This window comes from Balearica regulorum, chromosome 1, assembly GCF_011004875.1.
Source record: "Balearica regulorum gibbericeps isolate bBalReg1 chromosome 1, bBalReg1.pri, whole genome shotgun sequence".
NCBI classification, from domain to species: domain Eukaryota; kingdom Metazoa; phylum Chordata; class Aves; order Gruiformes; family Gruidae; genus Balearica; species Balearica regulorum.
In genome coordinates, this window is record NC_046184.1 from 136,250,779 (window position 1) to 136,322,867 (window position 72,089).

Genomic DNA, 72,089 nt, shown 5'->3' on the forward strand with positions numbered 1-72,089 from the left:
ATTCCTCTGTTATTTACTGGTAACTGGATTTTTCTTTTCACACAGGATGCACTGAAGTTTTCATTGTTATACCTACATACCTAATGCAGACATGTCACTAAAATCCTGCTGCGTTCTGCAAGACCATTCAATGCAGTTCTGGTAGGAGGAAAACCTTCATTGCAAAAACCCTACACTAGCCATTCCACTCTGAATATTTCACAGATTGTATGTCACCAGAAGAGAAAGTTAACTTCCACACATTTATAGTTATTCAACTTATTATAAAGCAAATGTGCTTAATTAGTTGTAAAATAGTACCTAAGAGAATGACTTGGCACAAGTTGAATTGTGAAAGTTGATTTCTTCAAGCACCTACCCACGTCCATGGTATCTGACACTGGAACATCGCTTAAACATGAGATGCTTAATGCCCATTCACTTTGGTTGTAAGTAGGTTTTCTAAAGCACAGTGTCGAGTCACTCAACCCCGTAATTTTTGACTGGTGCTCAGTGTCTTTGAAGATCTTTCTTGCAGTCTGTACCTGCAGACTTCAGAAATTTTAATAGCTGTACCAATGCTTTTCCTTTTCTTTTGGACTAGTCTGATTTTATTTTTTTCATATTAGGAACTCACTGACACTTAGCCAAGAGCATACAAGTTTCAATTCCGTGCAGAGTGAAACTGCAACTTTAGCTGAACGCTAATAGAAACACAGAGCATTTTTTTTTTTTTAAACCAAAGAAATGTGGGAAGCAAAATACAGCAACATTTCCCTTCAAAAGGTCGGGGATAAATGCAAGGGGTCTCAGCAGTCCAGAACTTCACAACTATAATTTGATTTTTAGAGACACAGGGAGTCACTGATTTACTGATTTTAAATGTTCAGGTTTCCCTCAGAGGTTGTGCAAAATCTCTTTTGCCTCCTGTGAAACACAAAGTAACTGAAAGCAGAAAAGTACTTCCTACTGCGCCACGTGCTAGGGGACGACCCACTGGTAACCACACATGTATTTTGCCACTTCTATGAGTGAAGAATATAATTTAAAATACAGTAGGAGTCTTTAATTGCCTCAATCCTTCATCTACAGGTTTGATTTTCAGTTAGATTGAAATCAGACTGGTGAACATTACATTTTCTTCTTTTATTTTTTTCTTCTAAATGAAAATTTACAGCAAGTTATTTATAAAAATCAGAATTCTACTGTGTTTGTCTTAAAGCTGAGTAGTTTACTTATAGTCTTAAAGCCTTGCAGTAATGTCTTTTCTCTAATGTGCTAAGACTTATACCAATAATCATGATACAATCCCATGTGTTCATCGATAATACAATGTTCAGTGTAACATTGCATAATTTACCCAGGAAATCATCAAAGACATAAATTAAGTTGCTCAATATTTGAAATACATAAATTGAGTCTTCAAACTGATGTAGGCAGAGGTATGAAAAGAACCGCAAAGAGAAATGGATAGCAAAATTGAGGAAATGGTAACAAAATCACTTGCAGAAGGGATGTAAAAATCTAGAATTCCTGCTGACAGCAGTTGCAGAAACATGTTTGCAGGCATTAAAATAACCAAAACAATAAACAGAAGACAACAGTAGGGAAGATTGGCCTACAACAAGGGCAGAGGAAGCTCTCAGAACTCTGGTGAGGGAGGACACCCTCACAGATCTGCACCAAGAGGTTACCTAAACGCCTACCATGCTCACTTATGACCAAGGGAGCCACTAGCGTCACAGAGATAGACTTTCCCATTTCTAAAAGCTGAGGATACACCAGGCTATCCCAGTGCCAAGACTGACCATTTGATGTTTACAACAGGTTAAAACTTTGCTGAAAGCAAATGCACCTGGCATTCAATGAATAGAATAGAATAGAATAGAATAGAATAGAATAGAATAGAATAGAATAGAATAGAATATTGACTATTGACTATTGACTATTGACTATTGACTATTTCAGTTGGAAGGGACCTACAATGATCATCTAGTCCAATTGCCTGACCACTTCAGGGCTGACCAAAAGTTACAGCATGTTATTAAGGGCATTGTCCAAGTGCCTCTTAAACACTGACAGGCTTGGGGCAGTGACCACCTGTCTAGGAAGCCTGTTCCAGTGTTTGACCACCCTCTCAGTAAAGAAATGTCCAGTCAAAACCTTCCCTGGTACAGCTTTGAACCATTCCTATGTGTCTTGTCACTGGATCCCAGGGAGAAGAGCTCAGCACCTCCCTCACCACTTCCCCTCCTCAGGAAGCTGTAGGGAGCAATGGGGTCACCCCTCAGCCTCCTTCTCTCCAAACTAGACAAGCCCAAAGTCCTCAGCTGCTCCTCACAGGACATTCCTCCCAGCATTTTCACCAGCTTTGTTGCTTTCCTCTGGATGCATTCAAGGACCTCAACAACCTTCTGAAATGGTGGGGCCCAGAACTGCACACAGTACTCAAGGTGAGGCCGTACCAACGCTGAGTACAGCAGGACAATCACCTCTTTTGATGGGCTGGTTATGCTGTGTTTGATGCACCCCAGGATGGGGTTTGTCCTCTGGGCTGCCAGGGCACACTGCTGGCTCATACTGAGTCTGCTGTCAGCCAGCGCCTCCAGATCCCTTTCTGGAGGGCTGCCCTCCAGCCACTCCTCTCACAGTTTATACTTATGCCTGGTATTCCTCTGTCCTAGGTGCAGAATCCAGCATTTCAACTTGTTAAATTTCATCTCATTAACCATAGCCCAATGCACCAGTCTATCTATATCCCTCTGCAAGGCGCCTCGTCACTCAGGAGTCAACAGCACCTCCCAGTTTGGTATCATCAACGAACTTGTTAATGGGGCATTCAACTTCTGCATCCAAATCATTGATAAATTTATTGAACAGAACTGGCCCTAGCATTGAACCCTGAGAAACACCGCTGGTGACCAGTCACCAGCCAGATGTAACCCCATTCACTACAACCCTTTGAGCTCTGCCCTTCCACCAGTTCATCACCCAATGCGCTGTGAAACCACTCATCCCACAGTTGGAAAACTTGTCCAGAAGGATGCTGTGAGGAACAGTATCAAAAGTCTTACTAAAATCCAGAAAAACTACATCCACTGCCTTCCCTTCATTCACTAGACAGGTGAACCTACCATAGAAGGATATCAATTTAGTTAAACAGGACTTTCCTTTTGTGAACCCATGTTGACTGTGCTTGACGATTACATTATTCTTTAAATGTCTTTCAATAGCACCCAATATGATGTTCTCCATAATTTTTCCAGGAACTGAGGTTAGACTTACAGGTCTGTAGTTCTCTGGGTCTTCTCTCACATCCTTTTTGTAGATTGGAATAACATTGGCTACCTTCCAGTCAGTGGGGGCCTCCCCAGACTCCCAAGACCTTTGGTAGACAATCAAGACAGGTCCTGCTATAACATTGACTAGCTCCTTCAGAACTCTGGGATGAACTTCATCAGGCCCTATGGACTTGTGAACATACAGCTGATACAGCTGGTCCCTTACAATTTCAGTGTCCATGAATGGAAAGTCACTGTTTACATACTCATGGTCCTCCAACTCAGGGGACCAGGCAGCCCAAGGTCTATCAGCATTATTAAAGACTGAGGCAAAAGAAGCATTGAATGCCTCCACTTTTTCTTCGTCCTTATTAGTCAGATGGCCGTCTTCAACAAGTATTGGTCCCATGTTTTCTTTAGACCTCCTCTTTGCTATTAATGTACTTAAAAAAGTCCTCCTTGTTATCTGACACAACACAGGCCAGCTTCAACTCACTGAGCTTCAGCCTTTCATGTCTTCTCCCTGCATAAACAAACCACAGCTCTGTAATTTTCCTGTGAAGCCTGACATTCCTTCCAGAGATCATACAATTTCTTTTTCCTCTTGAGCTCCACAAGGGGTTCCCTGTTCAGCCAAGCTGGTCTTCTGTCCTGCTTACTTGACTTACAACACAGTGGGATTGTCTTCTCCTGTGCTTCTAAAAGGCGGTCCTTAAAGACTGACCAGCACTCATAGACTCCTAAGCCCTCAAAAGCAGATTCCCAGGGTACTCTGCTGAATAGCTTAAAGTTTGCTCTTCTGAAGTCGAGGGTAGCAACTCTGATGTTCTTTTTTCTCATTACCCCAAAAATTTTAAACTTAACCATTTCATAATCACTGTGGGCAAGACAGCCACCTACCATCACATCCCCCATGAGCCCTTCTCTACTCACAAATAGCAAGTCTAGGAGGGCATCTTTCCTAGTTGGCTCAGTGAGTACCTGTCACAAGAAGTCATCTCTTACAAACTTAAGAATTTCGAAGACTTGCTCATTACAGCAGTATGATATTCCCAGCTGATGTCTGGGAAGTTGGAATCTGCCATAAGGACAAGGGTACTGATCCAAAGATTTCTCCTAATTGCCTATAGAATAACTCATCAGTGCTTACATCCTGGCTGGGCAATTGGTAATAGACATCCTCTACAACATCGCCTTTGTTTTCCATGCCCCTAATCCTTACCCAGAGGCTCTCAATCACGTCATCACCAACTGTAAGGGCTGTGCAATCAAACCTCTCCATTACGTATAGTGTTACATCTCCACCTCACCTGCCTTGCCTATCCCTCCATAACAGCCTGCATTCCTCCATCCTGGCACTCCAACTGTGGGACTCATTCCACCAAGTGCCACTAACACCAATGATATCATAGCTCTGGGAGCTGACCAACGCTTCCAGTTCATGCTGATTTTTTCTCATACTGTGTGAATTGCGGTACAAGTATTTCAGATATGCTCCTGAACCCTCTGTGCTCCCAGGGGCAGTGCAAGTGTTCTCACTAGGATTTCTACCCTCTGGCAATGCTATGTCAACCTTTGGCTTACCTACTGCAATCCTGTTAGTATTCCCTTCCCCCACAGATTCCAGTTTAAAGCTCTCTTGATCAGCCCCACCACCTTACGCCCATCGGGACAGGTGGATCCCATCAGGCCCCAACATACCTTGACTCTCCAAGGCTCTTCCATGGGTTAAATCCCCAAAGTTTTGGTGGAGGCACCAGTCCTGGAGCCAGGTACCAATATCTTGGACTTGCCTCTTTCTTCCAAGGTGTCCCCCTATTACTGGGAGGATTAAGGAAAATCATAGAATCATAGAATGGTTTGGGTTGGAAGGGACTTTAAAGATCATCTAGTTCCAACCCCTCTGCCATGGGCAGGGACACTCTCCACTAGACCACATTGCCCAAAGCCTCATCCAACCTGGCCTTGAACACTTCCAGGGATGGGGCATCCACAACCTCTCTGGGCAACCTGTTCCAGTGCCTCATCACCCTTGCAGTAAAGAATTTCTTTCTAACATCTAATCTGAATCGACCCTCCTTCAGCTTAAACCCATTACCCCTTGTCCTGTCACTACATTCCCTGATAAACAGTCCCTCCCCAGCTTTCCTGTAGGCCCCTTCAGGTACTGGCAGGCCACAATTAGATTTCCCTGGAGCCTTCTCTTCTCCAGGCTGAACAACCCCAACTCTCTCAGCCTGTCCTCACAGCAGAGGTGCTCCAGCCCTCTGATCAGCTTCGTGGCCCTCCTCTGGACTCGTTCCAACAACTCGATGTCTCTCCTGTACTGGGGCCCCCAGAGCTGGACGCAGTACTCCAGGTGGGGTCTCACAAGAGCAGAGTAGAGGGGCAGGATCACCTCCCTCGACCTGCTGGTCAGGCCTCTTTTGATGCAGCCCAGGACACGGTTGGCTTTCTGGGCTGCAAGCGCACACTGCCGGCTCATGTTGAGCTTCTCATCAATCAATACCCCTAAGTCCTTCTCCTCGGGGCTGCTCTCAATCCATTCCTCGCCCAGCCTATAGTCGTGCTTGGGATTGCACCGACCCACGTGCAGGACCTTGCACTTGGCCTTGTTGAACTTCATGCAGTTCACACGGGTCCAGCTCTCCAGCCTGTCAAAGTCCCTCTGGATGGCATCCCTTCCCTCCAGCGTGTTGACCACACCACACAGCTTGGTGTCATCGGCAAACTTGCTGAGGGTGCACTCGATTCCACTGTCCATGTCACTGACAAAGATGTTGAACAGTGCTGGTCCCAGTACTGACCCCTGAGAAACACAGGGGGTTGACTCTTTGAGTGCGACCACCCAGCCAATTCCTTACCCACCGAGTGGTCCATCCATCAAATCCATGTATCTCCAATTTAGAGACAAGGATGTTGTGCGGGACAGTGTCAAATGCCTTGCACAAGTCCAGGTAGATGACGTCAGTTGCCCTTCCCTTATCCACCGACGCTGTCACCCCATCACAGAAGGCCACCAAGTTTGTCAGGCACGATTTGCCCTTAGTGAAGCCGTGTTGGCTGTCACCAATCACCTCCTTATCTTCCATGTGCCTGAGCATAGTCTCCAGGAGGGTCTGCTCCATAATGTTGCCAGGCACGGAGGTGAGCCTGACCGGCCTGTAGTTCCCTGGGGTCTTCCTTTTTACCCTTCTTAAAAATGGGGGTTATGTTCCCCCTCTTCCAGTTGGTGGGAACTTCACCGGATTGCCTGGACTTCTCAAATATGATGACGAGTGGCCTGGCCACTTCATCCACCAGTTGCCTCAAGACCCGCGGATGCAACTCATCAAGTCCCATGGACTTGTGCACCTTCAGGTTCCTTAGATATTCTCGAACCTGATCGTCTCCTACAGTGGGCGGTTCTGCATTCTCCCAGTCCCTGCCTTCTGCGACCTGGGCAGTGTGGCTCAAGCATTTGCCAGTTAGGACTGAGGCAAAGAAGTCATTGAGTACCTCAGCCTTCTCCATATCCTGGGTAACCAGGTCACCCGTTTCATTCCAGACGGGACCCACATTTTCCCTCATCCTCCTGCACTACCTGTGCTCCCAAATTTTTAATCATGCTTCCCAGAGCTTGGAAATACCTTTTGATTAACCTCAAACTTTTTGTTGCGACATCATTTGTACCCATGTGAAAGAGTAGAAATGGATAGTAGTCTGAAGGTTGAACTAGGCTTTTCAGTCTTGTGGTGATGTCCCTAATTCAGGCCTCAGAGAGGCAGTAAACTTCCCTGAAAAGAGGGTCCAGTCTGCTAATGGGTGCTTCCATTCTGCACAGGAGGGAATTACCAATGCCCATAACTCAATGTTGTTTCTTCTTGGTGCAAGTTTTGTTATGAGAGGTTGGGTCTCTCTGATCTTGCCAAGACTGCTTGCACAGGTTCCTCCTCTTTCTCATTATGCACTTCATCTGCTGTACCCAGGGCCTTGTACCTGTTCTGTAAGGGTATCTTAGAGGGTAAGGAGGGGTTTCTCTTACTGTTCCATGTTGTAACCTTCTTCCACCCTTCCCTGTCCCTTGTGACACTGCCTTCCTCCTGGCACAAAGCAGATCCAGGACCTGCCTCTGTAGTGGCCATGCTGAGTTGGCTTTGATGCATCAGATGGCAGAATATTGCTCCACTGATCAATCTTCCTCTCAGACTCTCAGTCTGCTCACCTCCTCCTGCAACTTGGCCACCAAGCAGAACATCAATCTGGTCTTACCTCCTGCAGTCTTGCTTGCAACCACTTTCTACCTCTAGGAATATCCCTTCACACATACCACAGCTAGAAACCTGCATGGTTGCATGCTTGAACAAGAGCTCTGTCTGTATGGCTGCATCGATTCTGCCAGGTGCTAGAAGCTCAGGAGAAACAGGGGGTACTGGTTTTTGCTGGGTGGTCACCATGCTGCTGCTGCCACGTGCCTGCCCACTGCCACGTGCTGGTCTTGTTTCCTGTTATTGAAAGTGAGTTACCTTCAAGGGAGGCAGTAGGCATCCAGAAATAACTGAAATAAGATGCAGTTGCTTTCCAAGCTCTTCAGGATCAGCAAGGCAACTATACCTCTCACATTTCCCCCTTCCTAAGGGATCAATAAGATAGGGTAGCTAAAGAGGGCATCGCTGCCTTCCTCTGGGGGATGAGGAGGAGAAGTGCTAAGGCAGTAATGTTGGAAGTGGTGGTGCATGCTCATGCAGGAACTGCTGGCAAATCACGCTGCTGGCAGGCTCAAAGGAATTTGGGCACTTGCGAACTGGAAATCCTCAAGTCCTACTTCTTAGTGATGAAATCATAGAATCATGGGTTGGAAGGGACCTTAAAGATCATCTAGTTCTGATCCCCCCTGCCATGGGCAGGGACACCCTCCACTAGACCAGGTTGCCCAAAGCCCCATCCAACCTGGCCTTGAACACTTCCAGGGAGGGGATATCCACAACTTCCCTGGACAACCTGTTCCAGTGTCTCACCACCCTCAAAGTGAAGCACTTTTTCCTTACATCTACTCTAAATCTACCCTCTTTTAGTTCAAACCCATTACCCCTATCACTACACTCCCTGATAAACAGTCCCTCACCATCTTTCCTGTACTATAGCAATGCACGCTGCATGGGCAACAAAGAGGAGGAGTTGGAAGCCATTGTGCAGCTGGAAAACTGGGATATAGTTTCCACCATGGAAAAATGGTGGGATGACTCACACATATGGGTGAGAATCAAGGGAAAGGCTAGTATACTTTGTGATGCAGTTGGTGAGGGAGCCAACTAGGGGAGGGCACCTCTCTAGACTTGTTGTTTGCAAACAGAGAAGGACTTGTGGGTGATGTGGTAGTTGGAGGCCATCTTGGGCATAGTGATCATGAAATGAGAGAGTTTTCCATTCTTGGAAAAGTAAGCAGGAGGAGTCAGCAGATCTGCTACCTTGGGCTTCTGGAGGGCAGACTTTGGCCTGTTTAGGGGCCTGGTTGACAGAGTCCCTTGGGAGGCAGTCCTGAGAGGCAAAGGAGTACAGGAAGTCTGGACACTCTTCAAGAAGGAAATCTTAAAGGCGCAGGAGCAGGCCGTCCCCATGTGCCAAAAGACAAGCAGGCAGGGAAGAAGACCAGCCTGGCTGAACAGAGCACTTTACCCTGAGCTCCAGCCAAAAAAGTGAGCTGATGACCTTTGGAAGAAGGAGCAGGCAACTCAGGTGGACTACAAGGATGTTGTGAGGTTACACATGGAGAAAACTAGAAAGGCCAAAGCCCAGCTAGAACTTAATTTGGCTACTGCCATAAAAGACAATAAAAAATATTTCTATAAATACACTGGCAACAAAAGGAGGGCTAAGGAGAATCTCCATGCTTTATGGGATGTGGGGGGTAAACACAGTGACAAAGGATGAGGAAAAGGTTGAGGTACTTCATGCCTTCTTTGCCTCAGTCTTTGGCAATAAGATAAATTGTTCTCAGGGTATCCAGCTCTCTGAGCTGGAAGACAGGGATGAGGAGCAGAATGAAGCCCCCCTAATCCAATGGGAAATGGTTAGTGACCTGCTACACCACTTAGACACACGCAAGTCTATGGGGCCAGATGGGATCCACCCAAGGGAGCTGAGGGAGCAGTTGAGTAGGTTTGCTTACAACAGTGGTAAGAATCTGAGAAATAAGAACTTCAACAGCTCATAAAGTGTTAACTCAAACTCCCAATGAAATTTAAACCTTGTGTCTTTCTTGTCAGACCATAAAAAGAAGAAGAATGATCTCATTATAAAGATGTGTACCATTCTGGTGTGATTAACAGTCCATCCTTATGTCCAAGACAGCTGGAGCATGATTTACGAGGAATGTTTGCACGAGAATAAATGCCTGCATTCTTCTTTATTTGACCTATGCAGGGCATGGTCACAAAAAAAAAAAAAAAAAAAAAAAAAAAAAAAAAGTATCAAAAGAATAAAACCACAAGCAAACTCTTGGCACAAGTAATTTTCAAGTTTTATTTACAATACTTGTGCACAGTAAAGGCAAAAAATTCAGCATTTTATTTGTAACAAAGATCTGATCTATAAAGCAACTGAACTGATACCGTGCATTAAACATATTGCATACTTTTTGCATAGTATTAAAGTCTAAACTTTGATATAATTATGTGGCCATAGACTTGGGGTTAACAACTTGTCTTGAAAATATTACTTCGCAGTTAATAGGTTAAATAATCTTACATTTAAAAGATTGCTTTACCGAATAAAACAACAATGTAAATTAATTTCCACTGTGCTATAACGTATTTTTGAAAATTCAACTGTAATGAGGAATCCCTCTGAGAACTGGGGGCTGAATTGAATTCTCATAACAATCTTATATACTCCATGTCTGTATTCATTGCTGAAAGCAATACAGGTGAAATTCTGTTTTACTCATTTTCATATAGGAAAAAGAAACACACAAAAGAATAGAAAATTACTGGAAAAAATTATAAAGAAAAAATACGTTAATTCTCAGAGAAACCAAAATAATAGCCTGTCTGAAGATTGTCTTAAATGGAATGGAAAAATCTATTTATAAGATAAGATTGTATCATTATAAATATATCCCAGAATAAGCAAGGCAGGATGAAATAAGGCTATTTCTTTACACAGCTCCACAGTAAAGAAGCATTTCTCAAGCATGAGAAATGCTTTTGTAATTAACAACTGCAATTTCAGGTAGGAAACTGAGTTCTCCCATGATCTATGTGTAGGAACACTATCTTAATACACACAAACTCTTCCTTTCTAGCATGAAGACTGAAAATACTCCATAGAAGGATTCAAAGACCTAGAATTACAATACTAGATTTGTTTCCCCCCCCCCCGAATCCGTTACTGACTGCATTACCAGTACTTAACCATAAGCTTTCTCAGCATACAAGACAAAATCTGTTTTCATCATGATTTTAATTCTTTAATGTTAAAGCATTCGAGACTACCACAGTTGACTGGCTGCACAGTAAAGTACTGTGGTACTCTGTCATAGAAACTTGAAGCTCTATCGACTGTGCAGTTTGAAAAAAAACCACAACCAAAACCAAAGTATTGTCAGATACATTTTAATCAAGTAAATGTGGGTAGAGACCAGCTTGTATAAATGTGTCTTTAAATTTGTTGTTTGAACTTTGCATAGTGAAACTTTACAATATTAACAGGAAAACTGCTATGAAATGATTCATATGGTCACAATCAAGGAATTCCAAATGCTACATGGAAAAATGGAATTTAAACCATGCTCATGATTAAAAGTTGGTCCTTATTATTAAAACACAAAAAATAAATCATCCCAGGAATACTGAAACATTAATCCTACAACTGAATACAGTAACTACACAGAATAGATGTTAAGCAAACGATTTAATGTAATGAGAGCTTTGCAAAAGAAAACAGCAGCCACATGTACTTTGTGGAAAAAAAGAACATGCAGTGTATGAAACACAGTTAATACTATGGACATGTCAACAGTTCCTCAAAATTAACATGAAGTTTACATTCTGTTAGGGCTTATATAAAATACTATTCATGATAGTTAAACATAATGAAACAAAAACCAACAGCTGTTTGCCTGACAGATGAATAGATAGAAGATACCCAAACCTGCAGCATTTAAGCTTAACACAGAAAATGATCTTAGATGCACATATCCCGTTAAGTTCTATGAACGGTTTGTAGTTCTGTATAGAAAATCAGAGCGGAAGCAGCAGTTCAGCAGAAAGTGAAGACAGGCACATAAAAGAGAACTTACGCAACACACAAGACTTCCAGACTCCTAAGGGAATTCATAAAGTTTCTGCAAGATAGAGATTTATTGTCCATTTACAAAGAACAAATGGTAATTACAAGACAAATATAATAATTAAACATACAAGCTCCAAAATTGTACAAAGATACTAATTTCTTCTGTTTGAGATGCATTGCTAAAAACAACAGTGCTAGCTGAAAAGACCTTTGCAAAGGTGCACTGTAATCTCCTGCAGTTACAAGGGGACGTGACTGAACAGGTAAGACACAGATTCACCATTATGTGTTCTTCGAATTGCCTCAGCCAGGATCATGGAAATGTCAATAAACTGAAAGAAAAATAAAGAAGACAAGTTTTATGGGATACGAAGAATAGTTTATAAACATATGAACAAACATCCAATTTACCATTGTGCTCTCTTAACTCTTCTAGGAAGTAAAATAATATTAAAGCATTAAGTACTTAACATATACATAAGAACTGTATTAATACAAGGTACAAACTCAAAAATTGAGTAAGAAAGCATTGAATAAGATTGTTACGCAGGCATACTGCTGAAGATTTCTGGCACAGGGCATGTTGTCAAAAATAAACTATTCTAACCATCAGATGGCAGTGTCCACTTGGCACAAATACAGTTTAAGGGAAGTATATATCTTTTAAGTGCTTGCCTTGTTTCAATAAATACCAAATAAGTTTTAAGATTTTTAAAAATTCAATGTTGCAATAAAAATAACAAACCAAAACCCACAATCTTTTATGCTTTCCTCCACTCTGTATTAAGGAAAAACTCCAAAAGGGACACTTCACTTCTCAGAACAATCTCATGTAAAAGCTACTGACATAAGTCAGCTTTCTATTTTCAGTTTATTTTTTTAAAAGAAACATCTCTCATTGTTATCATAAGCATTTTCATTAGTGTATTTAAAAAATTAAATAAAGTTGCCTAAGGTTTCTGTAGCATCCACAATAACCTAAGTTCCACATACAAATATTGTATGATTAATACTGATCAAAGCAACACCAAAACAAAAAACCCAGTCAATTTTAAATTTGCCACTCTTTTACAGTCAGGCATGCTCAACCTGTTGCAAATACCAACTATTTTGCAGTACTCTATTGTACTACCTGATTCCCCTTAAAACTGTTCTTTGGCATGTTTTAGCAAGATGTTCTGCAAAAAACAAATCTGCACAATGTATTTTAGAATATTATTTTCCTCTCAAGGCACAAATTCTAGCACCAGTGACCAGTAACATACAAATCCAGAATTCAAACAGATGACACAAAAAGTCCACTGTACCTGAATTTTTGGGCAGTGTTTCATTTTCTCTTCTTGAGGGATTGTATTAGTTACCACAACAGCCTCAAACGATGCATTATTAATCCGAGAAATAGCAGGACCAGAAAAGATGCCATGAGTAAGAATGGCATAAACTTTAGTAGCTCCAGCAGATACTAACCTGTAGAACACGAATGGAAATTATGTTGTGAGGCATGTTTACATACATGGTATAGATGAAGCCAGACACAAATATGTGTAAAATACATTTTACACACAAATTCCTCCTGGAAGCTACAGGAAGATACAAATATCTACAAAATAATTCAGGGAATTTTAAACTTTTTCAGATTATATGAGCAAGTCTCACAAAAAATAAGAATTAACTACTATTTAAATAAAAAAGTTCATAGCAGTGATACTAATCTAAAATGCCACATCATATCAGCACAACATACAATTAAATTCCTGTACAAATTTTCTATCATAACCAGGCAAAAATGAAGTAGGTTGGATGGCAGTATTCACAACTATTGTGCCTCCGTTATTGTCCACCTTTATTTTCATTTGTAATTCAAACAATTCTGCTTGGGAAGAGTTTCTGAGGAAGAAGAAATGTTAATTATTAGAAGCCTAGCTTACTGCAAGGTTGTGGGAAGACATGCTGCTGATCCACGCATGCAGAGAAATGATGCAGCACAAGAGGAAAAAAAAAAAAGTACAAATCAAAGAACTAGAAGACCTTGTGAATGAGTCAGAGTCTCTTAATTTGGTTTTGACTGGCCTCTCTGCCTCCAGATGCTCAGCTATGTCCTAGTTACTTTTCTAGTCTTAAAAATAGAAGTCCTGAGAGTGGTATTTTATCAGATCATAGCATAAATACAGTAAGGCAAGAAAAAAGACAAAACCACAAAAACACCTCATTTTGAATGACTCTACAGAATCAAAGTTTTCTGGTCATTCTTGGCATTACATTTAGTAGCTGCAACCTACAAGGAGGATGCACTGTGACAGGGTGAGAGTGTACCAAGGGTGTGTAATTAAGTTTGTACTTAAGCAAGTTGATCTGCTGTATCTGAAAATACATTTCTTAGTTCATCCGCTTGATATGTATTTAGGTTGCAGAGATAAAAAGAGGTCTAAAGTATTTTGGTGAGCAAGTCTAATTAAGCACAAAGTACATCTCACCTAGATTTCTCATTAATGAAAAGCACTACTTCATGCCAAGATCATGATATAAGGCAGTAACACTCAAGCAAAAGCATCTTTCTTAGTGAACACGGCAGATACATTGAAGGTTTCTGATGGTTTTAGAACCTGCTCTATAGAAATCTACTGTAGGTAAATAAAGAAGTGCTTCTTTCATAACAGGAAAAAAATAAAGGCCTCCTTTTTGACAGGAATTAACTTCCCATGTGAACAGGAGTATAAAAAAGTAAAAATCATTGGCTAGGTAATTTGTGATTTTGATCTGCAAAGGGCACAGCCCAGAAGTACGCTTTGGGGTCTGATGCAGATTAGTATGCGGACAGCAAACAGCTACACAACATTTCTTTACAAAATTCCTTCAAATTTCTATCAAAGTGAAAAGACACACAAGACTATATGAATCCCTTTACTGCAAGTTTTTGACATCCTTTTTATCTAGATGAAAACACCAAGTCTGCAAATAAAGACTGTAAACTCATGGGATAATCTTTGTGTCAAACCACCAACAGTAACGTGTAGCTCACTTAAGCTTCACCCTGTTACTTTGACATGATTTCTCACAGCATTCTCCTGGAGAAACTGGCTGCTCGTGGCTTGGATGGGTGTACTCTTCACTGGGTAAAAAACTAGCTGGATGGCCGGGCCCAGAGAGCTGTGGTTAATGTCGTTAAATCCAGTTGGCAGCTGGTCACAAGTGGTGTTCCCCAGGGCTCAGTACTGGGGCCAGTTCTCTTTAATGTCTTTATCAATGATCTGGATGAGGGGATTGAGTGCACCTTCAGTCAGTTTGCAGACAACACCAAGTTGTGTGGGAGTGTCAATCTGCTTGAGGGTAGGAAGGCTCTACAGAGGGATCTGGACAGGCTGGATCGATGGGCTGAGGCCAGCTGTATGAGGTTCAACAAGGCCAAGAGCCAGGTCCTGCACTTGGGTCACAACAACCCAACACCACAGGCTTGGGAAAGAGCAACTGGAAAGCTGCCCGGTGGAAAAGGACCTGAGGGTGTTGGTCAACAGCTGGCTGAATATGAGCCAGCAGTATGTCCAGGTGGCCGAGAAGACCAACAGCATCCTGGCTTGTATCAGAAATAGTGTGGCCAGCAGGACTAGGGAAGTGATTGTACCCCTGTACTCAGCACTGGTGAGGCCACACCTCGAGTACTGTATTCAGTTTTGGGCCCCTCCCTACAAGAAAGACATTGAGGTGCTGGAGCGTGCCCAAAGAAGGGCAACAGGGCTGATGAAGGGTCTAGAGCACAAATCTGATGAGAAGCAGCTGAGGGAACTGGGGTTGTTTAGTTTGGAGAAAACAAGGCTGAGGGGAGACCTTGTTACTCTCTACAACTACCTGAAAGGAGGTTGTAGCGAGGTGGGTGTTGGTCTATTCTCCCAAGTAACAAGCAATAGGACAAGAGGAAATGGTCTCAAGTTGTGCCAGGGTTAGATTGGATATTAGGAAAAATTTCTTCACCGAAAGGGTTGTCAAGCACTGGAACAGACTGCCCAGGGAAGCGGTTGAGTCACCATCCCTGGAGGTATTTAAAAGACATGTAGATGTGGTGCTTAGGGACATGGTTTAGTGGTCGACTTGGCAGTGCCAGGTTAACAGTTGGACTTGATGATCTTAAAGGTTCTTTCCAAATTAAATGATTCTATGATTCAAATATAGTCAGGCAGGAAGTACCACATGGACCTGTTTTGGATGAAAGGCTATTTGATACTCTCATAGTGTCTAGAAATATATTGGAGAGGAATATAAATTCAAAATGCTCTCAACTGCGACATAATAGCTTTGGAAAGGATTGCATCCAAGAGTAGCAATGCTACAGTAAATGTTCAGTAACATCAATTTAAAATATTCCTATGTCTTGGTCCTCAGCAGTTCCTTCCCACTTCCAACGTGCACTATTTACAATCATATGCGGGTGGACTTTGCTATAAACAATGTCAAAAGACAAGATCTTTGAATGGAAGGTTTAAAGCCTCAGGACTCTGGTCAAGTTTAGATTGCACCCCTTGACTTCCCAAACCAAAGTTGGTTGAACATGTTTGGATATGAATGGACGGGTAGGAGCACTTTAGTCTAGTATTGCTCAACTGTAAAACCTTACATTTGTTCTTAATGAATTTCCGTCAATTTCTCCAATTTGTCAAGATGATTTTGAAGCTAGAGTTACTGCCAAACATATTGAGTTGTGAAGCTACAGCAATAGGAAGAATTAATAATTTCAGGAATAAGCAATTTTTTTAAAAAGCTACAGACATTACCAAAGTTCAGTGTGGTCAATAATGCCAACTTCTATGAAAAAAACCTTGAAATGTACCAGCATAAAGCCAGCTGGAAAACCATAAAGTAATCCTTTCTACCTAGCACTGCTAGGGCCTCAGTTAAGACAGTGGGTCTACATTCACATGCTCCACTTCAAGAAGTGGACCAACTGGAAAGAATCCAGAGGGCATCAATAACAGAGCAGAAGTCTAGAAACCATGTGGAAAGGCTGAACAAACTGAAGATACTTAGTTAAGAGGGGAATGAGAACACTCTTCAACTAACTTCCAGACAAAAGACAGGAAAAGTTATTCTCGCCTCCTCGGTTGAAAAGGACAGTTTTATACTGAAGATGTACATTAAAGATTAATATTAAACATTAACTGAACAGTAGGGAGAAAATATTTTCCAATGTTAAATCTAGGAAAGCTTTGTGAAAGATTGTCTAAGGAGAGTGGAAAGGCTCCATGGTGAGGTTTAAGAAGAGAATGATACCCTATCTGTCATTTCTGCCTTGGAACTGAAAAATGCACCAGATGGCCCAAGTCTCTTCCAAGTTATATGCCTTTTTATTTATTCTGTCCTCTTTCTAAATACAGATAATATATTTCTGTAAATATTTTCTCAATTCTATGTGCTAAAGAAGGACACAGCTTGATCACAGGACCATGACCTATAGACTCAAGGATCAGTGACTTCATGTAACCCAACTTCAGGTTGGGTTATAAACATGCAGGGCACAGCAACTGTGTTCATCGGCTATCTGCAGGTTATAGTACGGTGAGACAGTGGGCCAGCTCATAATAATACTTACTTTTCTGCTGCATGACATATTGTGCCACATGTGTCAGCCATATCATCGACAAGAATTGCTACTCTGTCTTTCACATCACCCACCAAGACCATTCTGTCCACTTCATTTGCCTTCTTTCTTTCCTTATGAATGAGAGCAAATTCCACGTTCAGTCTGTCAGCAATTGAGGTAACCCTAAGTTACAGGAAGAAATACACCACATTCAGAGAATTATTTTAAAAGAAGGAACAAAGCCATACATGTGTATTTGTCATAAACCATAAAGCTGTTTTCTGGCTTTCAAATTACCACAGTACAAACTTTTGCAAGCAATAAGACAGGTTAGATTCACTGTTAATAAATACAATCAGAGAGTCTTAAGCTATACTCCAGAAATCGATTTTTTTATTGAATTGACTTTGGTTTTTTGTCATTAAGTGCCCGGCTTTGAAAACATTTCACTTATTCACAAACTTTTATTAAGCTGCTGCAATACCTAGTCACACCAGATAACTTAAAGTAGAGGTAGTCTCAGTTCTAAGCCTACAGCAGCGTGTACCTTAACATTCTAACTGAAAATACCATTGCAGGAATGTGAAACCAAAGGGAAAACCCAAACAAGTTAGCTAACAGGAATTACTAATTCTTTTAGCAGTACTTGACTAGTAATCAAGTAGCTTCTTTCATTAGTAATTCCCTTAGCAATACATCTGCTTGACAAAGATCTTTTAAAACTATTCAGGGTGACCTCTGGTGGCCAAACAAACCTCCAATAACAAACTTAATTTGTTACAGACTTTTGATTGCTTTTTTTTCATTTTTTTTAATGTGCCAGAGCTGGTAAATATAGAGACACAGGAATAAACAATACTATGCTTTTTCTATCCTGGCACAATCTTGTAGCCTGTCTTTTTAGAATATGTTTAGAATGTTGTTAACAAGGTTATTAACATGCACAGTTAATACAGAATACAGTTTTGTTTCTTTACCACATAAATATGAAGGACTTGTTAGTTACAGCAACATCTTCCCCTACTTCACCAGCAACTGTTTGGTTGCAGTACAACAGAAAGGTACCAAAGAGTGAAAGTGGTCCTCAAAAAATAAACTCTTATGATCAACTTGATAATATACAAATATTTGGGAGGGGAAAAAATGCTGTCTTCTGACTTGAATTCTAAGCAAAGGCTGTGTTTTGTTAAAAAAACCACAAACAAAAAACAACTGTGAAAACAACAGTACCCAGATAGGAACAAACAAAGAAATTTAAGTGACTGAGTCATCTGAATTTTAGAATGCTTTCTACAGCTTGTATTCTTCACATCTTTAGCTTGATTAATCTAAACAGGAACAACTATGGAGTTCTAAACAGTCTTACTTCCCTATTAATTATTAGAACATGAACACTCACAACAGATCCAAGGACTTAAATTAAAATCAAATTATGACAGTCTTTCACATTTTTCCCCATACTACATTCCAAACATCGAAATTACTATGGAATTACAGGATTCTTACTTCATTTGTCTTTGTTCCCATTCAGTTTTGTAGCAGCAGCACGACCCATAAAACTTGAGAATAAGCATTTCGCCTCAATGGCATGCTTTATCACCTCCCCAGCCAGCGTGTTTCTGAGCTTTTGCATTAGTTTATACTCAATAGATACCAAATAAAAGATAGTCTGCTAAATGAGTAATGCATGCTGGGAATGAAGAAACACTCTAGTGAACTAACTTTTCTATTTTTCACCTTTTGCCACTCAAAAAAAACCCCTTCACTCTGTTTTTCTAGCATTCACAGTGCACAACTCGGGGTCAAGAGGTTTACAGCTGGAATGCAATAACGTAAAGAAAAAAGAAACATGACTCAAGCAAGCTCTTACCTAAATGCCAGCAGGTACAGTGGAGATAGGTCACATGCTTTGACAGAGAAGGGAAACTTAGGCAATTCCAGAGCGAAGCAGGAAGAGGTGCAGCAACTGGACTAAAGAAGCAAGCAGCAGGAAAAATCTCTTCCCTCCTGCAGAGGGATTCAGCTAATGAGGCCATATCCAAGGAGAGAGAAAAAGATTTTCTTTAGAGTATAGAAAGCTCCTGGATGTTTGCAAGCATGAACAACATTAGAAGAACTAGTTGTTCTAATGCAGTTGGATTCATCAGTGATGTATCCTATATCTTGCACAATTCAGAGGAAAAAAGACGACTAGACAAATTAGTTCGTTAACCACTAACTATACAGAAAACTTAGTTCTAGGCTTGTATAGTACCTTTTTGCACCACCTGCATCAGGTGAGACTATGATACAGTTTCTCCACTCCATAATGTTCTCTTTAATCCACTGTAGCACTGCAGGTTCTGCATACAGGTTATCTACTGGAATGTCAAAGAAACCCTAGTCCAAAAGAGAAAAAGTTTCATGAATATATGTTTATGTCTTACTCGGAATGAAGACACAGGGAAAGAATCAAGCCTTTGCCTTTCATGTACGGTAGAACTTTAATTAGTATTTTACACTGGCCTAATTTTGCCCTCTGATATTACTATCAAATGCAGCAGAAGTTAAACAAATATTAAGGTCTCTCAAAGTCTCACCTAAGAGTAGGGAAATAAAGAACAGCTGTTCTCAAATGACACAAAAATCAGAAAAGATCACCACCTTCAGGCACTTAAGTAAATTCATGTTTGTGAAAAGATCTCAAAAGAATCTAGTGAGTAATACTCAACTTCCATAAATTTCAACTGCTTGACATGAACAGTAGTATTTCAATATGGGGAAGATTCAAGTTAGTATTACTTGAGCAGCAGAAACGGAATCTTTCTTTTTGTGCAGGTTGTAACAACAAGAAATCTGTGTTAGGCCACAAATGAAACTGCTTGTTATTTGCATGACATCCATCTAGCATAATAGGAAATTCTGATTAAATAGAATACCAGAACTGGAAGAGAAGGTATTTTCTAGAAAAACTCAAGGTATCTTGAAAAGAGGTAGACATGAGAATGACAAACGATGTCTGCTCTGTGTCTAAGGAAAGAGAGTTTTGTGATTTGCTGGATTCAGCAGTAAGTCAGCTAAGGGTTGCCAGCCTCCATCTCCACTTCTCTTAAGAGAATATTGTTCCCTTGGCTGTAACAACAAAACTCAGTCTAGGGCAATATTATCATCTCTGACCAGATCGAGAATAAGAGAACTTGCCCCAAACCAGTACATTTTATGTTCTGGGAGCTCTTACACTAGACATGGCAAATACTGCTGAAGACTCTAATGCGCAAGTATTCAAAACGCCTGCAAAATCACCCCATAAAATCAAGGCTGGTCTCTTTCAAAAAGGGAATTTAATTAGAAACAGGTAGCGAGACTTTCTCTGAACTCCAAGAATTACACTTCTGTCCATAGCCTATCAAAACAATGAGAAAAATAAAAGAATTAATATTAGCTTTTCACATTAATTCAATAATGCCCCTAAGCCACAGTTAGAAGGAACTGACAGTTACCTGGATCTGAGAAGCATGCAAGTCCATGGTGATGATGTGGTCAGCCCCTGCAACAGACAGCATGTTGGCAACAAGTTTTGCAGAGATTGGAGCACGACTCTGAGGAATAAAGCACAAATGTTTAAATTTTAAAAAGATTTCAACTAAGATGCAAGGAGTCAGAAAATTAGCTATTTTTATTGATTTTTCCTTTAGAATATTTGGAATCCAGGTATGAAGAGCTCCAGAACTTTAGCCAAACTAGCCTGTCAATAGCTAATCTTGCTACTAGTGTTTTGAAACTCAGCAAAACAGTTAGGAATATCTAAATCAGTTTGCATAGTCTGTCTAAAAATGCTTTGTAGTAATTTGCCTGACTAACAAGCAGATAAAATTTGGGATATAATTTTCAATTCCTCTATTTAAAACTTTCAGCTAGCCTTTCTATAGCAGAAAGGCAGACAATCTCAATTTCTCTAAGCCACTATCCTACATTAACACCCAACTCTCAAGCAACTATCCTGTTCTAAAAAACATTGCCAAAGATTGAAGGCAGAGTAAATCCAACTTTTGAAAATATTGCTTTAAAACAAAGTTAGTATCAAGCATTTCTTCATGATACAGTAAAGCTTGTAACAGATCCGCATTGGCAGGGGCCTTCTACCCCAGCCTGTTTGTTTATTCCTTTTTGCTAATTCAGGCTTAATTGTTGGATGCAATTAGGAGTCTAGAATTCCCAAAAGGGACAGGGGGGATGAAAAAAATAGAGAAGTGGAAAGAACAAAGCAAGAGCAAAAATCAGCAAAGCAAGAGCAAAAATTAGCAAAGTTAATGCCAATGTCAAGAGCTTTTTAAAAGTGACAAGGATGCAGAACGAACAGCAACATAAAAAAGAGAAGATGGAAAATCATGACTGGAGGATACCTCACTTTTTTTTTTTTTGGAGCATCTCCAAATTTTTATTAGATTGTTTTAAGCTCTGAAAGAAGCTGTGTTGCCCTAGACAGCTTTCTCTGTAACAGAAATACTAAACAAAACCTTCTGTTTTCTCTTTGCCAATCTTTAAATAAGGCTAATAGCTAGCAATAACATTAGCATGAAGGCAGAACTGCAATTCAGAGGTTCTATCTCACTGTCAGACTGGTTTTTGCTGGCACAGTATTCTCTCCTGCTACATCTCTTTATCAGCCTCATTTAGCCTCCTAGGAACCCCCTCTCCCTCCATCCCATACACACAATTACAGAGTATCTCTGCGTTCCTTCCACTGATGCTTAAAAATAGAAAAAATAGTTCGACATAACCTAAAGTAAGCCGAACCACTGCCAATTTAACCTGGATGCTTTTCCGTCCATGTCATGTCAAGGAGACAGTATTTTCCTCGAATCTTTTGCTAACTTGGGTGGAAACTTGGCATTTTTCTGTTTTAATCTGCAGAAAAGAAACTGAGATATTGCAGTCTTTCTTATGGTTGAATCAAGTTTACCATCATCATTACAGAAATGCTTTATTTTGACAACCATCCCTTTTGGGTTTTGTGTTTCACGATCATTTGGTCTGTGTAAGATACACACTAGATATATGCAACACCTAGCACCTGCCTAGATCTCTGCAATTCAGATGCATATAGCTTCTGTAAGAGTTTGCTATCATTAGCATTTCAGCATGGATGATTTTCCAGTTACTGAGTACTATGCTGCTCCTTATTTAAGTTCAGTTCTGTAAGATCCAAGTCGGCCAAAGCTTTCTGGATATTTCTGTTATTGGTAGTAAACTTTTTGTTCATGCCATTCACATTCCTGATCACTTCACCTCATCTTAGTAGTACAAACTGATATTTTTAAGCTGGGCTTCAAAATATTCTCAAATCTCTGGCAACATCTAATAAAAGAAAGCTTTAGTTTCTACTCTTTTGACTCAACCACAGTGTTCTTTTATCAGTTCTTTGCAAAGATCTGGTTTGATGCTGCAGCTAAGCTGGACTAACAGGTGACGCTGAAACCAGAGGTTTGCTCCCTTGCTTACCCCATCCCTTCTTCCCAGGCTACACACTTCCACCACTTCCCTTGTGCTGCACACCAGGACTTATCTGACCCTGCAGGAGCCAGATGAGGCAGCTCAAATGGAAGAGAAGGGAAAAGAAGATGGCAAACCAGGACCACCCCCTCTGATACAAACAAGTAACTAGTTCAGGCAAGCTGCTAAAGGCAAATTACATTCTTCCCAGACCATGGTTTGCCATTTCCACTCCATCTGGCATTCTGAATTTTGCTTTTATTTTTTTCCATTTCTGTTCAATGTGAACATCACTTAGCTTGTCTGATGTACCAATATCATGAGTATCACCATCACAAAAAAAACCCCAACCAAATACTTTCCTGCATCAAATACTAATGCATACGTTACCAGTTGGTACTTCTTTCAGCTGCTGGCCTTGCAGGCTGCCTTCCCAGAAGGAAGAACTTGAAGGTTTTACCACTAGGTAACTCGTTTTAGCAGACATGCACACATCACAGATTGCCTATGTGTTGGTGGACAGAGGGTCTTGGAAGGAAAGATAGCCAGACACCAATATCTGTTTCTCAAGAATGGGCTAACAGGAGATTAAGACAAATGAAGTTTGCAGCTATCTGACAGTTTCCTTTACAGAAAATTGTGCATTAAAAAAAAAACAACAAAAAACCCCACATGACATGTTCAAAAGGATTTAAGATTTGATTGCTTGCACAGAAAACAAGTTTTGTGCTACAATATGATCAAAATTCAAGATTATTTTAAAAATCAAAGGAAGTATATTCATGGGAACCTCAGATAACCTGGCCTCATTATTCAGAAACTTGGATGACAAAGGTAGATGAGAACTCAAGATTTTCTTTATCCTGGATTTTGTAAGGTTTGCTTCTGATCAGCAAGGCAAGAACACAAAGAGATTCACAGTATTCATTGTTTCATTTTTTGATACAAAGTGAGATTAGTTTCAGAATTATTAGTGTGAAACACAACATTACATTATGTACAGAAACTAAAAAAAAACAAAACCTGAGTTTTTAGTTCCTCAGCAAATTCCCCACTTACGTATAATAAGTTATATAAATGATTTCTTCCTTTGTGATGCATTACAAATTTATTGACAATTCTTAAAATTACCAGGAGCAAGGGGGAATCTATAAAGCTAATATAAACAACCTCACAAGAGTAACTATGCAAAGAACACATAGCTGAAAGAAAAAGTTTTCCATCAAGATGAAAGCTCTGTTGCCTTCAAGCATCTTATATTGTCTTGCTCAAAATGCATCACATGCATATTGAACAAAAAAAAATTAAAATAAAAATCCAAGAAATGCCAAAGATTTGTAACTAGAACTTTCACTTCCAAGAAAGCCAGTTGTGAAGTGTATGGATACTGAATGTTCACTAATGTATTACCTAAATTTATCATTTCAAAAATGAGATACGCTTTGAAGCTTCAGAAGTTGACAGCCATTATCTTGCATGTCCAGATAAATTTTTAACTAGAAACTAAGAGTTTTCTAGTAGCAGATTATTCCACAGGATTACTGTGATGGCCTAGGTGAAACACAACTGAAATAAAGAAGTGAAACTGAAAATGTTCCTAGTTATACATAATGTAACCCAGTACGTTTCACCCTTTAAGGCCATATTAATGGAAATGCATAGCGTTAGATTAAAAAAAAAAAAAAAAAAAAGGATACCTACCCAACGCTCCACGGATCCCTTCTACAAATCAAAAAAACAAAGTTACATGAGCTGTAGAACACCAAACTCACCTGTCACTCTACTTCTAACTTATCTCAAAGGCATCTCTGCAGCATCCTACATAGATGTGTCCTGTCCATGGCTTGGAAGGTTATCATAATTCGAGGATGCATAAATGCAACTGTGGCCAAAGTAGATATACCTGAGCCACTTTCAAATTAGCTAGCTTGTGTATCAGAATTATTCTAGTTTATGACAGCACTTGATTGCATCTAAATTAATTTACCAACTCCAACTTTTCTATGATTCTTAGCAAGCCTTTTTTTTAAAAAAAAAAAAAAAAAACAAACAAAAAAACCCCCTCTGTTTCCCATTTAAAGCTAGTCCAGGTTTAATGCTAAAATTTTCAGAGTAGATTACACAGGTCTTGTTCAGATTATGATTTTTTACTGCAAGGTCCTTTCTTTAAATAAATAAATCGAGCACCTTCATTGTTCTCAGTGATCATAACTGCAACAGAGGCATGAAGAATACAAAGTTATTTCAAGCAGCAAGGACTCAGTCTATTTAGTTCTTTATGGACTAAAGTCAACAACTTAAATTCAAACCAGAAAACAGCATCCAGCTAGTGAAGATTATACTGTTTCAGTTCAGAGTGAATATCTTTCACCAGAGAGAAGAAAATCTGTGTATAACCATAGGAAGAAAATGGCTGGCACTTTACTGACACTTCAGGCAGCATAAAAATCTTGTGCACTCAACATGGGTCAAAGACCAAGTGATGTGATGCAATCCAAAAGTGGGATGAAAGATCTCCCTGTCAATGAGCTGCCCAATGTTGACAGCTATATTATAGCTTATTTTGCAACACGGAGGTCAACTACCAAGGTTAATTTCCAAAGATGGCAAACATTTTCTCAATTGCAAAACAGAGGTTAAAAAGAAAAAAGAAAAAAAGAAAAAAGAAATGGCTTGCCTAGAATTGCAGGACAACTCATTGACACCCAGAGAATAGTCTGGAACAATGCTCAAAATCTCTGTGAATCAAAATCACTTTCCTAGGCTATCCATCTTGAGATGGCATTTACAAAAGACAAGTGCTCCTGGGTGGCATGCTGGGCCACCACACTGTGGTTTTTAAGTGTCCCTTGGAAGTCTGCCACATGGATTTCAGGTACCCTTGACAAGGCATAACCTAGATGCGTGGAAAATGTGGGACATGCTCATCCTCTTTCCACACCAAGAACTTACAGGTTGGTCCAGCAGAATCTTCCAATATGAATTTGGAAATCAAAACATAGTGAGATGCTTTCCTTCCCTTTCAACAACATGTTTATCACATCCCTTCCAAGCTCTTTTGATAAAAAGAAGCATTTCAGCTCTCCTGATCGAAGGAGAGCATTATTCAACACAAAACACAACAAAAATAGAGTTCCAAAGGATGTAGGCAAACAATAGCTACTATCTAACCCCCTGAATTCAGTTTTTGGAAGTGTAACAAGTGGGTCTTGATAATATTAGTATGGTGTTAGAGAGCTGCACTTAAAGAATGAGTATATTTAGTTTTGTTCTCAGACATCACAGGCTGAGCATTACAAATTTTGTGATATCTGCTATTATTTTCAGCTTCTGCATTACTGCTCAGTCCTGTTATGTTTTACATAAAAGAATGTAGAGACAACAGAAGGCTTTCAGGATAGTTTGCTTGATGCCCTAAATGAAAGGGAGGGGGAAGTCCATTTGCAGGAAGTTTTGGAGAAGGGCAATTTTCCAAGATGACAACCACTGCAATCCAATCTTAAAAGTCAAATTCACATTTATTCTTGTTAATTTTTCTCAGTTGAGTTTAGGTAAAAGTAACATTCACATAACATACTGGATATTTTTTGTATATATAGTAGAGATAGGAGAGTTTAGTTCTGTATTTTTTAAAATCAAACTCATTTGCCATAGAGTTTGTTACTGTGTTATCAACTTGGCTGAACTGGTATATTCATCAGTTATGGCAGACCAAATTCAGGAAAAGGGCACTAAGATCAGAAGAGATCAGATTTATGGGGTTTCCATACAATTTTTGGTCAATAAAAATAATTATTACAGATATAATTTTTCTTTAAATCTGCCTTGCATCATAAAATAATGTTTTTATTAATCACTGTTAGGCACTGCAGATTCAACCAATTCCTTCCATTTGGCTCTCTGTTTAAACATATAGGGTAAAACCCACTTACATAATGATTACAGCACTTCAAATTCAGGATTTAATTCCATCCGATTAAAATGTTTAAAAGGGTGTACTCTCTTCATATATAGAAGTAAAAAAAAAAAAAAAAAGAAAGCTAGAAAAAGCAGGAAAAACAGTCCCATAAGGTGAGGTTTGCTAGCAGAGCACTCTGCAATATACCACACACATAGGATGTACCTACTTTTTCAAACTGAAGACGTGACAATTATCAAAACACAAGCAAAAAAATAGTTTATTGTCTTACTTTATTCACCTGTAGATGATATAATTGAACATTTTATCAAAAAAGTATGAAAAAAGGCAAATCTTTCATATCACTTAAACATGAAAATATATTTCATCTCCAAAAATTTCAAGTGAACAAGCTGAAAAAAAGCCTTCTGAAATAACACAGTTCTTACCTACCTTGTCTTTTTTATCTTGCCTGGCATATGGAAAACATGGAATTACAGCAGTCACTCTGGAGGATGATGCAATCTTGCAAGCATTGATCATGATGAGCAGTTCCATTAAGTTGTCATTTATTTCTCCACAGCCACTCTGGATGATATACACATCTTCTCCTCTCACACTTTCACCAATCTCTACACTGAAAGAGCAGATGACTATTCAAACACTTATTTCTGGGAAAGCATTATTCAAGAATAGAAAAAACAGTTTGTTTTAATAAACTTTTGTAGATTTATCCCCATTTAGAGTAAGATTTTTTTTACAGCTATTCGGATAACTGTCACCTTGATACAAAGTCTATTTCAATAAAAGCCAGTCTAAAATTTACTTCAGGCTAAACATGGTCTTCATAAGGTCAGCATGAACCAACATGTAATTATGGCTATAGCACTAATGCAGCTCACATTATTATTAAATTTGATACTGCTTTTTTTTTTGTTTAGTCTATATATTCTGTGTCCTTGCCATCTCCCAAAGAGATGACCATTTTAATAACCTAGATAAGTACAGAAACAACACAGCCAACTTTAGAGCACTAAATACTACCTGTATCAAAATATCTCCTTAAAAAGGGTAATTATTTTTTTATGATAATTAAGATGTTACTAAATTCAAGGAAGACAGAAGTATCAAATCACACCCCAAAAACAGAAGTCTAGTTAAAATTTACACCATGATGTCCAAGTAAATTATTTTTTCAAAAAAAGAAAATCTTAGAGAAAAGCTAAGAGAGCTGCTCATCAACAACTCACTATGACTCAACAACTCTCACACTGTCAGTTGTTCTATTTGCTCTAACTGTGCTTACATACTTTGGCTCCTTATGATAGCATTTAAGAGTTATTTTATTCTTCCACAAGTTTCAAAGCAAATTCTGGCATTGATCACTGCTCACACCACAGAATTCAAAAATTAAATAGAGTTTATAAATAAACAGGAAAATTAAAACAATTGTGGATTCTTTTTCAATTCTAGACCCAAGCAAGAGAAATCTAGTGTTGAACCACACTAACTTTTCACACCTGTTACTCCAAAACTTACACATAAAAGCAGCATACTAATCTTAATTTTTCCCTGAATCCACACACAAGAAACATACAGACTTCCTAAATAATAAGGCAATCAGACCTTTCAAACCCATGTTCTACTAAGATAGTTTTAATTATTAAATACTAAAATATCTTGGGCCCTTATTGAAAAGGTTGCATCTTTACTCAAGACACAAATAAGCAAAAGCTTCTAGCTGAAACCATCCAAACGGCCCAGATGTGGGTAGAATAGTTTCTCTGATTTTTCTTCAATGCTGAGGCTTGTTCTAGTCAAACACAGCGTGAACAACTTTTGTTTATCAGCTTTCAGGGTGCTGTGTAAGACTCACTAGCTTTCTGTAGCTACAAAACACAGAAAGGAATTTACTGCTTAAAAAAATCTTAATGATATGCAAACATTTGATTTATTACCATCAAGATAGTTGAGTCCATGTTCTCAGCTCCCCATTCTACTCCTCTGCAGTCCCAAATAAGCTATAAAAAGATCTTGTCTTAATTTTTCTCCTTAATTGAATACATGTTTTTGCCTAAGAATGCTACTAGTAGGATTTCTTAAGGCCAAAACAAAGTAAACCATCTAGCAGACGCCAGGACCTCTGGAGTGATAGAGGTGGTCAGGGACAGTGTCATCTGCATGTATGTCAGCGTTAATCCAGGAAACCTTTTGGAGGCTTTCAAAGACACATTTTTTCGGTCATAAAACTGTTACATCCCTGTCCAAGTTTTTGATTGATGGACTAGGGCTGTTCAGAGAAAACTGTTTTGATCAAAATATTTTCTTAGTTTGTTTTCCTTTTTGGAGCTGAAAAAGTTTTGGTCAATGTAACTGAAGTTCAGTAAGACACTAAGCATATTCCATAACTGGAAGAACTGTTCAGGCTTAATTAGAAGTCCTACCAGTAACAGTTCTGGTGTTGGAATATCAGAGTTCTACTTCCCAGAAGAATAAACAAGACTAAATAAATAAATCAAGAAACCTCTCATTGCTTCTGAACACACAAATTCAGCTCCGAGTAAAGCATCTACCCACTAGCTCAGGGATGCAGCCTCAATCATTGTTATAGACTCATGGTTATTATTATGAGGGCTCTGAAAAATGATAATCACCACTTGACTCAGCATTTACACAGACCGGCTTAATAACAACTGTTGTCACATGCCACACCTCTGGAATAGGCCCAAAGAACACCACCACCACATGCAAAAGCTCTATGGCACCTCTTTCAAGAGGTGTAAAGTCTCTTACAAGACCACGAAGTTACACTCCAGTTCTGGAAATCATCCTAGGAGCCATTGCAAAGGAGAAGAAAGTAGAAAAAGACTAATAAGAAAACACCAACAATTTTCCAGGGAGAATGTTATTGGAGTGACAAAGGAGGGCAGAATAAGATTTTAATACTTGGGGAAAAAAGGTAACCACTAGTTTCATATGTAATAGGAAGAAACTTGGCTGAATGACAAAAATACATGATCTTGATGTTCATTATACACACAAAGAACACTGAATTATAACACTCAGAGTTGTTTTGCTCCTTTAAAAAACAGTCATTTCTAAACACTCCACTAAGAAATAACAGGCTTCAGAAGGTCAGGGAACATACTTTGAGATAAATATAGATCTGATTAATACAACGGACCTGAAGTGATGCTTCTTCCGTTGCCATTAACTACTATCGTTTCAATGACCTTGGGCTAGCAATAACTTTTTCATCTTGTAAACAACTTAGAAAACAAAAATGCTACTACTTTCTCTCTTGGTGCATTTGAAAAATTTTTGGTTATGCTTTTCAGGCCAAAATGACATACCTAGCACGCAGAAATGCAACTGTATGTGTATATGTTTATAGAAATACCTTTTCTAGTGGACACAGAAGTTATGTGCAGATTAAAATAAATCAAGCTTGAATTAATACTTGCATAGCACTCGGGAGTAATCCAGCTAAAGGTGCCAGAGAATAGCATAATGTAGTTATTACACAAAGATCTTCTCCCAGTCAACTGGAGACAGCTGTGCAAAAGATCAGTATCCCTTATCATCTACTGTCTCAAAGTTTGGCATTGAGAGGTATTGTGTAGACTCAACCAACAGATGCACAGCTGTCTACTTTACCTTCACCAAGCCATACAGTAACAGATAATCAGTCATTGTGTTTCAAGTATTCCATCAGATATAGGCTGTACTAACCACAGTGGGGGGTTTTGGGGGGCTTTTTTTTCGTTGGGTTTTTTTTTTTTTTTGAGGGTGGTTAGCAGTTTGGGCTTTTTTGTTTGATTGTTTGTTTGGGGTTTTCCCTCCTCAACCCCCCCTCTTTTTTTTTAACATATTCAGCTATAAACAGGCAAAAAATAAGAGACTATAAGGTATAGTATCAGATATCTGAAGTATTGTACCTCAAATATCTATTAGAGAGCACTAAGCTAACAACAGTCAAACTTTGTGACATTACTACTAAATTCCACTTAGACCATCTATATCATGACCTAATTAACTGTTTGGGAGGGTTATTTAAACAATTTCACATAGTGGAGACACAGGAAGTGCACAAGAACAAGCTCTTGCCTCAAGACTACAAGCTCTGTTTGTTTTATGCAATTTAATCAAATTCAGCTATTTGGTAACAGTTTAAATAAACTTCTCGTTCAAGAAGAGTCAACAAAACCTGTACATTAAAAGCCATTGAAAGTCCTGACACCACACAATTATGGTTTAAAGTAAAAATTATAGAAATTAACAGCCCACAAAAGTAATTAACTTTGAGCAAATTGTTCAGAATCCACAAGCACAAGGGTCTGGCTGGGAAAGATAGACATAAGGCAAGGCATGATGAAAAAACAAGTCTGGGTGTTGGTATCTGCCTTCATCTTGCAAAGGTTGATTTGAGAGTTCAATTCAATAAGCAGAAACTTGGATAGACTAATTACCATGAATTAAGGATACGGCTCAAAACCCACTTACATTACAAACATATTTCAATGGCTGAAGCATCCATTAAGCAAAATTCAAAATCACAAGTAACAGCAGGCTCAGTTCCTTCTGAGCTACATTTATAGTACTGTCCCAACAGAACTTACAGTGATGGGAATTTTAAATTTGTCCATTCTGACTTAAAAAACAGTTGTGGGGAAGCAGGGCAATAAGTATGCAGTGCCAGACTAAAATGGTAAATAATGTAAATCTATAACTAGGATCCTGTTCAAATCATGCACTTAAAAGGGCTCTATGTACCTTTTTAAATAATTACAACAGATTAAGATTCTAGCCATGCTTACAAGAAGTAAGATTTCTCAAGCAATTTAGGTGCCAATTAAGTATATGTGTACTTCAGGCACTTTTAATAACCAGAGAAAAGGCCAAAACTTAAGGTCTAGAGTCTGGTGTGCAAAGACGATCAATGTCTTAAAAGTCATTGTCCTAGTTTTGGCTGGAATAGAGTTAAGTTTTCTTACTAGCAGCTGGTATAGTGCTGTGTTTTGGATTTAGGATGACAACAACGTTGATAACACTGTTTTTAGTTGTTGCTAGCACTCAAGGACTTTTCAGCTTCTCATATTGGCCTGCCAACAAAAAGGTGGGGATGCCCAAGGAGTTGGGAGGGGACATAGCCAGGACCCAAACTGACCAAAGGGATATTCCATACCATATGATGTCATGTTCAGCATATAAAGCCAGAGGAAGAAGGAAGGAAGGGGGCGACATTTGGAGTGTTTGTCTTCCCAAGTCACCGTAACACATGATGGAGCCCTGCTTTCCTGGGGATGGCTGAACACCTGCCTGCCCATGGGAAGTGGTGAATGAATTCCTTGCTTTGCTTGTGTGTGCGGCTTTTGCTTTACCTATTAAACTGTCTTTATCTCAAACCCATGAGTTTTCTTTCACTCTTCTGATTCTCTCCCCCATACCACCAGGGGGAGTGAGCGAGTGGCTGCGTGGGGCTTGGCTGCTGGCTGGGGTTAAACCACAACAGTGGTCCAAAAAACCCACATGCTGAATTTGCAGTTCATTGAAACTTAGCCAATGGAAAGCATGAAGCAGAGGGGTGTGTTTGACCTCTTACCCTTAGGAAGGCATTTTGTAAAGCCTTTTAACGCAATACCTCCAATTTACTGTGCAAATATTTCAGCTGCTGTGATGTTACATAACAAAGTGCATACCAGCAAAGCAACAAAGGAACAATAAAAATGCCAGAGTTGGTTTTAAGTCTATAGGTATCCCATATCTCCTGGCACCCATGGTCTCCCCTCAACTCTAGGCTCTTCCAGTTCGATTAACAGCTCCAAGAGCAACCCCCAACTGCCCCGTCCTAATGGTGGGCACTGGCATAAGTAAGCACCGTAAGACAGATAACACCCTCTTACCCTCCACTCTGGTACACAGCCTGCCACCATGAGAGGAAAACTTTGTTTACAAGGGCATGTAGTGACAGGACAAGGGGTAATGGGTTTAAGCTGAAGGAGGGTCGATTTAGATTAGATATTAGGAAGAAATTCTTCTCTGAGGGCAGTGAGGCACTGGAACAGGTTGCCCAGAGAGGCTGTGGATGTCCCCTCCCTGGAAGTGTTCAAGGCCAGGCTGGATGGGGCTTTGGGCAACCTGGTCTAGTGGAGGGTGTCCTTGCCCATGGCAGGGGGGCAGGGAGGGGGTTGGAACTAGATGGTCTTTGAGGTCCCTTCCAACCCAAACCATTCTATGATTCTAAAACACATTCACTTGAGCACCTCTGGGTTGAGCCATGTGCAGTCCAAAAGGAGCCCTCAGAAGTTTGGAAACAAAGATCTAACAAGCTTGAGCACATGCAGTCTTCAAAGGCTGAGTATCAAACTCCGCAGCTAAGGACAAATGGGATCATCAGCCATTATTCACATCCTTCAGCTGATTTAACACCAGCTTATCACCCGAGCTTGCTTACTCCATGATTAGGGGTCTGCAAACACACTAACCATCTACTCCAGCAAGGGTGATACAGCTCATGGCCCCCACAGCAGCTGAACCCAAAGGAACCACAGTACAGGAGACATAGTGAGGTCATGTCTCATCCAAGACAACTGCAGTAGAAGAGTTGGAGGATGTTGAAGGGATGATGGGAGGGAAGCATTACAGCCTGGTGCTGAATTGTGCATCCCTGATATATACACTGACAAAGTTCCTAGGTTTGTTCACAAATTTTTCAATTATTTACTTCATAGAACAAACAGTTTTCATTACTCCACTTTGCGTGAAACAGAGACACACATTCATCCTTGTAAGAATTCTCCAAAGAAACATCAGCTATTTTTCTGTATCTTCCATGATTAAATTTCAGTCTAAGATACTAATTTTATTTGTTTACTTACAAACATACAGCCCTCATATCAGCGCCCCAGGTTTTCTCACACAGCGGACAATGTCCCTTTGCAGTCAACCCAAATTTTCCTCTCTAAAAACTGAATGGCATACACTTAAGTCAATGTTTCTGAAACAACCCAGCTTCAGCAGCTAAATAAGGCTGTGGGTAGGCAGCCTCCAAAATCACATGTGCCAGGCAGGACTTCAAGTCCCTTCCTCATAGATCTGTCAAGAAGATCTGCAAGTCTCACTTCAGCCAGCGAATCTGACAGGAAGAAGCTCATGGGAATGGGTGGGAGCACTAACTTCTTCCACTGGGAGAGATGTGTATAAGAGGATGCCATTTATGACACCAGCATTTCCACTCTGAGAATAACAATTATTTCAAGAACAGAGTTAAGATAAATAGTCTTTAGAGAAGCAAACATACCATATATTGTAAGAAAATATGTTTATTTAAGAAGTGATGTACATTCAATGATTTTTTTTTTTTAATCAGCTGACTCACCAAGAATACCCACACTGGGATTTAATTCTGTATCAACTATAATTAAATACCATTTCAGTGTATTTGGAGACAATTTTGTGAAAAAACTTCAGAGCGTTTAATGTCTGTATGCTTCAGTTACACATCTGTCAAATGGAGTTTCATGATGCGGAGGCTACAACAGCCATGCCTGTTCAAGGTCTAACATTCCTTTCTTCTTCCTCCAGCCTGCCAAACTCTGCTGCTGACGGTTGCTTGTGGGGTTTGAAGAAGATAAACTGACTGAGCCCCTAATGGAGCCCTAACATATTGCCAGATAAGTGAGAAGGTGGTGCCACCCAAGCCTTACCATGACACTGTGGCTGGCACTTAATTGACATGCAAGATTTGAATACTAAACAGAGTTATCTTCCACAACCAGATATTATTGAGGAGCTCTCTCGCTGCTTTAGTTAGGGTTGCTTGAGTTTGCTAGTCAGTTGAAGGAAAGCATTTGCATACAGTTTAGATGGAAGGAGGAAAAAAAAATGGGGCAGTGGTCGAGTCTACCAGCAGTTTCCTTCACTTCCTCTAGCACAGACATTACATTTCTCAGTTACAGACCTGTGAATACCAAATGCCTAAATCAGAAGGGAACTGGAATATTGCTAGATATGCTAGTCTCAGTATAAATTAAAAAGAGAAGCCTTTCTCACTTTAAATGTTCTGGAGTTGGGAACATACCTGCCCATTTAGCCACAGTGCTTGTCAGTGGTGGTCCTATCCCTGGCTAACCTCAGGGTACAGCTTTAGTTCCTCAAACCCACTTAGATCTGCTAAGCGTTGAGATTGAGACCTAAAGCCCACTCGAGTTGAAATATAATGCAAAATACTCAATGACCCTTCCCTCCACTCTATTCTACAAGCCCAGACTAACCGCATTTCTCAAGTAAAGGGTTTCCAGCTAGGACCCTTTGACAAGGATTTAAGCCTGGGGCTGCACATGTTTATCAATTTACATTTACTTTTAAGAGAATGCAGCAAACAGCAAAACAAAGTTTTTAAACAAAAGGTGAATCTTCTCTGCAACTTGCTAACTTAACAAATCTGACAAAGCAAGAGTTTACTGACCCTCAGGCCCAGGCTTATCTGTTTGCACAGGGGTTTGCCCAAGTGCCATTGGGAAGGTTTAAGGTTCTTTGAGCATTTTAACTATCATGTTCTAGCGTTCTGCAATACTGCAAATGTGTTTTGTAATGCCAATACACTTGTTTATAAATGTAAAAATGCAACAAAAATAAGAAGAAAGACTCTGTTGGATTATCTTTATATAGGAAGAAATTAATTTTTGCTTACATATACACACAAAGAAACTTTGCTATACAGACAGACTGAAAAACCAGATGCCTCAGGAAAGGACCACTGCAGCATAAATACAGAAATCAACTTTAGGTGCAGTTTAATTTCAAATACATTGCTGAAGAATTCTCTTATTACTATTGCTGATTTTTCTATTAAGAACATCAGTCTACAAAACTGGAAGGGCAACATCCTGAACTAAGTTGCTAAGCATATTGAAAAGATTACCCACTTAAAACGTTGTATACTGGGTACAACTGTACTTGCTGAAGGGGAAACAAGAACTTCATTTTAGAATCTCAAAAGTATGAAGTTTAAAAAAAATAAAACAACGAAACAAACACTTAAGAATAAAGTGTGAAGGCATTTTAAGTTTGGGGCGGGGGGGAAGAGCCTCATTGTTGCAACAGAAGCAACCAGAAATAATGTTTAGATTAGATAGATTCCTCATATCTATACCACACGACATCCCTACTTGCCTAAGAAAATAAACTGGCACTACTAGATTAGCTAAACCACTGACATGCTGCAGTCACCACTACCTACTTGTTTGATAGCAGAGGCCAATATTGCATACCTGGAAAAATAGGTGGAATGATAAACTAGAGCTTATTGTATCTGAAGCCTAGAATTTAATTAACTTACCCCATAAAATAAATATACAAACTTTGGAGAGAAATTTTTGCTTGTATGAATCAATTAATCTCTGCTTAAAACATAGCAAACAGCAGAACTAAAGATAAGTGTCTCCAGAGAACAAACATTAAAAAAGAATTAGACATAAGTTAGCAAGAAAGTCATGCAACCAAATACACAAATTAAGTTTTATCATGCAGAAGAGAGATCAAAGAGCAATAAAGTGAGTATGGAGTTGGAAAGACTTGAGAGAAGATCTAAACCTTCATTTAATTAGGAATGAATAGAAGAGTTAGAGTGTGCAAACATTAGGTTGCATAAACACCAATGGAAGAGGGTTTATAGTAATGCCAGAAAGCGTAACTAGAACAAGAGCAATTAAACCGAGAATGCAAAAACACAGACAGAATAGAAGGACAAGCTTTGTGAAAGCAATTTTAGAGTACACCATGTTAATTTTTCAAAGGAAGCAATGAAAACACACTCATTCAGGAGATTCAGAACAAGAACAGATGAAAATAAACATACAATAACCTCAGAGACTAGCCAGCTACTTACAGTCAGGAACTTGGGTTTCAGAATCAGCTGGCAGCCTATTCTCATACACCTACATAGAAAAGCAGTTGCACAGTCTTACCAGCTTATGGGATGAACATACAGCTGCCACTTCAATTTAAAATTCATTAAAAATGAGTACATAAAATAGGTGGGTTAGACAGCTAAAATGACAAACTAGTAAAGAGAGGCAAGCACATTCTCAGAGGGTGAAGGTGAGCAAGCTGTCCTTGTGGTTTCACACAGAGTTTTTTACACTTATGAGAGTCACTATCCGCACTTGGCTGGCCAGGAGCCTAATGCGCCTGCCTCATGCCAGACCAAGAGCCTGGGACTAAGGAGGGGAGCCATAGAGGAGCTGTAACGGGTCCACCATACGCACACAACTGGCTGCTGCTGCAAAATAAAGAGCAGTCACAACAAATCCTGAAATGTGATTTGATCCAGGCTCCTTTTCAAGCATCTAATCCATCATCACCATCCTGTTCTTATATCCATTCATATACAGACCTACTTATGAAACTGCATTACATACTGTAATTCATAAAATCAAGATGATTTTATCTGTATGGAGATAAAGCTGCTCAGCCATTTAATTAACTACCTGTGAACGGTGGGGCGAACCCTCACGTCGTAGGCAAGCTGCCCGCTGCAAATCCCACCCCGACCCCACAGGAGGATGCTCTACGCCCGAACAGGGGACTTTGCCACCCCTCCTCTGGCGCAGGAGCTGCCGATGGGAGTGCTCCCAAGCTGGGCCAGCCCAAGCGAGCCGGGACAGCTCCGGTACAGGCCCGTTCTACCGGCAGCGGGAGGGAGGGCGAGAGGGCCAACCGGGAACGAGTGCCGGGGGTCGGGGCAGGACACACCTAACCACGCCTGGCGAGGGGTACCCACACGCTCGTGCGGCACAAGGACTACGCGGCTCCCGCGCCGGCAGTACCCGCCAGCCCGGAGGAAGACAGCGGAGCGCAGCAGCAGCCCGGCCGCAAGGGCGTGTCCGGGGCGCGCCCGTGACGCCAGCGTGACGCATGTACAGGTAATGCCGCACCGGGCACCGCCCCCTCTGCCCCGGCGGGGGGGGGGGGGGGGGGGGGGGTGAGCGCCGGTCCCCGCGCGCGTCGCTCACGGCTGCCTCTGCCCGCCCCACGCACCTGGTCTCCTGGTTGCTGAATTTCTTGGTGACCACCTTGCCCAGCTCCAGCCCGAGCCGGTCCGCCACCCGCTGGGACAGGTCGTGGTGGGAACTGCCACTGAACAGCACAATGTTCGGCATGGCGGGGCGGGGGGCGAGAGCGGGCTAGCAGGAGCGGGGCTGCGGCGAGGGCGAGAGAGAAAGCGGGGACCACGGCGCTGGGTCAAATAATCGGCGCCGCGGGCCCGCCCCCTGCCCGCCGCTAGCAGCGGGGAGGGGCTGGAGGGAGGGGCGAGCGGGGGGCGCCGGGCACAGGTACCGCCGGTGGCCGTTAGCTGGTGGCCGTTAGCCGGCCCGGCCCGGCCCAGGGGAGGTGTTGAGGGAGGGGCGGTGCTGGGCCGGGCAGAGCCGGCAGCGCCCTGTTCTCCCTCCTCCTCCTCCTCTACTCCCCTACTCCGAGCCCCCGTGCCCAGGTGCTGTCTGTGCCCCTTCTTAGGCAGCGAGCTGCCGTCCTGCCTCTGAAGGAGCGTTAGGCCGGGCTTTACCTCAGCCCGGCGGAGCTCTGCCTCCGCTTTTCTTTCGTGCTTTGAGAGAGGGACGAACGGAATGTCTTAGCGCTCCCTGTGCAGTTGGGTATGTATGATTCAGGTGACACTGTCAAATACAGCTATAGCTAGGTATATGTTTAGTTAGATACATATCTAATTACTTTGAGCCACCAGAGCTGTCCTTGAATAACCTGCAGCCAATTCTATATATACACCATTCATTTTCCAGTAATGTATTTGTTTTTCTTGATTGTTGCTTAGAAATAGGCTCATGTACAAAGTACTGTCAGAAAACTGAACAAAGACACAAAGGTCTTAGCTTTCAGCTGGAGTTCTTTTAGCTCGTATGTATAAAAAATAAATTGCATTGGATAAGTGACTTAAGAACCACCTCAGTTTTCCTGCCTTAAGCAAACTTTTGCTTTGAGGAGCAGGGTCTTGAACATATGTTTAATAATGTTTTATCAGTGGATAATTCATGGCTAGATGAACCCCAGCATTGCATAGTTCATCTCTACAGATAGTTTTAGAGCTGGTCAAAAAGTCCTATCAAAGGAATTTTTAAAATGAATACTTGATTTTTGACAAAATGGAATTTCTCCAAAGAAGTTGGGTTTTTTTTGTTTTTCAGTAAAGAACTTTATCTGTCAAATAAACTAAATCCCAAAAGAACAAATATATGTCTTGAATGTTTTAACCAACAGCTGAGTGATAAATGGTTTGGATTAGGGAGTTAGGGATTAATAGTTTGGGTTTCCCATTCTCCGTGGCCTAAGCCACCCAGCCAGATATTTCCACAAATCATGAACACTTCTTGCTGACTATTGCATCATTGCTGAGGCAATATAAACAGGGGATGCAGCTTATGGACAAGAATGGGAACAGTAAGTATTGTGATTTACCACAGCATTTCAGCGTTGGACACGTTGCCAATACCTCAACATAGGAGGCCTGCTTATATGGCTCACTCACCCTTTTCCCTCTTTGTATTTTCTCCTTAAGTAAGTAAAAAGAAGTGGGTTTAACCGTCAGCACTGTAGGCTTGTAATAGCATCTGAAAGTCAAGACTGTGTTTCTTCCAGTTCATGCATCTTCTTCAACAGCTAATTTTGTAGGCTACATTTTGTTCTGGGTTACTTGCAACTCCAAGTTTTGCTAGCTGTCCTGATTTTCACTATGATTTTTAATATTGGTTATTCTAAAATCTTTAGCTTCTGTGACAGGACATCTCAGCTTTCATTAAGACTTCACATTTCAAATCTGTGAAAATGAAAACTTGCTAATATGACCTCCAGATTGGCAGAACTAAAAGCAGTGCTAGACAGAAAAGGGTAATTTAGCTTCAAAATAATGTAGTAAAGGAAAACTGTACTTCACTGTAGATTCAAAACACCACCAGAACTTTTGAAATGGTCTGCAGAAGACAAGAAAACAACCTGGGCTGCCAGCTGGTTTTTTATATATGTTTGGCAGCACTGAACCCTACAATGAACTAGCTCACTTTGTGAATGTCTTTACCTACTCTTTTTTTCCCAAGGTATCCAGTTAAAACTCTTGTCCTCACAGGCAATTTAGTATACATTCCTCTATTTGCTGGCTTAACAGGATACCCAGACAATTCTTTTCAGCTTAGTTAGCAAAAACCCACTAAGACTTTTGTGCTCAACAGCTAATTAGTGCTTATCCTGTAGTAACAATATAGAAACTGCAGCCATTAAAACTAGTTGTGGAGGCTGAGATACAAAAGAAATAGTGCTGACTGACATGCAAAGTATGATTATCTTTCCTTTGGTTGTGATAGACTAAAATGGTGGTCCAAAATTCAAAAGTTGATGTCATCACTGCTTGAAGCTGTGTTTGCTTTACACTTTTCTACAGAAAAAAACTATTTTTCCTCTTTCTCCTTTGATTAAATACATGAGAGCAATAAAGGAACTACTTGCCTAACAGTAGTTTTACTAAAGTTTTACTTTACTCTTAGTAGGAAATTGCTTTCTTCCTTTTATCATCATGTTGTGGGTAGAAAAGGTCTTGCCTGATGTAGGGTATAATAGTTAACAAAGAAGAAAATGCTGTTTCCTGATGTCAGTAAGTATTGGGCAGTTTTGCCAGGACAAAGATTGCAACAGTTAGTAGTTAGCTGGACCTGAGAAAACGTGTAATTCTGCTGCTGCAACAGAAAGCCCTTCCAGCAGAGGTATGAGAGCAAAGGAAAAATAAGAGAATTTATAATATCAGAAGCAGAAATTGGACTACCTCAAGACTTTTTTACGTGAAGCTGAAAATTTTTCACCCATCTTGGTTTCATTCCAGTGCAGTTTTGCAAATCTTACCATATAGCTCACTCTATGATTGTCCTTTCAGGTCCCATATTAAAAACTGATACACCTTGAAAAAAGTCACTCAAAGTAACCCAGGGCTTTGGTAGTTTTTGTACCACAATGACTTCTGACTGGGTTTTTTTCTTCCAAATTACAAAATATCTTTATGGGGGAGTATCTGTTGGGGAAAACACCACAGCCTTTTAGAAGAACTGACAAAATCCCTGTTGGGTCTCCAGAAATACAGTCAGAATATCAAGCTATTTCATTCCTTCTTTTCACAGTCATAATTTGCAAAAGAGTCTGTTGGCCAATTTCTGCATTTAATTGTCAAATGTTAGCAAATCATGGCTCTGCTCTCGAAAGAGTTGACCTTGAAAAATCCAAGATTTCAAATAAACAGTTGCAGGCTATTTTTTATTTGTTGTGTGTATTTTTGTTAGTGTATATTTGGGTCATAGTTTCAAGATTTTCTCAGAATCTCTCTTAAAAAAAAAAAAAAAAGTTAATATTGGCCTCTAATCACTTGTCTCCAAGGCCTTTGGCTTGAAGAAAAAACAGCAGATATTGGAGGCCTTGATATGGAATAGCAGCAGCTGAGAGCGTTACAGTCACATCTGTCCAAACATATTATCTCTGCATTTTGAGACCTGTGATTCTATTGTCTTCAAATGCTGATCTGGTTCTTCTACAGCTTGCTCTATCCTGCAAGTATAAAAACATTAAAAGTTGTGAAATGAATAATGCTACTGAGAAAGCATAAAGTTTTGCCATAAGACCCCATAGTTATTTCTACCACCCAATAACTTCACATGTTCTTCCTGATCTTGGCCACCCACTGCTCCCAAATCGCCCTCGATGTTCCCAGCTTCCACATAGCTCCAGTCATCTCCCTCCCAGCTGTCTTACAAATTCCCATTGCTTCCCTGTTTTGCTGTATGGCTTCCAATTTCTGCGATTGTTTCTAATGTTACCTCTGGATATTTCTGAATACTGAATATTTCAGCTGCTGCTTCTTTTTCAGATCCACAGCTCTATGATATACTATTCAGCTGCTATTGAAATCTGTTTGATCACTTAGCTCCACTTTTCTTTGTCAGCAGATACATCTCCTACTGCTTCACCTACTTTATTCTGTAAAAAAGCGTATTGCCCTTCTTACATTTATTCTGAGGGAAGATGCTAAGCCAAACAGCTTTCATAAATTTCTCATAATGCACATCATAAGACACCTTTCTCAACTCTAATCATCACCTAACAAGTGGCACCTTATACAATGCATGATCAATGGAGAGAAAAGAAAGACTTTTCAAACTGCAAGTTATATAAACTTAACTGTACGCTTTGTTACCAGGACATTTTCGCATCAGTAGCCTAGACTGTTCTTAGCTCTCTACTTATCTCCATAGTGGTGTTCTCTTGTAACAGATTTTCTCTTAAACTACCTTTAACTGAGCAACAGAAAATGTCTTTTGGTGCTGAGAAACCTGGAAAATGTGTCACTATTTTTCCAGTCTGAGCTTTGATGGCTATGTTTCAACTGCAGTAAGCAATCATTTCATTATTTTTGTAGTTATGACAGGTTACCAAACTTATGTGTATATCTCACCTCATAATGCTGCAGTTTTCCCAGACAGCTTACAAAGTACCTTTCAGGATTCTCATATCTAAAAAGGTACTATCTGGGATATGTGGCTTGTCCTGAGCATGAATTTTCTGCCACATAACAGTAGCAAAAATGATCTACTGAAAGTCTTTTTGTAGGTACCGTAGGTATTGCTATGGAGGAAAGGGCCAGACTAGGTGATTTCTTAAGATCCTTTATAAATCTTATTTTCTGTAATGATACTGTTATTCTAAATTTTGTCACTGCCAGGAGTTTTTTATGGGTTTCACAATAATATAATGCTTCATCACTTTTTCCATATGAAGTCATCATACAGTCATGACTTGTGTACGTACATCAATGCTTCTCTTGGACTATAAGTACTAGCATTTATGTCCATTATGGAAGTGTTTTGAAGATTGAGTAAGTTAAAACATCTTTTTTCATTTGTGTTTTTTTTTCTTCTGTAGTAAATGATGAATTGACCTTGACTGGCCCAGCAATGGGTTCTCATGGAGAAGAAAAAATTTGAAACCCTTGAGAACTGTCATGTATTAAAATCTTGTTGTCCCACCAGCTTTGTTACACATTTGGTTCCTTCTCAGGATGAGGTCTCAGTGCCTTAAGTTTCTGTTGCAGCTTATCCCTGTTAGGAAGCTCCAAGCGGAAGTAAGTAATTTACTTAACAGGAAGCAATCTGATTCCCTTTGTTTTGTCCCAACAGTTTAGACTAGGATCCTTCAGTTTGGGTTTCCCAGTGAATCATGAAAATTGTAATTTTTGCATAAAGATTTAGTTCCTACTACTATGTCATTTCTCAACTTTTTCTAGGAAAACAATCATATGCTGGTTTAATTCCTTTCTTGTTTCAAATCTTTTTTCAAATGTTTACAGAACTTCCAGTTTCTACAGTACCTCTTATTTTAATTCCTTTTCACTGTTTTTTCCTTTCTGCCATGATTTTGTCCACTTGATCTCCAAAGGAACATTAGCTCATAACCTTCATCCTTGAAAACTGCATCTCACCTCTAGTACCAGGGCTTTTACCTCTGATTCCTCCAGTTAGTGAGCCACCAGACTTCAGCATCTTCTGTGTTACCACTTGCATGAGTAAATAATGGCAAGACAGCAGACTAATCTTGGAATTAAATAGTTCTTTGTAAGTCTGCATACAAACAGCATTGCTGTTGCTTCACAGAACACAAGCTCTTGGGACTTCACTATTGGAGAAAGAAGCATATCAGTGCCAAACTAAGGTGGAAAAAACAGGTCAATATATATCATCCATTCAGATATCAGAGTCAAAGGATTAAAACTGTCCAGAAAACCATTTTCTACCTATTTAAAAATAGCATACTTCAAGATAAAAGATCTCAGGGGTTTTTTTGCAAGACTAAAGCTTGTGCATTCTGCTTCAGGCTAATTTAGAAAGTTTTAGCTTGTCTTTTATGCATCTTGGTTCTATGTCTGGGCAGCCATAGGGCTCCAGCTTAGCCTGCAAGCCTGTGTGTGCTTATTCTCCACTCTAATCTTCTACTAAATCAACACATCACCATGCTGTGTCTCAATTCTGTCAAATCACATTTTCCAAAAGAAAACCATTCTGCATGGACATTTTTGACTAGCAAAAGATAAGGAAAGAGAAGCAAACAAGAGAAGGAAGGAGATCATGATCTGAGACTGCAGTCTTTCACATCATACTTTCACAACCACAAGCATTCGCTTTTGGCTGTAGTCAGAGGCAAAATGTCAGATATCTCTGTCAGATTTAGTCTGAACCAGTATAGCCTTTCTCATGTTGTTACGTTCCTATGTTCTGACATAGAAAGCCAGGGTGTCAAGTCAAACTAAAGAAAAGTCTCTCTGAAAGCAGACAGCCCCTAGTCTATTTTGAAAGTCGCAGGGTAGGTTGCTGTGATGTCTGTGATGCACCTTCTCCTATTGTTGTACTACTGCTACTTCAAAAGCAAGATAATGTATTCAGATTACATAGACTTTCCATCAGCTTTGGGTCAAACTAGCTAAGGGAAGCTTTTAGGAGCCGTCTTGTTATTCTGGCTGAGGTTATCCAGGGAGACCCAAGAAGACTTCCTTGCTTCCACATTTCAATGAACATTCCATGTCAGCAAAAGATCTGCACGTGAACCATTAATTACCAACTACCTCTTGATAAACACCCCAAGCACACCAAAAGGAAGAGATCTGAAGTACACCGTAAAAACAAACCAGGACTGAAAAAGAGCCCATCTATTACTGAGTCAAAACTTCCTTTCCCCTTCCTGTTCCCACAGTATAATTGCTATAAATGCTGCTAGTTATTTAAGAAATGGGCATAGACTCTTAATATAACACCAGACAAAATATAAAAAAATTAACAAAAAGTAGAGCAGAAATAAAAATGAGAAAAATACTTTTTCTGATCTGAAATTATTAAGTATCCCTACAACTTTGCTATACTCACAAACAAAAAATGATAGAGATACACCAAATTCAAATTAAGTGATTTTCTTTGATATTCAAAAAAGTCATCTGTGGCAGCTTCTTTAAACCTTTTTGCAATATTTGAGGAAAAAAGGCCAAACAAACCCAACAGAAAATACTTTTTACCTACCTATGTATTCTTTCCAATTGATAAGTATGAAACTTATTATTGAAATTCTAACTAAAGATTTGGCAAAGAAAAACATTTTTCCATAAATATTTTGAAGAATGCTGAATCAACTTCACCTAGTATTATTTGAGACAGCTATAAAAGGTGTGTGTTCTATTCAAAACTGATATGAGACATATTTTCTTCACTAGATAAAGACAGGAATGCAAATAAAGTTTCACTAACACTGGCATAACAAGTACTAAGAAATAAAAATTACATGAAACATAACAAGACTCAGTACCTTTAATCCACCCTAAGTCACTCCACCTTTAAAATGTTTCTTCATGCTTCCTGTCTTCATACACAAATCAAACCAAATGAAAGCTACATCACTAATATTTGGTTCTTTTTGACTATTCCAGACTGATTTCAAAGATAGCTTCATTAATTATGTTCAGGATTGGACACACTGGGTTTTACTTCATTCTTACTCCAGGGAGAAATTACAGTGGCTTGTGTTTATTACCTTGATTCTCATTAAAAATAAATTCTTTTGTCCCACATGATCAGGTGCAGACTTATAAAGTGGAAGGAAAGAGAGTGAGAGATCAATATACAAGCACTGACTGCTGCAGTTCTTGCATTCTCAAGTTATGTAAAGTAGGAACTGCCATGAGCCCGCTGAGACAGCCAGTTGGGCTGCTAACCTCCTGAGTGAAAGGGTCATTGACTTGTAAGGATGAAATATATGTAGAGAACATTTCTATTTTAAAGTAGACCTACTTAAGTGTTGAATGTGATATCACAATTGCTATGAGACATGGATTGTTTAAAAAAAATAATACCTGATCAAAAATAAATTATTAAACCCGACTTAAAAGCACAGCAGCTATTCCCACACAGCTTGGCAATTGTACAACTGAGTACGGTTGCTTCACACGCTAAAGGTTTCCTCTAAGATTAGAAGGAACTAGAAACTTTCAAGTGCACATATGTAAGTTTGACTTTGCAAAAGCTGAAAGCATTGGTCATACAGGTCCAAAAAGCATTTCTACATCAATGAGGTCTTGCAAAGACTTTTGATACTTTAACATGCTAAAAAATCTGGAGCCTTTATCAGGAAAAAAAATATAAAAGAGTTATAAATGGGGAAAAAAAGTATATGTATACAAACCTGCTTCAAACCATCAACACATTAATGTTCACTTCTATTATAAGGCTAAGCAGAGAGGAATAAATATTTGAGAAGTAAAATATGTTGGTGCATATTTCTTTTTGAAATTACTTTAAAACATTATAAATTTCTCAGTAGTTTTGTTTCAACGTAATGGTATAATAACAACAGATCCTATGGGTTTGTTTTCTGATCTTGTCTTGTACCCTGACTTCAAATTACTCATGAAGCTCTGCTCTAATATTCTATGAAGCATATCAATGAATAAAATTACTCATAAATATCATACATAATAATGCATCAGTTGAGGAACTTTATGATTCAGATGAAGGTTAAAGCTGTGTATGTGTATATACTTGTTGCCTTGTGTTGAAGGTCCATTTTCATCAAATCATTCTTAGGGTTCATGTGTTAGTTATATCAAAAGAGGAGATGCTATTTTCAAATCTTCTTGAAAATCTTTAAATCTATTAAACATCTTCAAATCTTTTAATTTTTCCCTCTGCAAGGCCTATAAGCTTGTTTCCTGTTTCCTGCTCATCTTTATGTAACCATATCTCAAAGGAAAAGGATAATAAGGTACATATGTGGTTAAAAAGAAATGAACGAAGAACCTCAACCATTTCTTGCGAAGACAAAATTCACAGTAACAGAGATCTCCTGGGTTCTTGAAGAAGTAAAAGACTAAAATATCCATCTGCCCCTTTATCTATCTTGTTCCTGTATTTCTCCTGAGTAGCTATATTGGAACCTCCACAGATCTGCGTATATTCTATCATTATACCCATGGACACAATTGCAGCATGGCTTTTGCCAGTGCATACTCCAGTGCTAACAAAGGGGCAAGGTTTCTCTCTCAGTAGGAAAGGTGAAGTTAAATTATTTCCACAAGCAAATATTCTCTATCAGGAAAGGTGAAGTAAATTATTTCCATGAGCAAATAATCTGTATCAGTAGCCTTGGCAATCTAGTGGCAATGGCATAACATTTAGCTTTGTTAGAAAAGCAAAAAGGACATTTGCTGCTTAAAACATACAATTGTATAGGACAGCTGTCACAGCAGCATATATAGCCTGAATCCAGAGCTCCTGTTTGCACAGACCTCTGTTTCCCCTGCTGTTCTAGTGGTACTGCTGAATCTTGTACACCAGGGGACTGAGAAAGAAGGAAGGGGTCACAAGAGCAAGGGAACAGCTAAAAGTAGGGTGGGAGAGAGAGAGAGAGGGGTTTCCTCACCCTGCTTCTCGACAGGCCTTCCGAAGTCTCTAGAACACTCTGACTTTCCACTTATCCTCACCTAAATCTTCTCCTCTGTACATTCCCCAACACGTTAAAACCCCAAAACTTCCTAAATCCCATGGCCTGACCAGCTTTCTCAGACTCCAGAACATCACTGACATTTGCCAGCCTTCTCCTTATGCTTCCTTTTAGCACTCCAAACCCTTTCTGCCGGCTCTCTCAAAACTGTATTTCACCTACTTGCTGTGAAAGAAACTGAGAGCCAGCTCTTGATCTGACTCGCTATATGGAGGAGTAAGACCCATACTTAGTATGATGCTGTGAAATCCTTCTGTGCCAAAGTCTGAAGAAGATCTTTATTTGGTGATAAAGTTCAGTTGCATCTGTTTAACCTGTCATGTCTCTCTGTAGAACTCTGTTCACAGATTTACCATATCTGAAACACTGTAACATTTAAAAGTACTATTTTCAGTAACTTTTCTTCTTTTCCCAGTGAAAAGTCAACAAGATCTACATTTAAAACTGCACAGAAAAAATACTTAAACCATTAAACATTAATCAAGTGCTGTTCAACTAAGCCCTGAGGTGGTGTGAACTCTCAGTCTCCCTTTGAGATATAAATATTATAATAATCAGAAGATCTTAAGTTACTTCCAGCGTTGTGTCTCAGAACCTGTTTTGATCATTGGTTAACTAAGGCTTCTTAGCTATGGGTAGGAAGAGATAAACTTCAATACGCCTGGTCAAATCATGGCCACCATTACCACTAGGAAGTGGTAACGGCAGAAGTCAGGGCTGTAAAGGTTAAAAGGTCATGTTGACTGGGGAAGGTGTATAGATGTGCCCTGTTGACTGAGGAGAAAAGATGCAAGACAATGGAAATACTATTAAGGTTCATGTCAAGAATGTATACACTGTTTGTGAAGCTCAAGAAGAAATGAGACGCAGGCTTGTTTACCCACAAAATTCTGCAAAAATCAGGAGGAGGAGGGATTTTTCAAACTGTCAGCGGAAGCCTACAAAAGACTTCTAATGCTACATGGAGTCTCTAAATCTATTGGAAAAGCAAATGTACAGGATACAGCAATCTTATATACCAGTGAATGAAACACATCCAAGAATTTTCCTTTGCACTGAGGCAAAGTAGTGTGAAATTAAACTTGCAAGTCAGTGTCTGCATGCAAACTACCTATTGGTAATGATCCCCAGAATGGTGATCTGCTGAACTCCCCCCAAGAAGTATTTGGGGAAAGAACTAGCTGGAAGGGCCAAGCTCACACCAGGGCACAGTTTAACAATTTGTTAGCACAGAGGATCATGCTCTAAAGGTCAGCAGTACTCTCAGGCATTCTGAAATCTCCTAGTATAGGCACAGTTATTCCAGGAAGTTCTTATGGAAATGATTTCTCCCCTGCCCTGTCCCTCCTCCAACCTCCGCTCCCCAACCAAGCAAACTAGAAGGAGCTATTGGTGAAGTGGCTATTTTGAATTTGATTTTCACCAGAAAATGACTGAAAACATAAAGGTGGGAAGCAAACTTAATGAAAGTGAATGAGTTCATTATTGTAACGAGAGGAAGGAGTCCAAGGATGAGAAGAAAAATGAACCAAACTGTAACATACTCAAGGATCTGGAGATGGAGTCTTCTGAAAACTTAATTTAAATTACAAGACTGCCAGGAAGGTAGCAGTAACTGAAAAGGGCTATAAATGGAGAACAGCAAACCTCTCTGATGCAAGACAGAAAGCAAAGACAAGAAATCACTCTGGCTATACCAAGAGTTTTTCAACATGAGAATTAAAGAGAAATCATGCAAGGCACAAAGACATCCCTCCATAATTATGAAGGAATCAATAGAAATGATTGACACACAGGGATAAAATCAGAAGGGTTAAGGGACATAGCAAGGGTCAAAAAAAAACAAACCAAAAAAAACCCAACCCAAATCAAACCAAAACTAAAAAACCCCAAAACAAAACCAAACCAAACCAAAACAACAAAAAACCCACCACAACCAAAAACCCAAGCCCATTTGCTTACCAGGAAAGGAAAACTGTCATGGAGTTAATTCTGATTTTGACAAACTGATTTACCCCTGGAAGTGCCTATATCCACTGATTCTCAAGGAAACCAAGGGCAAAGGTATTTCTGTTCAGTGTCAGGACTCTGATAGTTCATTTTCAGTGGTTAAAAGGGATTGCTCTACACAGAAAGAACACAGAAGAGAGTGGAGAGGTAGAGTAGAAAATTCAAATAGTCAAATGTAAACATTCCTAGGAAGTAAAATGCTTTTGATAGTCTTCCACAGTATCCTTATAGCCAAAATAGTGAGATATGTACTGCTAAGCTGGATGATGAGGTGGGTGGAATATAAGCTTGCTCATCAGGTTCAGAGGGTTGTGGTCAACTGTACAAAGTTCAACTGGCAGATGGTTACCTTCTGCATGCCTGAGGGACTGATACTAGAGCTAATACAGTTTAATTTCTTTATTAATAACCTGAACAATAGGATAGAGGTGCACACTCAGGAAGTTCATGAACAATATCAAGTCGGGGAGAGTGGTTGATATGCTGTAGGGCAGGCTTGCTTGTTAGAGGAACCTCAACATGATGTAGAAATGGGTCACCAGGAACCTCATGAAGCTCAACAAAGTCAAATGGCCGGCACCTGGAGAACAATAAGCCCAGGCACCAGTACATGCTGGGGGCTGACCAGCTACAACACAGCTTTGCAGAAGAGGACTCAGTGTTCCTGGTGGACAAGTTGAATATGAGCCAGAAATGCACCTGTGGCAAAGGCAGTCGATGGCATTCTGGGCTACATTAGCAAGAGTGTGGCCAACAAGCCAAAGCAAGTGTTTCCCTCCTCCTCTGCTCAGCACTCGTGAGACCCCTTCTGGGATGCTGAGCCCAGCTTTGAGCTCCTCAATACAAGAAAGACACTGACACGCCGCAGTGCATCCAGCAGAGAGCCACCAAGATGGCTAGAGGGATGGCACACCTGATGGAAGAGGAGAGGCTGCAAGAACTGGGCTGATTCAGCCCAAAGAGGAAAAGACCGAGAGGAATATTGCTGCTGTCTCCAACCACGTGCTGGGAGGTTATAGAGATGGTGGAGCCAGACTCTTTTCAAAGGTGCACAATGACAGAGGAGAAGCAACGGATACAAGCTGGAACATGGGGAATTCTGATTAGAGACAGGAAAACCTATTTGACCTGGAGGTGGTCCCACACCGAAACAGGTTGCTTAGAGCGGCTGTGAAATCTTCATCCTTGGAGATACTCAAAACTCAACAAGACCCTGAGCAATTCAGTCTAATTTGATCTGCTTTGAAAAGAGGACTGGACAAGATGACCCCCAAAGGTCTCTGAAAACATACCTGTTGCTATGATTATGAAAAAGTGCAGACTGCTTTTGAAGACAATCAAGAATTGGATCTGCTGGATACCTGAGAGGAAGCATCCCTTTCCTTTCTCAGAAACTGTATCCTCTGATAAACATTAACCTGCTTGCACTAGAAACTCATATTTTTTCCAAATTCTAAGTAGATTTCACATCAAATCATAACATAAAATATTTCTTCAAGGCAGTAAAACTTTGGTATTCTTGTGTCCTGACTCCTCCCTACCTGTCAAAACATAATGAAAACCAGTGAAGCCATGACAAGCCTAACGTACAAGAAGCAAAATCACCTTTTCCAGCAGCTTGAAAATTAGAGATCTTCATTGTCACCACTTGAAATGATTCTTGGTCTAAAAGTATCCAGAGGAGTCTCTGCTTGATAGAGAAACCTTTTTGCCACTGTTTTACACTTCATTAAGAATCTTTTACCCATTCCCAGCAATTCCAATCACCTATGCAGCATGGAAGGGTGTCTCTACTGAAGACTTAGAATTGGTTCATTAATTTAGATTTTCTAGTTATAGAATTAATGCTCTGCACATAAGTGCTTTGTCAGTGACAGGTGCTTCAGAATTATTTAAATAATGAGCACATCTTAACACTAAACTACAGTACTCCCAAGGCAACATTGGGGATTGGAGGAGAACTCCTTCATATTTATTTGTTCCCTACACGCTTGTCTAGTACAAAAAAAAATTCAGACACTTCTGTCCAGCAAACCAAAGGCCATTAGTAAGGGCAAAAAAATCCTGCTGCTAAGGCTGGTCTGTTTTCTGTAGGTATAAAAATTCTGAATTTCACCCAGTGCTGAAAATCTACAATTAGACTACAGACAAAAGGACTGATTTTCTTTTCTCTAGACCTGTAATTGCTTGGGTACAACAAAATTTCACTTCCTGCCATGATGTCTTACACAATTCCAAAAACTAGTTTCAATTTGTTATTATTTTTCCTGGTTTAATGATCAGAACAAAAACTATACATGTTTTTCTTCAGTGCAAGGTAACTTTATACTTTTCAGCCCTAGCGGTTTTACTGTTTGAGTTAAACATTCTTGTAAAATGGAGAACCTAACCTCTACTTGTAATTTAAGAGAAAACATGTTGGATGTTATTCCATGAAGAACTCACTGTAAGGACTAGGTTGGAAATGGTCACAAGTACACCTGAGTAGTGGCAGTCAGGATTTAATTGCCGTGGGAAAATGGGGACATTCTAACAGCCGCTCTAAAGATTTTGTATAGGTATTCATGCTCCCAATTATTCTTCACTTTCACAGTATGGGTGTCTTTTCCTCCATTTTTATCACTTTGCCTTCACATAGTAGCCTGGTGCTCTGTATCCTGAGTCTGATCATAGCTGTGTGCATATTCCATTTCAGTAGCACTCCAGAAGAGAGACAGAGAAGCAAGGCAATATGCAATGTTTTTTCGTTAAATAAATAAATTGCTGCCTGATGTAATGCTTCGGTAATATTTCAATTTTTTTCACGGTTTCAGAGCTAAATTCTTGACTGCAAGGTCTATGGGACAAGCCTACCATTTCCCCCTTATTAATAGTAGTAAAGTTGTACATTACAGACATTACCTGTTAATTGATGTCTTAGTCCCTTTCACTTAAATATGAAGACATTAAATTATAAAACCATATTAGCTTGGCCACATTCAACTATGAAAATAAAAATTTTAAATCAGGTAGTTTCATGGTCAAACTTTTGAGGTCCATAAATATGTCCAAAAAGCCCTTTGTAGCACCAGTAGAATAATACACAGATATCTTGACCTGGATTTCATTATTTTCTTTTGGAGTAACTATGGAATTTCATGCAAAAGGTTATATGGTCTAGCTAAACTCTTTAAATCACCTCTCCCCCTAGAAAGAAAATGAAATGCAACAGTTCCACAAATGGACATGGACAGAACAATGAACTCATTAGGGGGAGTGGACTGGGTTCTCATGAGAAGGAAACATGCCTGTTTTCTTTTAGTGTTTCGGCTGAGGCTCATATGTGCCTTGCCTTTCTATAGCAGGAATTGGTCACAGCGTTTTGTAGATCCTGAAGCAGGAGTAGATCGCTGCCACTACACAGCTTTATAAATCTGCTTGCTTTTCCTCAGGGGCTTTTTCCTTGAAAAAAACAGAATAATCCTTAGGGCACTGAAGAAAACTTGTAGCTCCAAACAATATTACTTTATGTGCTGGGAAGGTTTTGGCTGGGATAGAATTAGTTTTCTTCATAGGATTTAGTACAGGGCTCTGTTTTAGGTTGCTGCTGCAGTGTTGCTAACTCAGGGATGTTTTCGTTACTGCTGAGCAGTGCTCACACAGAGCCAAGGCCTTTGCTGCTTCTCACACCACCCCACCAGTGAGGACGCTAGGGGTGCACAAGGAGTTGGGAGGGGACACAGCTGGGACAGCTGACCCCAACTGACCAAAGGGATATCCCATACCATACAACACCATGCTCAGCGCTCAGCGTAGAAATCTGGGGGAAGAAGAAGGAAGGGGGAGATGTTGGGAGTGATCGTGTTTGTTTTCCCAAGTCACTGTTACACATGATGGAGCCCTGCTTTCCTGGGGATGGCTGAACACCTGCCTGCCCATGGGAAGTGGGGAATGAATTCCTTGTCTTGCTTTACTTGTGTGTGCGGCTTTTGCTTTACTTATTAAACTGCCTTTATCTCAACCCACGAATTTTCTCACTTTTACCCTTCTGATTCTCTCCCCCATCCCACCAGGAGGAGTGAGCGAGTGGCTGCGTGGGGCTTGGCTGCTGGTTGGGGTTACACCATGACGCTGTTGGGGTTACACCATTTTTTCCCCGATATCCTTAAGAGCAGAGGAAGGTGATGCACCCCTTCCCTTCCTTCTCCTGCACAACCTGTTTATTCAGCAAAAGGGCACTGGACAAAAAGTATATAGAGATGTTGCTGCTTGTCCCACCTCTATAGAGATGATGTATACAGAGGGTAGGCATGAACTGTGAGACGTGGAAGAGGACTTACCAAGAAGAGAATGCAACTTTTATTTCTATTTTTACTCTTTGCAAAAACATTCTGGTATTATTAAAATGAACATTCATAAATCCTTCAAAAGCCTCTGGAATACATAGGAACAAAATATTATTGCTTTTTGTTATTTTGCAGGCAGGCCTAAGGCCTGTACCTGGAATTAGCCTTAGATTAAGATATAAAAATGTCGATCCAATGTTATTGCTGGAAGTAGCTTAATTTAGTTTGTTGGGAACATGGTAAAGTTCTTCAGTGGTTTTCCAAAGGCAGTTTTAGGCACTATATTGTCTTACCTATTTTTTTAAAAAACACAAATATTTAAATATGATTTTTATGTATATAATCATACCATAGGCAGATTAGAATGGCCCAATTAATTTTTATCTCATTTTCATTCTATGATGGTCTGGCACTGCAGTTTGTGATGCTGTAAAAGCAGCAGTATTTAGGATTCAGATGATAAAACTCTGGATCACCTCCAAGGGAATAATTTTAGGCCCATTTCAAACCCACTGGCTTGTTATTCTTCAAAGGTCATTTCAGATTCAAGTAGTACTCAGTTCACATCATGTTTAACAAAAGAAGCATAATACTAAAGTAATTCTGTTACCCATGAAACACAGTGTGGAGACTGAGGAAGGAATGAAAAAAAAGGAAAGGAAAAAAGACTGTCTTAAAATACATGAAGAGAAAAAGGGAACCAAAAATGGAAAGAGAAACACTGCTGAAACCTCCATTCCTAGCTTTCAAGAAAAAAAGAAAAAAATATTTCTAATTCTCAACAATGACTTGCGGACAGACTACTTGCTTGGATCACAATATAGCAGAAAGCCCTACATGACTAAGCCCTTTAAACTTGCCTGTATTATTTATCTTCTCCAGTCACAGAGGTTCAGCAGGTCAAATACCTGTTTCTGAGAGCCTAAAGGGATCGTTAAAAGCAAAATTAGTCAGCAAGCTCATTTATTGTAGCAAGTTAAAAATTAGCTACTTTGTGGCTCAAATTGCAAGATAGGCAGAAAAAAGAGTGCAAATTTTACCTATGCCCCATGATTTTTTTAATGGACTCAGTGAGACACAAAAGCAGAATGCCCATTGCTGCTCTGTGGAGCCCAGATCTCCTCTTGGAGGTAACAACATGCTGATAAAAGTCTGCTTAATTCTCTCACAAGTTTCCACATGTTTATTAATTTCAGATCCAACAGATTGCATTTCAGATCCAACAAATTGCAACTGAGCTCTGAAAACTAAATTAGGTTCTTTCCAGCTCTGTAATACTACTTCTGAAGCCCTCTCCTGTCTCTTATCTACACCCAAAATGTTTTCAGATGACCCAACCAGCTTTATGAACACTGATAAAGTGAGACAAGAACACAGATGTTCCAGAGTGTTATTCATCTAGGGTATATTGTCCAAGGGATATATCCTATGGGACTGGATGGGGGAAAATTACATGCAAACAGAAAAAAAATTCATTTTGTAAACAAAGTTATAACATACGGATGGAGCTGATGCAACGTCCCATCCACTATACTAGAGATTCCTATTCAAGCATGCAGTGTAAAATAAAACTGCTGTCACAGGAGCAATGGTGGGACGTGTATAGTGGTTAAACCCAAAGTGGGTTCAAAATCATTGAAAACGCAAGAAACAATGAATCTGAATTTCACCTTGTGATGGCTCTGACCGCTGGCCTACAAAATATAAAGACGAGTCTGCTTTCTTCCCAGTCAGTTGTGCTTGATGTTGCTAAACCCAAAGACTTAGCAGAATTATTTAGAGAATTTGACCCTTACTCACAAATTGTTTTAAGATGGTACAGACAATGAATTTACTACTTTTTACAAATACTGAGTTTTACACATACTGATGCATGCCTCTGCTTGTTTTTACTGTTAGAACAAAGAAAGCACGTACATGTCTTTTTGAATTTCAAAATCAGAAAACAAACCTTCACACTCTCCCATCTCCATAGAGAAATGTGTCTGTTCTGATTCTTTCTATTCCTCCAAAGAAAAAGGTAGGAGGGGGTGGGGGGGAAAGATGTTGTCTGTCTTGTTCTTTCTGTGTTTTGTGGTTTGTTTGGGTTTTTTTTTTAAATGTAATTCTGGTGATAATTACACCAAAGGAAAAAAAAAAAAAAAAACAGCCAGAATCTCAGGAGGGAGAGGATGTGTGCTTTCAAAGATCAGAATGAAATTATTTTCACAAAATGGTATTTTTAAGAGTCACATTTTGACAGCAGAAAAATTCAGCAAAGTGGAACTGACAGTTCTAAAAGATGAAACAGTGAAGTACATGGATTTACCTGGATTTGCTCCTTTCTTGGCCAGGTGTGGGGCCACTTACTGCATTGTCCGCACTTCCCAAGCTCAGAGAGCAGTGCAATCTCTCAGGGAATGCAGCTAAGATGGTTTTACTGTATAAATTCCTATCTGAGATGCTCTGCTGATGTATTAAATGAGCACCCACAGCTTTTATACCTGTATAGATTTTACAGTAGATTGAGAACTTTAATGAAAAAAGCATGAATCACACAAACCAATTTAAATCTAATTTCCCTCTAGGTGTTACAGGCAGTAATTCTTATTGACCTTTAAATTTTTTTAAATTATTAAATTAACAGCATTAATAAAATGTTAGTCATTAATGTTTCCCCATAATTCTGCAGAGAATAACTGGCTATTCACCAACGCTACAGGCTTCTGTGATTTGATCCAGTCTCATAGACTTAATGGATGTGATTAAATTACGTTATGCAAAGTAAACATTTGCAGTGTTTCTCTTCTTGCTTCTGTCCAACCTAAGCAAATAAACTGACTGCCAGCATCAGTCTCATGCTTCTCATGTGAAACCTATTGTGAACTTTGAAAGCTCAGTACTGTAAGAGAGAACCTGATGTACTTCTAAATAAATTCATAGGTTAATTTGCTTAATAGTTTTTAACAATTAAGGTTATGGCCCCAGTCATTTGTCTGCAAAGTATTCTATGGGAAATTAAATGCAACTAGAAGAAAATAATTCTTCCCTTTTCTTTCCCATTGCTTAAAATGTCTCTCCAGAATCAAGTATTTTTCCCACATCTATTTTCACTACACAAATAGTTTTTCTTTCTTGGAATTTGAAAGGAATTTTCAGGAAGTAAAATTACATCATTTATATGTTGTACTTCTGTAAAAAAAGGTTGGCTTTCTAGAATGAGGAAATAATCCAGCATAGCTGAATGTGAATTGGTTGCAGAACTATGTATTTAGCATTGTTTTCCTTCACATGCATCTGGTATTGCCAAATCCCAGATGAGACTTCAGTTTCGATATATATGCACTGACTGAAAGTTTCCATCAAAGAATGTTACCTATCAATACTTAGGTAGGATTAGGATTGATAGGTAAATCCTTAGGACTTATCCTTAAATCCTTAAAAGCTTTCTAATTTGTTATGTTTAAATGAATTATTCAAGATCATACAATCAGTCAGTGGCAAAATCAGGAATGGACACCAACAGTATTCCAGGGTTTGGCTTCCTATCCCAGTGTCTCAGATAACAAGCTCCTGCAGTGTGCACACACTCGCTCTCTTCCCTTGTATGCCACTGCACAGATTTAAAATAATTAACATTCGACCTGGCTGGAGAAAGCTGGAGGGCAGGTTGCGAAAGAACCTGTTTCAAGACTACCTCTAGGTTACCAGAGATGCACTTTTACAGTTTGGTATCTGCTCAGATCCAATTTTCAACCAGAATATTTTAAACAAATTCCATTAAGTACTTCCAAGTCAGATGGTGGGAAAAAGAAACACTTTTGCTGTTACAAAATATGAGCACTTCCTCAGAGTTCTCAAGCAAAACTGTTTACGCTTTGTAACTTGAAATTTCTCACATAATTCTTGCGACACCATGCATTGCAGAATAATACATTTTTTCTAAACCAGTTATTCAACTGAAATTTGAATTTCAAATGAGTTCATGAAAACCAGGATTCTCAGGAGCTTTTCAAACTTCAGAGATGACACAGTACTTTCATTGCTGGAGGCATGCTTAAAAGCAGATAGACACTAAAGGTGAAATCCTGCATTTCTGTAATCAATAGCAGAGTTTCCGAAGGGCCTGGGCTCTGCGCTTTCTGCTGCTGCTGACGTTGTAAAATGCATGCCCTACGTTCAATAACACCGGTGAGACGGCAGTAACTTGCCTGCAGCTGCAGCAGAGGGATACACTGGGGTCAACAGTTTTCTCGTTGAGTGTTTCCAAAGGACAGTTGTTTCTTACTCCCAGATAACCACCAGAAAGACCTCATGAGAGTAATGAGAAACCCAGGGCCTGGTACTAATAATGCCTGTCCTAAATTTCTTGCTTCTTACACTGACTTTATACTTTCTCTTATATTAAGGGTATGAACAAATTTGCTGAATAGGCCCATCCCGCCTAATCAAGCTAGCAACCAGAGGATATGACAAGAGTAAGATCTTCCTTTTTGCAAGGTTATTTGTTTGAGGGTTTGGGTTTTTTTATTTCTTGTTAATTCAGTTCTCAGTTGGTGACCTTCAGTGGTTATGAAATTGAGATGGCAGTAGTAGTAACTAGGACAATTGCCTTTTCTAGCCAGGTGGTTTCAACACTTCTGTATACAAACAGTCTCTAGACTGTTCTCATTCAAGGTGTCCCTCAAAATCATGGGTCAACAGAGCTGATGCAAACTCTGGCATTCGCCTCATTAGGGGGCATTACGTGACTCTTGGTGACATTGGGGCTCCACAGTTTTCCTTGGCTACCTGGAACTTTGCAGACAGAATTTAGGATGTTGGTCTTGACCTAGAAATGCATTTAGGGCAATTTTTTTCACCAACCATGTCTCTCCTGTCGCAATACCAGTCAATATTAGCAAAGGTGTTCAGCTTCTACATGTTAAAAAAGAAGATTTTTTTTTCTCTCTCTGGAATTCACTCTGAAATGCCATTTTTAAAATGGATACTCCTATTATTTTGAACTTTCAGGGCATACCTTGAAGATGATGTTTCTGTGTGCTTTCATTTAAGTGGGAATTAATTAAATTCTTTGGTTGTTTGTTTTTTTCTTTCCTTGTGGATGAGAATATACTACCACTTTATTCTTGGTGGGGTTCCTGATTTTCGCAGCTATCAGAGAGCATAGATTGGGGTAGGCCACCCAAAGAATAGGATTCTGAATAGCAGCCCACAGGATGGATTGGATGGATATATTTTTCCAGTGTTAGATATATCTAAAGAACTGAACTAACCAGAGCAGCAAGGCTGTTCCACCTGAAAAATCTCGACTGGTACAAATGCCCTCCACCTAATTGAGATGATATGGCTGAAGAGGAACATTCAGTGAAAGCAAGTGTGGCAGAGCTGGACTTGCTGGAGGCAAACAGTTGTCTCTATGAAGCTGCTGATATTTGCACTAAATCAGGTTTGATGAGCAAGATATACCAAGGCTGACAAGAAATGTTTCCATGAGCACGCTGTCAGTGAGTGGAGCACGACAATCCTGAATCCTGGACTGTGTCTCACAGGGAGAGAAAGCTATTGGTAGGTAATGGCTGGAAAGACAAGAGTGCCTTTTTTTTTTTTTTTTTTTTTTTTGGTCACAACTTTCACTAATAAAGACCTGTGATGAGGTGCTAATGATGAACGCTACTTCTGACTAAAATATTAAAGAATGGGCTGGAGAGTACTTAGTGATTTTCTACTGAAATGGGCCTTATGAATGTATGCCAGGGCACTTAAAAATAGGAGCTGAAATGCAGCTAGAAAAATGAGACCTGAAAGACGTGAGGCACTGAAATCAGAGGGTTACATTGAGTTCTTGAAATCAGTAGAAGTATTCAAGGGCTGCATCCAACTATGTTTAAGTCTGCATAACTTCAGGTCTTAACTTCAAATATGTAATATAAGCTGAATACAGGAAGTAACACCTGTATAATGGCCTGTAAAAACACAGAACACTTTACACATGAATCGTGCTTTCTTGTTTTCTTTTGTTTGATTTTTATGCTTTCTCTCCTTTTAAAGTCATCCAGTAAAATTTCTGCTGTTGAATGTAATATAAGATTTTTCCCTGTCTTCCTAGATCTGAAAATTCTCCAAAACCTGGAAGATCTCAAGATGTGCCCATTCAAATAAAGTTTGGCTATAAAGCAAAGAAATTCCTGCAAATGAGAATCAAAATGCGATTATTGGTAGGATTCATCTCATCAACATTTACACATTTACAAACTAGACTTCTATAACTGCACTAGCCTCGCTGACCCCCTACACAGCTCCCATTTAGAGTCAGCGGAGAAAAAAAACAGCATTTCTTGGGCATAAATAATCTGGCTTCTTTTAGATAGCCTCATTGGGATGAGAGGAATTCTGTTGTAGAATTGCTCCTTGTTTTTCTGTTGCCTGTGAAGTGAAGGTGGGATGATTAGTATTTGTCTGATAAATGCCATCCTGAGTGTTAATGCAAAAACGTCATAGTTGGAGTTCTCTCTGAAAATAAATAGATGCAGCAACCAACTCTCCTTGCCTTTCACTGTGGCAAAAGATGCACCTATGAATTTAGCATGAGGCTTTTTTCATCCAGAAGTGGCAGCAGAATAAGTAACAAAATGATTATGCAGAGTCAGTTCATCCTACATTTTCAAAGGTAAATTCAGCTAAAATAATCTGTACCAAACTTTTGTATTTTATTGTGAGATTTGGAGGCTCATATTAATTTGCTTTCCACTTCGTCTCCATTTAGGCTGATATGAAACAGATGCTAAACAGCATTCTGAACAGCTATGAGCTTTGAGAAAGTTCAGATCTGCCCATCTCTCTCATAATTTGCATGCACAATATTATTTCTAGGATTTTCCTTGAGTGATTTCTGTGCTGCTTCTCTTGATTGTTCTAGCTCTTGGAGGAAAGATAAATATGCCCCATAATGGTTGTCTGATTTGCTTGTTTAACCTGATAAGAGTCTACTAAGATTAATTTTCCTTTCATACATTTGCTAATAAGGGACATTAACAATCAGAAGATATTCCCATTAAGCATTTGATTCACACTGGATAGAGATGTGGTGTTAAATTTCTCTAGCAGCATTGGCCTTGTTCAACAGATCTTAATGAAGGATTGATTTTGATGCCATCTTTAATGAATACATGAACAAAAAGATTAAGTCTTTCAGTCAAGCTTATCTGAGACTCGGAAAATAATTGAAAAGCTTAAGGTGACAGACTGAGACAAGACTACTCTAGCATAACCAAGCCACTAAAAATACTAGGCTGTCAATATGGCTATCAAATATTGATTGAGTGTTTGCACAGAAGAAACAGAAGTGAATATTTGTTTCAAAATTAATTAGGATGTATTCCAGAATGATCAGTTTTTCTCCCTCACACTATGTACATACTCAAGAGATCTCAATAAAGCCACAAAATACATCTAAACAGCACGGGTGCTGCTGCTTACATGATAACCTCTTCACACTGGGGCAGCATCTACTTTTCCTGGGTAGCTTTAGACAATGCGGAATAAGAAAAGAGAATTGAATGTGGCACCACAATTTAACTTTGGATTTTTGAGTCTTTTAAAAACATAATCTCTGTCTTCTAATCTTCTATCACCAGAGATTTTTTTTACATAACTAAAACCAAAACAATTTTAAACCATCACTTTTCTTAGTTTCTGTGTGCTTTTTGTTAAAAATCATGTCATGATTTAAGTATCAAACCTGAAGACATCAGAGATAAGATGTATTTGCCAGTTTGAGTGAATTTTCCTTCTATAATAAAAAGTCTTGAGAAAACTAAATTTGAAAATTTTTCATGTATAACTATTTCTTTGCCATGTACTGTGACTTAAAAAAATCTTCTACTGACCTGATGAGGTTTTATCTTTTGAGGTCTATCTTTTGAAGTCAGAGAGTGATATTGCAGCAATCCATTAGGGTGAGCTGCAAATAGAGAAAATAGTATCAGTAGACCTTAAATGGTTTCCCTTGCTGTGAACCAGGTAGGTCTAATCTAGCATAATAACAGTGAAACAAATATTTAAGTAAAGAATCAACTTCTCATTTTACTTCCCATTGAAGTGTTTTTTTTCCTTCTCTATCCCTCCCTTCTTTAGTCTAATGGACCTACGTGATTATTGAGACTGGAGAATGGCAGACCTTTGAAATCACAGTCTTGGAAAAACTTATTTGCAAATATATGCACACACATGCACTTTGGAAATCCACGCAAATATCTATTCGTTTTTACAGTAAAGAGTACAGAATATTTCAAGCTGGGTACAAGACAATTTATTTCTTGCTGTTTTTTCTGTCGATCATTTTATACTTTGTCTTATCTTTCACTCTTTGTTTCCATTTCCATTTCATTTCTTCTCTTGCTCTATATAAAAATGCAGAAAATAGAAAAATGTCTGTACTCAAACATTTGATTTCACTTTGATTGTTTCTTTCACTTCTGGAAGACTTGAGGTCATATTAAAAATATTTCTAAACAACTGCACTGTTTCTCTTCCCCCCGCCCAAGTGAAATCTAAAGATAGTAGATTGACTATAAAAAGAAGTTATTTAGCTTTAATATTACCTGATCTAGCAGACAAAAAGAACACAAATTTTTAATTTAATGCTTCAACACATGCCTTGCTTAAATGCATGACTGTAAAAAGGTTTTATTTTTCTTGCATATAATTGTCACACATGGTCTCTTCCCAGTTCCACTTAGTCAGGTATTTAATTTATAAGGGAACTAAAACTAAGAGTTTGGCTATGAAAATCAAGTAAAAGACTCAATATTACTGTAAAATAACTTGATTTCTCCTGGTGAAAGCAGAAATCTTTTAATGAGAAGAAAGAAAAAAATAAAGTATTGCCTCTCTTCAAAGATACTTTTATTCTGAGAAACACCATTCAGCAGCCCATGCTTACTAGTGACACTGCTGTAATACAGCAGAGATCTTAAAATTTCCTACAGCTTTCAATCTGAACACATTGGCTGTCCCTGCCTCTATCCATCCCCTAGCCTTAGTTCACACCTTTTCATGAAAAAATGGCATGAGTTTTTATGTAATACTGGAGTAATTTCTAGTCATTTTCTTTCTCTTCCTGCTTGGAAAATGGGTTGTTCTACTTGGATGCATTACACAAATCATTGCTGCAAAGAGGTTCCAATGGCACCGAGTCTTCATCCTCAAGTCTCAACCTCTCATCCTACTTTGCATTTTTGTCTGCTTTTCCTCACCTTCGAGTTTTGCCAATGTTTCCTCTGCTTGAAAACAGTCATATTTGTATTCAATATTTTGCCAGAATGGGCACACTCGCTGAGGCGCCTAGTCGGTGCTATTTTTAAGAACAAAAGGAACAACAGCTTTCTTTGCTAGTACGATGCTAGTCTTTTTTCCCCACTTCATAGAATCATAGAATCATAGAATGTTTTGGGTTGGAAAGGACACTAAAGATCATCTAGTTCCAACCCCCTTCTGCAGGCAGGGACACCCTCCACTAGACCACGTTGCCCAAAGCCCCATCCAACCTGGCCTTGAACACTTCCAGGGATGGGGCCTCCACAACCTCTCTGGGCAACCTGTTCCAGTACCTCACCGCCCTTGCAGTAAAGAATTTCTTTCTAACATCTAATCTAAATCGACCCTTCTTCAGCTTAAAGAACCATTACCCCTTGTCCTGTCACTACACTCCCTGATAAACAGTCCCTCTCCATCTTTCCTGTAGGCCCCTTCAGGCACTGGCAGGCTGCAATTAGATCTCCCTGGAGCCTTCTCTTCTCCACGCTGAACAACCCCAACTCTCTCAGCCTGTCCTCATAGGAGAGGTGCTCCAGCCCTCTGATCAGCTTCGTGGCCCTCCTCTGGACTCGCTCCAACAGCTCCATGTCTCTCCTGTACTGGGGCCCCCAGAGCTGGACGCAGTACTCCAGGTGGGGTCTCATGAGAGCAGAGTAGAGGGGCAGGATCACCTCCCTCGACCTGCTGGTCACACCTCTTTTGATGCAGCCCAGGACACGGTTGGCTTTCTGGGCTGCAAGCGCACACTGCTGGCTCATGTTGAGCTTCTCATCAATCAATACCCCCAAGTCCTTCTCCTCAGGGCTGCTCTCAATCCATTCCTCGCCCAGCCTATAGTCGTGTTTGAGATTGCGCCGACCCACGTGCAGGACCTTGCACTTGGCCTTGTTGAACTTCATGCGGTTCGCACAGGCCCACTTCTCCAGCCTGCCAAGGTCCCTCTGGATGGCATCCCTTCCCTCCAGCTGTTGACCACACCACACAGCTTGGTGTCATTGGCAAATTTGCTGAGGGTGCACTCGATCCCACTGTCCATGTCACCGACAAAGATGTTAAACATTGTTGGTCCCAGTACTGACCCCTGAGGAACACCACTCATCACCGTTCTCCACTTGGACATTGAGCCGTTGACCACAACTCTTTGAGTGCGACCATCCAGCCAATTCCTTATCCGCCGAGTGGTCCATCCATCAAATCCATGTCTCTCCAACTTAGACACAAGGATGTCGTGCGGGACAGTGTCAAATGCCTTGCACAAGTCCAGGTAGATGACGTCAGTTGCCCTTCCCTTATCCACCGACGCTGTCACCCCATTATAGAAGGCCACCAAGTTTGTCAGGCACGATTTGCCCTTAGTGAAGCCGTGTTGGCTGTCACCAATCACCTCCTTATTTTCCATGTGCCTGAGCATAGTCTCCAGGAGGGTCTGCTCCATGATCTTGCCAGGCACGGAGGTGAGACTGACCAGCCTGTAGTTCCCTGGGGTCTTCCTTTTTACCCTTCTTAAAAATGGGGGTTATGTTTCCCCTTTTCCAGTCAGTGGGAACTTCGCCGGACTGCCAAGACTTCTCAAATATGATGGAGAGTGGCCTGGACACTTCATCTGCCAGTTCGCTCAAGACCCGCACCTTCAGGTTCCTTAGATATTCTCGAACCTGATCTTCTCCTACAGTGGGCGGTTCTGCATTCTCCCATGGAGCTCCACGCACTCCAGCTGGTCATTGATGTAAAGGGGGATGCCCCCTCCTCGTCTGCCCTGCCTGTCCTTCCTAAAGAGCCTGTACCCTTCCATCCCAACACTCCAGTCATAGGAGCTATCCCACCATGTCTCTGTAATGCCAATAAGGTCATAGCCTTGCAGGCACACGCACACGTCTCCAGCTCCTTTTGTTTATTCCCCATGCTCTGTGCGTTTGCATAGAGGCATTTCAGTTGTGCCTCCGATGAGGCTGACTTATTGGCTGGGGTGGCTGGAATTCTTTTGATGTATCTTCCCAGTGTTACCCTGTTGTTGCATCCGGAGCCCCCAGCTCATCTTCTCTAGGCTTCGAGCGTGCTGTAGTGCAGCACGAGCGTGCTGTAGTGCACGTCTCTGAGCAGTAGGCTGAGGGCCCTCAGCAGCGCCCCATCCCTCCAACCTGGGCACATCCCACAACATGTTGCTGGCAAGCCTGATGTTATCCCCCTCCCCCTTCGAGCCTAGTTTAAAGCTCTGTCAATGAGCCCCGCTAGTTCCTGGGCAAAGATCCTCTTCCCCCTTTGAGAGAGATGAATCCCATCAGGGTTCATCAGGCCCGGTGCCGTGTAGGCCTCCCCATTGTCAAAGAACCCAAAGTTGTGGCGTTGACACCAGTCACAGAGCCATGCATTTATGGACTGTGTCCACCTGTTCCTCCCAACATTGCTGCCCTCAACTGGAAGGAGGGAGGAGAATATTACCTGCGCTCCCGAATCCTTCAGTGACTGTCCTAAGAGCCTGACGTCCCTTTTGATCGCTTTCGTAGTACATGTCTCTGCTTCATCCCCACCCACACGGAGGAGCAGCAGTGGATAGTAGTCAGAGGGGCGTACCAGGCTGGGGAGTGTCCTTGTGATGTCCTTGACATGGGCCCCGGGGAGGCAGCAGACTTCTCTGAGGGGAGGGTCTGCCCTGCATATCGGGCCCTCTGTACCCTTCAGAAGGGAGTCCCCTACGTCTATAACTCTCCTTTTCTTCTTTGTTGGGGTGGTCACGACCCTAGGCATGGGCCTTTTGGGCCTAGGTGCTACCTCTGGAGTAGCTTGACTGTCATCCATGTCCCCACTTGAGTGGCGTTCCACAGCCAGAGCCTGTTGCACAGGGGTACATGGGATGGCGAGGTGAGTGAGGAGGAGAAGGTTCGCCGCCTGCCACGCTGTGCATGGACTTGTTTCCATTCACTCCCTTCTTTGAGGCTGCTGCCTTCTGCCTGGCGAGGAGAGGATACAGGGTTCCCTTCACTTTGGCTTTGGTCTGTTAGCTGTCCCTGTTTCTGTCTCAGGGAGGGCAGATTTTGGCTCTACCAGTCTACCTCTCTCTCAGCCTCTCTGATGTTCCTTAACCTCTCCACTTCTTCACGTAATTCTGCCACCAGGCTGAGCAGATCGTCCACCTGGTCACGCCTCAGGCAGCCAATCTCACTACTGCCTTTCCCTGCCAGTGCCAAGCTCAGACACTCCCTGCAGCCTGAGAGCTGGGTGGCTGCATGCTTCTGTGGCAGCTCTGTCTGTGTTGCCACGTGCCTTCTGACGAGCACAGAGCTCAGGGCTTTCTGCCTGGTGGGTGCTATGGCTGAACTCCTTCTATGAGAGAGTGGTGACCACCAGTACACTCCCCTCTTAAGCAGGTAGACTGACTAGGCCTACCCACACGCCCTGCCTGCGTGAACTGCTGGGCAAACTGCCGTGCCACGCCCTGGCTGACGTGCCACACTCTCGTTGCCCACTCTGTTTGCTGCGCTCCGGGTCGCTAGCGCTCCCTAGGCTGCTTTTTATAGGTGTCGGGGGGGTGGGCGCCCTTGCTTTGGCAACACCCAGGTCTCGTCACTTCCTCCAGGAACTCTCTCATTAGGATTTCAGGTATCTTCTAATCTTTGTCACCATTCCTCCCCGTCTCTGCTTGCTCAACTGGGCTTTGACACATTTCAGGCAAAGTCCAATTTTTTGAGAACTGCCTAAACTCTGCACCTTTGTATTCCTTTGAAACATTGAAATAGTTTGAAAGCTATTCATGTATGTCTGATGGGTTTTTGCTTTATGGGTTTCATTGTTCTGTTCCTTTGCCATTTGTGAAACAGAAATGTCCCCAGCTTAAAATTACTATCAATATTACTCTCATGACAACTTTCATCTACGGTTATGTGACTTTCTCATTTGACCTAGCACAGCTGTTTGGCATGCCTGTTGTTAAAGGCACACTGAATTTAAGATAATTGCAAGACATCTGCTCCCTCTTCACACAGCTCCAGATGCCCGTCCCTTATAATAAGGTCTTTTCTACAGTCTGATGAGACATTCTGGAAGTTCAGCCCAGTCTTAAGACCTACTCTTAAATAAAATCTTCCAGATAAAGCATTCCAAGTCAAAACTAAAAAATGATACAAAAAATTAAAAAGAACGTAACTATGAACACTGGCTACAAATATTAGCCAGGCTGTTAACTCAAAGTGCTCACATACTCTGTGAACTGTTCTACAAGGATAGGTGAAAGTGCTGGGCTTTCAGGAACAACAGCACCCCTGGGCTAACAGCAGCAGATTCACTCGGTCTGTGTACTGGGATCCTGTACAGAGGCAAAGTCCTGTATCTGGGGACGAATAACTCCAGGTACCTTAAAAGGCCAGAGGACAACTGGTTGGAAGACAGCTTTGTAGAAAAGGGGGTGCCGGCAGGCAACAACCTGAACATGAACAGCATCTTGGGCTGTGTTAGCAGGAGTGCGGCCGAGGCAAGTGTTTCTCTCCTCCTCTGCTCAGCACTCGTGAGACCCCTTCTGGGATGCTGAGCCCAGCTTTGAGCTCCCCAATACAAGAAAGACACTGACACGCCGCAGTGCATCCAGCAGAGAGCCACCAAGATGGCTAGAGGGATGGCACACCTGATGGAAGAGGAGAGGCTGCAAGAACTGGGCTGGTTCAGCCCAAAGAGGAGAAGACCGAGAGGAATATTGCTGCTGTCTCCAACCATGTGCTGGGAGGTTATAGAGATGGTGGAGCCAGACTCTTTTCAAAGGTGCACAATGACAGAGGAGAAGCAATGGATACAAGCTGGAACATGGGGAATTCTGATTAGAGACAGGAAAACCTATTTGACCTGGAGGTGGTCCCACACCGAAACAGGTTGCTTAGAGCGGCTGTGAAATCTTCATCCTTGGAGATACTAAAAAATCAGCTGGTCCCAGAGAAATGTGACCTTCCAACCTGAGTGATGCTTTGACTCTGCATCTCAGATACTGCAGGAGTAAGGACCTATGGCTGAGCTGCCGTATTGCTCTCCTTTGTGGGGTTCAGAAGGCCTGTTAGTCTGTAGCATATGTTTTTTGAGTGATGACCTCATGTGACTGGGAAAGAACCTTCTGTGACATGCATTGGGTTTTATGAGCATTGCTTTCAACATGGGAGTTCTGTGCCCCATTTTCACAGTAGAAAATTATATCAGTTGTTACTTTTCCCTGTCTTTTCTGTCTTTTATTCCACTGCAAGTCTCCAGTGTTTCCAAAAGAAGTTTAGAAAAGTGTAAAAATATCTCAGTCAGCTAAATTAAGCAATATTGTCCATTCAGTGATACAGCCATGCTGAGAAACATGGACCTCAATTGTAACTCTTCAAAACTTTTAATTAAGTGAATTTTTCACTCTTTAATTCTTTACACTAAGTCAATTTACTTCTGAGGTTCTTAATATGGATTCCACAACTTTTTTTATAGCAGTGTTATTTTGTTGGGATTTTTTAAGAAAGGAAAATCAGGATAAAATTTTGTGAAAATCAGATGTCCTTAGGGACCAAAAGTAATAGAAATGGGATAAATGTGCAGTGTCAACAGATAATGGTAACAACCTTAACTGCTGGCACTCATCAATGCCAGAATGATTAGGAGCTACTGATATGCTAATACTGAAAAATGTGAATGAGATCATACTATGCACATATGAGGTACTGTCAGTAGATATAGATGACTATTAATGGCCTGATTAAGTAAATTCTGAAGAATCTCCTATATCAAAATGTTAAAAGAGCTTGTTGAATTTAGCTAAAGAAAACCAGATGGAACCTGACTCTCTGTGGAGTGGAAAGATGGTATCAGAGGTTGAAGGGAACTGCTTAAAAGGCCCCAGTTGCAAAAAAAGATGAGTATTATTTTAATCTGGAAATAAAAATGAAGTTTCTAGCTATGGAAGGAGCGAGGTTGCAGAACAGCTATCCAGGAGGAGCAGGTACAAAACTGGTGTGAATATCAATTCAGCATGTAAAGGGATTTATTGAGGTTTTCTAACTCTAGAAAATTACTTACAAATTAATTTAACAAATTGGGGAAGGTCCTAAGTCAAGCACTTAAAAGTTAGGACATTTCAAAATTAAACCTGCCTACCTATGCAAAATTCATATTGCCTTTTCCCATATACGTGATTTCTGCAGAACTCTTGTTCAATGCACAGGCACCAGGATGGCATATGAAGCAGGACATATAGAAAGAAAAGATCCATGAAAAAGGTAGTAACCAGATATGGCTGTGCAGATGGGATTACACTCTTTTCTCTGTCAAAGAAATTTGACATGTTGCTGTTTGTAGGATGGGTCACAGCATTCTCTATCATTTTCCCCTTGGAGAACACAAGAAGTTCAAAAAGCCTCTGTTTTTTCCTGCTGTAAACCAAATCTCAGTTCTGACTCTTCAACACTTTTCGCTAAGTGAAATGAGCAAATGGGAAATCTGAACTGGCAAGCGGTGGCCATTGTTTTAAATTAAAGGAACAATTATCCACACACAAAGGAACCAGCCTTAATAAATTAAGGATGTTGGAATAGTATCTATTTTTCAATATTTATTTCATACAGCTTTCTTCAATATTTGAAAAGAATAATAAGGAGGAATAGAGTTGGGTTTTTTAGGGTCTGTTTTACTTTCTAATCTTCATATAAGAACTACCATTACACTCTGATTGTCTTTTTGCAGGAGAACTCATAAAACAATTTTAAAGAATTCAAGTTAATTTCATTTTAGGTTTGCAGCCTCTCTCTTTTCTGTTTGCAAAGGTGTAATTCAAAAGGACACTGTCACTCTCAGCTGCCGGCCAAAACTGAACCCGTGCTAGGTCGCGAAGTGTTTGCAGGAGCAAGCCTTACAGTAACTCTGGTACCACAATGATCCGGATGGAGCAAGATTGATGGGGTCTGGTCCTAGAAATGTTGCCACAGGTTGGAAGAATTTGATAACTTTAAAATATCTTTAACATTTCTAGATAAATTATTAATAAAGAAACAAACAAACTAATGTTTGCTCTTCAGGTTGCTCCTACAACATTTTGTGCTTTTATTCTGCAGCACCAAAAGAAGAGACATAAGTTAATTAACAACCATTTTACTAGAGCCCCACTGACATCACTGATGATGCACATTCAAAGTAAAGAGTGAACGTGTCTGGATTGCTTTTGATGTAGTTCTTTTCTGAAGTGCTGGCAGAATATTTTAAAGCCATCAAGATGTACTTTGCTCTTTGTCAACAAACTCGTAGCTTTTAAAAAAGTTTAACCTTCAGGTAGATATCATACTTGGCCATTTTCAACTGAGAAAGAGATTTAACGAAAGCTGTGAATATGCAACGTGAGTAGTTTCATGGAAATTGATGTGCATCCTGAACAATAAATGTAAACAAACAGCTGTTACAATCCCATAAAACAGCCCATCTGAGATTGTGAGATTCATTTGTACAAAACCTCAGCCTTTGAATCAGAATGTAAGAACTATGCAAAGGTTTTGTGAACGTCTGCCAAATTATCACCATATGTGCTAAGAAAAAACATGGCATTTGCCTAAGAAAAGGGAAATAGTCTTCTGACTTCTCATTTAAAACTATGACATTATTCTTGAAATAATGTTTCACATTCTCCATCTGCCTTTTTTTCTACTATTTATTACTGGTATTATTTACTAATACTGATTTGCAATTTACTTGATCTGAGATTTAGAAATATGAGAAAAAATTTAGTTAGGAATTCTGCCCACTCTAAATTTTGCAAAACACAATTTGTGTAATTTCTGTAGAAATACTAATGAGGGTTCAGAAAGATCTATTGTGAGCAATTCCAAAGTGCTGTTAATCACTCCCATTTAAGATTGCTGCTAGATAAAATACTGAGATGTATACAGAACCTGAATACTCCCTTTCAGGCCACCAGAGCTCATTGCTTTATCTCCAGCAGTGAGTGTAGGCAGTGCTTAGGGCGGCAGCGTGTTGTGTGTGTACAAGGAGCTCTGGCAGGCAGTGTTGGCTCGGAAGGCTGGTACATCCCAGCTCCAATAAGTATAGGCATGATGGTGACAAAATAAAATCAACACCCAAGTTGGGGAGTGTTATCAAAGTTATTCATCTGTGCTGTCCTCTACTGGCTTGATTATGCTTTTCAGAAGGGCTTTTCAGACTGGGATACCATGACATAAAAGTAGGAAGGGAAAACACCATGAAAATAATGATAGATGTTTAAAAAAAAAAAAAAAATGTATAAAGCTTCATAGATCTTCTGAATAAATACATTTCAATACCCTTGTAATTTCCCAGCTGATTTCTTTAATTTGCTGGCATTAAGAACATACAACTTTAAACATCTACAAGGCAAGCATGAACATTTGAGCTGGTTATCTCCAGCTCCCTTAATAATTCATCAGAGAGAAATGGGCATTTCCAGGGTGTAAATCCACTTACCTCTTTCTGATGTCTACTTTCAAGTGATGTAGCATCTCGTAGTGTCTACTTCTCTCCAGTTTGAATGGAGCTCAGCATGACTAGCTCACATTTGAACATCTCTACTAGAAACATCTCCAGTTGTTTAAATGAATCCTAAAGTTTCCTATTTCACTAATCACATTCCACTAATTGTCCAGTTAAATAAATTTATGAGATTCAAGAACCTGAAATGCATTTAAGCAAACGATATTCGGTGCTAGCAACTCAAACTTTTCATATTACTAGGGGTTCTGTAACTGTTCCTTACTGTTCGCTGCTAAATTGAGCTGTAGCTTTGTTCTTAAGCACATTTGGTGGAATTCATATTCTGTTCAGTCTTAAATCAGCAGAAAGATCAAACAAAAGAAACCAAGTTCAGAATTACTCAGCATGAAAAGTATGATAAGTGACCACACAAATTTACCCAGTCACAATAACTTTGACAAAACCTTCCTATAAATTCTCACAGCATATTAAAACTTTGTAAGCAAAATATTAAGAAATATGAGTACAAAGAAGGCATACAATTAGACAAGGAAAAAGGTCTAAAAAGCTGGGATATGTGGTCTAACTGGCTAAACAACATCCTTAAACAGATACTGGAAATAGCCGCACATCCTTTATTTGAACATTTTTTTTTTTTTGGAGAAACAATGTGCCTTATGCCTTTCAAGGTACTTTGTTGACTCAAAGATGGGAAGCTTCATCAACTTGGTGATGATCAGATGTCACTAGCAAAAGTGAAGAGTAGGTGACCTTGACAAATACTAATTTATGTGAATTAAAATTCAAAATAGTACAGTGACAAATGGGGAGGGGATATTCATCTCCCGATATTCATCACTGAGACTGAGCTGGTGGTCTAGACTCTCTATGTTATCAACAGAGAGAGAGAAAAAATCACATCCAGGAGGAAATTTATCCCAGCCATCTTTGAATGTGCGTCTGGA

At 40.2% G+C, this 72,089-nt stretch overlaps 1 protein-coding gene across 3 annotated transcripts; it reads right to left on the minus strand.

Moving 5' to 3' along the window:
- Window positions 1-10,836: 10,836 nt before the first annotated feature.
- PRPS2 (phosphoribosyl pyrophosphate synthetase 2) lies at window positions 10,837-37,833 on the minus strand. 3 transcript variants are annotated; one of them, XM_075776425.1, is made up of 8 exons: window positions 37,511-37,833; window positions 26,924-27,107; window positions 24,274-24,294; window positions 20,580-20,678; window positions 19,355-19,479; window positions 17,110-17,283; window positions 12,839-12,998; window positions 10,837-11,863 (listed from the first exon to the last, which is right to left on the minus strand). In XM_075776425.1, exons 1-8 carry the CDS (start codon window positions 37,630-37,632, stop codon window positions 11,771-11,773), a joined length of 978 nt encoding a protein of 325 aa, XP_075632540.1. In that variant the 5' UTR covers window positions 37,633-37,833; the 3' UTR covers window positions 10,837-11,770. The 3 variants fall into 3 exon arrangements, with proteins under 3 accessions (XP_075632540.1, XP_075632556.1, XP_075632549.1); XM_075776441.1 differs by lacking the exon at window positions 37,511-37,833 and adding an exon at window positions 36,360-36,612; XM_075776434.1 differs by lacking the exon at window positions 24,274-24,294 and having other exon boundaries at window positions 37,511-37,822.
- Between the last annotated feature and the right edge of the window lie 34,256 nt (window positions 37,834-72,089).

What these genes read in the sequence shown, in the direction of transcription:
- PRPS2 (XM_075776425.1), bottom strand. Translation starts at nt 37,632, where the DNA reads ATGCCGAACATTGTGCTGTTCAGTGGCAGTTCCCACCACGACCTGTCC. An exon ending in GGCAAGATAAAAAAGACAAG is followed by an intron (nt 24,295 to 26,923) that starts GTAGGTAAGAAC and finishes TTTGATTTGTAG; the next exon opens with AAGGGATCCGTGGAGCGTTG. An exon ending in GATGCAGGTGGTGCAAAAAG is followed by an intron (nt 17,284 to 19,354) that starts GTACTATACAAG and finishes CCTGTAACTTAG; the next exon opens with GGTTACCTCAATTGCTGACA.